Here is a 72,089-nt window from a genome sequence, read left to right as displayed (position 1 = left end):
GTACTTGATGCGTGCTTTACGTTTTCTCCATATAAATTGTTGAATTTGCCTTTGGAGTCTCCCCAGTTCACCCTTTTTTATAGCTATGGGCAATACTCGAAATAGGTAGAGAATACGTGGTAATAGGGTCATCCTTACTGAGGTAACTCTGCCCAAAAGTGAAATTGGGTAGCTATTCCAGATTTCCAGATCATTAGATAGTTTTCTGATCATTGAGGGGTAATTTTGATCATACAATTTATGGGGATCTATGGGCAGGTTTATGCCCAAATATTTTATATATTTTGGTTGGTATTGTAGACCTAAAGAGCGTGCTAGATCTTGACCTGCTGTAGTCGAAGTATTAGACAACATTAGCTCAGATTTCTCCAAATTCAGTTTAAATCCTGAAAAGAGGGAAAATTCCTCCACCACTTTTAGTAGGGCTGGGATGGATGTTTTAGGCGAGGATAAGGTCAGCAGGATGTCGTCCGCAAACAAAGATAATTTGTATTCCTTTGAGCCTATAGTAACACCCTTTATAGAAGGGGTTCGCCTAATCATTTCAGCCAGGGGTTCGATCATCAAGGCGAACATTGCGGGTGATAAGGGACACCCCTGCCTGGTCCCCCTCTGAATTGGGAACGACACCCTGCTGACTGCCGGCATTTTAAGGAAAGCTGTGGGAGAGGAATAGAGGACTCTTATAGCATTGAGATAATTCCCAGCAAACCCATATCTCTGAAGAACGGAGATCATGTATGGCCATTTAATCAAGTCGAAGGCCTTCTCCATGTCCAGTGCTAAAATGGCTAAACATGAAGAAGACCTCTTCGAGAAGTGTTGAATATCTACAATTTTTCGAATGTTGTCCGAAGCCTGCCTTGATGGAATAAAACCCACCTGATCTTTATGGACCAGGGCGGGTAGTATGTTATTTAGCCTAGTAGCCAGAATGGCTGTAAATAATTTATAATCTACACCTAGTAGGGATATTGGGCGGTAATTCTTTGTTAATAGGGGGTCACGTTGGGGCTTTGGAATTACTACAATTGAGGAAGCTAAGAATTCTTGGGGGGGGAGATGGCCTTTCAATATAGAATTAAAGAATTTTAGCATATGGGGGGTTAGGGTCTGCTCGAATTTTTTATAATAAAGGGCGGTTAGACCATCTGGACCCGGTGACTTAGCGTTTTTTGTTTTTTTAATGGCCTCCCTCAGTTCCTCAGATGTTATATTTTGGTTAAGCTGAGACACAGTGATAGGGGATAAAGTTTTATGGATGGTAGAGTTCAGGAATTTGATCCCACTCTCCGAGTGACTTTGGGGGTCTTGATCCTTATAAAGTTGTTTATAATAAGATAAAAATGTATCATAAATTTTATCAGGGTTAGAGGTTATTTTACCTTTATGATCTCTAATTCTGACTACTCTGTTCACGGTTTGTTGGGCTCTCAACTTCTGGGCTAGCCACCTATTGGGCTTATTTAGCTGGTCATAGGCTTTAGCGTTTGTCCAGCTCAAGGCTTTTTCGGATTCTGAATTCAAAATAGCTTCCAGTTGTGTGTTTGTATCGTGTATTTGCTTGCACAAGTACCTTGATGGGTTGTTCTGATTAAGGCAATGCAGGGTGGCTATTTTGTGCTCCAAGTTTGAAATTGCAATTCCCCTCTCTCTCTTATGTTTTGACGCTATTTTAATGAAATTACCCCTAATTACTGCTTTGTGGGCCATCCAGCATATTGCTGGAGAAACGTCTGGAGTGACATTATCTGCAAAATAGTTATCCAGTGCTTTATCGATCTCCCCACAAATCTCTGGGTTGTGCAAAAAAGACTCGTTGAGTCTCCATGGGGCTCTCTGGGTCTTTGGTAATAAGGAAGTCATAGAGGTTAAGACTGGATCATGGTCTGACCAAGGACATAGAAGGTGTCTTGAGTATGCCATGTTAGGAATGCAGTGAGAGGATAGCAATACCAGGTCTATTCGTGAGTACGAGTTGTGAGGAGCTGAATAGAAAGAATAGCCTTTTCGATTACCATTATGTTCTCTCCAAGAGTCCACCAACGCATATTGTTTCAGTATGTTGTCAAAGTAGGCCTTGTTTTTCTTAGCCTCAGAAGGACGGGCAGGGAGTGTCTTATCTAGGGAGTCATTGGGGGCCATATTAAAGTCTCCTAGCCAAATTATTGAATCGTATTTTAATGTTAACAAAATTTCGGAGATCTTGCTAATGGTTGAGTGGACTAGGTTTGGTGGAGCATATATATTGACTATACATAGGGTCCCATTCTGAAAGCTTCCCAAAATAATATTGAAGGTTCCCTGTTCGTCTTCCATGTGTGTGGTGACTTCCATAGGGAAAGAATTAGATAGAAATGTGGCTACCCCTCTTTGCTTTTTATGGAAATTGGACATGTACACCCTAGTATAATTTTTGTGGAATAATTTTGGGAAGGAGTTTCTTGAGAAATGGGTTTCTTGTATAGCCAGTATATCGGGTTGTGATTGAGAGTAGTAGGTGAATGCCTTGCGCCGTTTTTGTGGAGAGTTAAATCCCCTGACATTATGGGAAATTATGTTAACTGATCTCGTGGCCATTTTCCCTTTATCTGACTGTGATACGGAATAGCTCCAGCACCTGGGGGCACCGACTTTCTCTCAGACTTTTTGTAGGTAGTAACATTGGGTGGTAGTAAAACATATTGTGGACCCTTCTCACCACGTGGGTCCGAAGCTTTCTGAATAAAATAAAATAAATTCAGACGTGAATGCGCTGCACAATGGTGCAGAATCAATGCAAGTGGGAGAACCCACACAAGAATAGGCTCTCCAACTGGCATTTTGTAGTGGGGGACAACTATGGTTTCCAGCATCAGATCGTGGTTAGAAATAAAATGCTTTTAATGGACTGAATATAGGGCAGGAACAAGCTAGAGAATACTCAGGCCTAGCCTTCGCATTTCTCCAGTAGGCTCAAGCAAAACAATGCCTGGCTCTTAATCAAAAACTCAAAATTGCTTCAAAGTTACATCATACATCAGCAATGCTTATTCTATCAAAAGACAGTATATTAACCCCTAATGGGCATTTATACGGCACTTATCATAAGGTAAAAGTTTATACCTGGAGGAAAAAAGCTAAGGTAAACACGTCAAACAGTCAACGACAAGGTGAACAATAAACAAGGGTCACATACCAAGGTCCACGTGACCGAAGATGAGAGTTAATGCTACTAATCAGGTATTAGAAGTGGGCCCAACATCATAAAGGGGCCCATACTTCCTAAGAAAAATAACTTTGCCTTTAGAGCATTGTGTCGAAAAGAAGCATAGTGAATGGTGGGGCCAACATCATAAAGTGGCCCACCATAAGCAAACAACAAGAAGGCCCAGAGGAGTCTTAAGGGGGTCAGGTTGGGGGCCCCATTTCAATGGCAAGTGATCTTGGGCGAAACTTGGATCCTCTTGTCGTGTTCCAGATTCTAGTTGGTCTTTGAGGCCTCTGATCTTTAGGAGATTGTGTTGAGGACGGAGGAAGAGTAAATGGAATATTTAGTTCGTTTAAAGCTGCTGCCGCATCAGTTGGGGTCTTGCAGTTATAGAGTTTACCCCCGATTTTAAAAGATAGGAGGAATGGAAATCCCCACTTGTAGCGTATGGTTTTCTTCTGAAGGGCCTGTGTGTATGGTCGCATGTCCCTTCTTTTTGCAATGGTGGAAGGGGCCAGGTCGGCATACAGCTGAACCGTGGGTGGGACCCCGGGTAAGTTATCCATATCCCGTGCGGCCATTAATATCTTGTCACGCAGGTCCTCCGCTGACAATTTAGCGATTATGTCTCTCGGTAGATCTGGGTTGCGAGGTTTTGCTATTGCCCTGTGAATGCGTACTATTCTCATAGATGCCGCATCGTCCGGGGGCAGAATGGTTTCAAACAGTTTATTTGCAACCCCCTCAAAATCAGAACAGGACTCAGGCAAACCGCGAATGCGGATATTCGCTCTCCTACTTCTGTTCTCCAGATCCTCAAGCTTGGCCTCGTGGGCATCTAGGCGGTCATCATGTGCATCTATGGCCTCTCTATCAACATTGAGTGCACCCACTATCTCGTCAGCTTGGGACTCTAATGTGTTCACCCTCTGGCCAATTTCCGCAATCTGCTGGGACAATTCCGTAACTGCTTCACGAAGTTCCGTACGGAGTTCCGTACGGAATACGGATTTCATTAGCGCTACTAGCTCCTCCGCCGTCATACCTGTTACAGCAAGCCCCGGTGATGGTATTACCTGCGGAGGGGTCCTCTGGGTCGGCTCCGGGCTATGGACACCCTGTGATTGGTCCTGGGGAGCCTGTTGATCCGGCTGAGGAGATGCAGGCAGCGGGGCCTTGGCTCCATGCTGAGGCTGGGCGGCCATCTTGGAGAAAGGTCTCTTGTATTTGAAAGGCGAAAGCAAGGGTTTCACGGTCGCACGGCTTCTTAGTGGGTATTCTTGAGAGGCTCTTTGCATTGCTAGGGTGCTGAGCTTTCAGGCGAGGTGCTTCATGCCCCGATCAGACTTCTAGAAGTGTCACAATCCGGCTGGAAAACAGGAGCTCACAGGGAACACGTCTTCTCCCTGCAGTGCCTCTCTAGCGCCCCTCGTCATTTTTCTTTCAATTGCAAACGTAACCAGTTTTTCAATGGTGTAATGGTTTAACATAGAAAACTTCCCGTTGGCTCTAGATTCTAATCTATCACTCCGATTTGCAAACGGATTTCACTGAAGCTGTAACTTTCATCCCAGAACATAGTTTAGGGGCCATTACTTCTTCAACTATAGTCATTTTTCTTTCAATTGCAAACGTAACCAGTTTTTCAATGGTGTAATGGTTTAACATAGAAAACTTACCGTTGGCTCTAGATTCTAATCTATCACTCCGATTTGCAAACGGATTTCACTGAAGCTGTAACTTTCATCCCAGAACATAGTTTAGGGGCCATTACTTCTTCAACTATAGTCATTTTTCTTTCAGTTGTAAACGTAACCAGTTTTTCAATGGTGTAATGGTTTAACATAGAAAACTTATCGTTGGCTCTAGATTCTAATCTATCACTCCGATTTGCAAACGGATTTCACTGAAGCTGTAACTTTCATCCCAGAACATAGTTTAGGGGCCATTACTTCTTCAACTATAGTCATTTTTCTTTCAATTGCAAACGTAACCAGTTTTTCAATGGTGTAATGGTTTAACATAGAAAACTTCCCGTTGGCTCTAGATTCTAATCTATCACTCCGATTTGCAAACGGATTTCACTGAAGCTGTAACTTTCATCCCAGAACATAGTTTAGGGGCCATTACTTCTTCAACTATAGTCATTTTTCTTTCAATTGCAAACGTAACCAGTTTTTCAATGGTGTAATGGTTTAACATAGAAAACTTCCCGTTGGCTCTAGATTCTAATCTATCACTCCGATTTGCAAACGGATTTCACTGAAGCTGTAACTTTCATCCCAGAACATAGTTTAGGGGCCATTACTTCTTCAACTATAGTCATTTTTCTTTCAATTGCAAACGTAACCAGTTTTTCAATGGTGTAATGGTTTAACATAGAAAACTTACCGTTGGCTCTAGATTCTAATCTATTACTCCGATTTGCAAACGGATTTCACTGAAGCTGTAACTTTCATCCCAGAACATAGTTTAGGGGCCATTACTTCTTCAACTATAGTCATTTTTCTTTCAATTGCAAACGTAACCAGTTTTTCAATGGTGTAATGGTTTAACATAGAAAACTTACCGTTGGCTCTAGATTCTAATCTATCACTCCGATTTGCAAACGGATTTCACTGAAGCTGTAACTTTCATCCCAGAACATAGTTTAGGGGCCATTACTTCTTCAACTATAGTCATTTTTCTTTCAATTGCAAACGTAACCAGTTTTTCAATGGTGTAATGGTTTAACATAGAAAACTTACCGTTGGCTCTAGATTCTAATCTATCACTCCGATTTGCAAACGGATTTCACTGAAGCTGTAACTTTCATCCCAGAACATAGTTTAGGGGCCATTACTTCTTCAACTATAGTCATTTTTCTTTCAATTGCAAACGTAACCAGTTTTTCAATGGTGTAATGGTTTAACATAGAAAACTTCCCGTTGGCTCTAGATTCTAATCTATCACTCCGATTTGCAAACGGATTTCACTGAAGCTGTAACTTTCATCCCAGAACATAGTTTAGGGGCCATTACTTCTTCAACTATAGTCATTTTTCTTTCAATTGCAAACGTAACCAGTTTTTCAATGGTGTAATGGTTTAACATAGAAAACTTACCGTTGGCTCTAGATTCTAATCTATCACTCCGATTTGCAAACGGATTTCACTGAAGCTGTAACTTTCATCCCAGAACATAGTTTAGGGGCCATTACTTCTTCAACTATAGTCATTTTTCTTTCAATTGCAAACGTAACCAGTTTTTCAATGGTGTAATGGTTTAACATAGAAAACTTACCGTTGGCTCTAGATTCTAATCTATCACTCCGATTTGCAAACGGATTTCACTGAAGCTGTAACTTTCATCCCAGAACATAGTTTAGGGGCCATTACTTCTTCAACTATAGTCATTTTTCTTTCAATTGCAAACGTAACCAGTTTTTCAATGGTGTAATGGTTTAACATAGAAAACTTACCGTTGGCTCTAGATTCTAATCTATCACTCCGATTTGCAAACGGATTTCACTGAAGCTGTAACTTTCATCCCAGAACATAGTTTAGGGGCCATTACTTCTTCAACTATAGTCATTTTTCTTTCAATTGCAAACGTAACCAGTTTTTCAATGGTGTAATGGTTTAACATAGAAAACTTCCCGTTGGCTCTAGATTCTAATCTATCACTCCGATTTGCAAACGGATTTCACTGAAGCTGTAACTTTCATCCCAGAACATAGTTTAGGGGCCATTACTACTTCAACTATAGTCATTTTTCTTTCAATTGCAAATGTAACCAGTTTTTCAATGGTGTAATGGTTTAACATAGAAAACTTACCGTTGGCTCTAGATTCTAATCTATCACTCCGATTTGCAAACGGATTTCACTGAAGCTGTAACTTTCATCCCAGAACATAGTTTAGGGGCCATTACTTCTTCAACTATAGTCATTTTTCTTTCAATTGCAAACATAACCAGTTTTTCAATGGTGTAATGGTTTAACATAGAAAACGTACCGTTGGCTCTAGACTCTAATCTATCACTCCGATTTGCAAACGGATTTCACTGAAGCTGTAACTTTCATCCCAGAACATAGTTTAGGGGCCATTACTTCTTCAACTATAGTCATTTTTCTTTCAATTGCAAACGTAACCAGTTTTTTAATGGTGTAATGGTTTAACATAGAAAACTTACCGTTGGCTCTAGATTCTAATCTATCACTCCGATTTGCAAACGGATTTCACTGAAGCTGTAACTTTCATCCCAGAATATAGTTTAGGGGCCATTACTTCTTCAACTATAGTCATTTTTCTTTCAATTGCAAACGTAACCAGTTTTTCAATGGTGTAATGGTTTAACATAGAAAACTTCCCGTTGGCTCTAGATTCTAATCTATCACTCCGATTTGCAAACGGATTTCACTGAAGCTGTAACTTTCATCCCAGAACATAGTTTAGGGGCCATTACTTCTTCAACTATAGTCATTTTTCTTTCAATTGCAAACGTAACCAGTTTTTCAATGGTGTAATGGTTTAACATAGAAAACTTACCGTTGGCTCTAGATTCTAATCTATCACTCCGATTTGCAAACGGATTTCACTGAAGCTGTAACTTTCATCCCAGAACATAGTTTAGGGGCCATTACTTCTTCAACTATAGTCATTTTTCTTTCAATTGCAAACGTAACCAGTTTTTCAATGGTGTAATGGTTTAACATAGAAAACTTACCGTTGGCTCTAGATTCTAATCTATCACTCCGATTTGCAAACGGATTTCACTGAAGCTGTAACTTTCATCCCAGAACATAGTTTAGGGGCCATTACTTCTTCAACTATAGTCATTTTTTTTTCAATTGCAAACGTAACCAGTTTTTCAATGGTGTAATGGTTTAACATAGAAAACTTCCCGTTGGCTCTAGATTCTAATCTATCACTCCGATTTGCAAACGGATTTCACTGAAGCTGTAACTTTCATCCCAGAACATAGTTTAGGGGCCATTACTTCTTCATATATAGTCATTTTTCTTTCAATTGCAAACGTAACCAGTTTTTCAATGGTGTAATGGTTTAACATAGAAAACTTCCCGTTGGCTCTAGATTCTAATCTATCACTCCGATTTGCAAACGGATTTCACTGAAGCTGTAACTTTCATCCCAGAACATAGTTTAGGGGCCATTACTTCTTCAACTATAGTCATTTTTCTTTCAATTGCAAACGTAACCAGTTTTTCAATGGTGTAATGGTTTAACATAGAAAACTTACCGTTGGCTCTAGATTCTAATCTATCACTCCGATTTGCAAACGGATTTCACTGAAGCTGTAACTTTCATCCCAGAACATAGTTTAGGGGCCATTACTTCTTCAACTATAGTCAATAGTCATTTTTCTTTCAATTGCAAACATAACCAGTTTTTCAATGGTGTAATGGTTTAACATAGAAAACGTACCGTTGGCTCTAGACTCTAATCTATCACTCCGATTTGCAAACGGATTTCACTGAAGCTGTAACTTTCATCCCAGAACATAGTTTAGGGGCCATTACTTCTTCAACTATAGTCATTTTTCTTTCAATTGCAAACGTAACCAGTTTTTTAATGGTGTAATGGTTTAACATAGAAAACTTACCGTTGGCTCTAGATTCTAATCTATCACTCCGATTTGCAAACGGATTTCACTGAAGCTGTAACTTTCATCCCAGAACATAGTTTAGGGGCCATTACTTCTTCAACTATAGTCATTTTTCTTTCAATTGCAAACGTAACCAGTTTTTCAATGGTGTAATGGTTTAACATAGAAAACTTCCCGTTGGCTCTAGATTCTAATCTATCACTCCGATTTGCAAACGGATTTCACTGAAGCTGTAACTTTCATCCCAGAACATAGTTTAGGGGCCATTACTTCTTCAACTATAGTCATTTTTCTTTCAATTGCAAACGTAACCAGTTTTTCAATGGTGTAATGGTTTAACATAGAAAACTTACCGTTGGCTCTAGATTCTAATCTATCACTCCGATTTGCAAACGGATTTCACTGAAGCTGTAACTTTCATCCCAGAACATAGTTTAGGGGCCATTACTTCTTCAACTATAGTCATTTTTCTTTCAATTGCAAACGTAACCAGTTTTTCAATGGTGTAATGGTTTAACATAGAAAACTTACCGTTGGCTCTAGATTCTAATCTATCACTCCGATTTGCAAACGGATTTCACTGAAGCTGTAACTTTCATCCCAGAACATAGTTTAGGGGCCATTACTTCTTCAACTATAGTCATTTTTTTTTCAATTGCAAACGTAACCAGTTTTTCAATGGTGTAATGGTTTAACATAGAAAACTTCCCGTTGGCTCTAGATTCTAATCTATCACTCCGATTTGCAAACGGATTTCACTGAAGCTGTAACTTTCATCCCAGAACATAGTTTAGGGGCCATTACTTCTTCAACTATAGTCATTTTTCTTTCAATTGCAAACGTAACCAGTTTTTCAATGGTGTAATGGTTTAACATAGAAAACTTCCCGTTGGCTCTAGATTCTAATCTATCACTCCGATTTGCAAACGGATTTCACTGAAGCTGTAACTTTCATCCCAGAACATAGTTTAGGGGCCATTACTTCTTCAACTATAGTCATTTTTCTTTCAATTGCAAACGTAACCAGTTTTTCAATGGTGTAATGGTTTAACATAGAAAACTTACCGTTGGCTCTAGATTCTAATCTATCACTCCGATTTGCAAACGGATTTCACTGAAGCTGTAACTTTCATCCCAGAACATAGTTTAGGGGCCATTACTTCTTCAACTATAGTCATTTTTCTTTCAATTGCAAACGTAACCAGTTTTTCAATGGTGTAATGGTTTAACATAGAAAACTTCCCGTTGGCTCTAGATTCTAATCTATCACTCCGATTTGCTAACGGATTTCACTGAAGCTGTAATAAAATCTCTGAGATCCTCCTGACACTACAATATGATTCTTTGATATGGCTGGGAGACTTTAATCTAGCACCAAATGATGTCCTTGACAAAACACTTCCAACCCGTCCATCGGACGCCAGGAAAAATAGGGAATACTTTGATAATGTGTTGAAACAATACTCATTAATTGATTCCTGGAGGGAGTATAATGGAGCACGGAAAGGCTACTCATATTATTCAGCACCTCACAACTCCTATTCCAGGATAGACCTGGTCCTGATCTCTTCTCATTGTGCCTCTAGTTTGGCCTATTCAAGGCACTTATTGTGCTCTTGGTCAGACCATGACCCAATTCTAACATCTATGACCTCTCTATTACCAAAGACACAGAGGGCTCCTTGGAGACTCAATGAGAAACTTTTATACAACCCGGAGATATGTGGGGAAATAGATAAAGCTCTGGATGACTACTTTGCTGAGAATGCCACTCCCGAAGTTACACCGGCAATATGCTGGCTGGCTCATAAAGCAGTAATCAGAGGCCACCTCATTAAAGAGGCATCCAAACATAAGAGACAAAGAGGAATTATAATTTCTAATTTAGAGCATAAGATCACTACCCTTCATCACATTAATCAGAGTAGCCCTTCGAGATACCTTAGTAAGCAAATCTATGACCTAAACACTCAGTTGGAGGCCATTTTGAATGCCGAGTGCGAAAAAGCCTTAAGTTGGACTAATGCAAAAGCCTACGACCAAATTAACAAGCCCAACAGGTGGCTAGCACAAAAATTAAGGGCCCAACAGTCACTGAACAGGATAGTGAGAATTAAAGACGCAAAGGGTAAAATTACGGCCAACCCAGATAAAATATATGAAGCCTTTTTATCATATTACAAACAATTATATAAGGATGAAGATCCTTATAGTGCTGCAGAGGCCAGATCCAACTTTTTGAATTCCACTCTCCATAAAACTTTATCCCCACTTACTGTGACGCAGCTTAACCAAAATATCACGTCTGAGGAACTCCGAGAGGCCATTAAAAAGACAAAAAATGCTAAATCACCGGGCCCAGATGGCCTAACAGCCCTTTATTATAAAAAATTTGAGCACACCTTAACTCCTCATATGCTAAAATTCTTTAACACCATATTGAAGGGCCACTCTCCTCCCCAAGAATTTCTTGCGTCTTCTATTGTAATGATTCCAAAGCCCCAAAGAGACCCACTTTTAACTAAAAATTATCGCCCAATATCTCTACTTGGAGTTGACTATAAATTATTTACAGCCATACTTGCAGCCAGGCTCAATAATATCCTTCCTGCCTTAATACATAAAGACCAGGTGGGATTTATTCCCGCTAGGCAAGCTTCGGACAATATCCGCAAAATCGTGGATATACAACATTTCTCTAGCAGGTCTTCTTCATGTCTAGCCATTTTGGCTTTGGACATGGAGAAGGCCTTTGATTTGATCAAGTGGCCATATATGATCTCGGTCCTTCAAAAGTATGGATTTACTGGCAACTATTTGAACGCTATAAGAGCCCTTTATTCATCTCCCACTGCTTATCTCAAAATGCCGGCAGTCAGCAGGGTGTCGTTCCCAATTGAAAGGGGGACTAGACAGGGGTGTCCTCTATCACCGGCGATATTCGCCTTAATGATTGAACCCCTTGCTGAAATGATTAGACGAACTCCTGATATACAAGGAGTCACTATAGGTGCAAAAGAGTATAAACTATCCTTGTTTGCGGACGACATCCTGCTGACACTGTCATCCCCTCAAACATCTATACCGGCCCTCTTGAAGGTGATAGATGAATTCTCATTATTTTCAGGCTTCAAACTAAATTTAGAAAAGTCCGAGCTGATGCTATCGAATACTACCATTAAAGCAGGTCAGGAGCTCGCACGCTCCTTTGGTCTACAGTATCAACCGAGATATGTAAAATATCTGGGTATAAATTTAACGATAGATCCTTCTAAGCTATACGAACAAAACTATCCCTCAATGCTACGAAAATTGGGCAATGACCTAGATACCTGGAATAATTATCCAATTTCCCTTTTGGGAAGGGTGACCTCAGTGAGAATGACATTGCTACCGCGCATTCTCTACCTATTCCGGGTCTTGCCTGTTCAAATCAAGAAAGGAGCATTGGGAAGACTCCAAAAACAAATCCAGCAATTCATCTGGCGAAAGCGCAAGGCACGTATCAAATATGCCACTCTGGCAAGGCCTAGAGACATGGGAGGTCTGAATGCCCCAATCCTTCTAAACTATTATTATGCTGCTCAGCTGACACAGCTAGCGGCAGCAAATTCGACATCTAATGTGCCCATCTGGGTAGAATTGGAATCAGGGCTTCTCAATCCTGCATCCCTCACTGGCCTGATGTGGTCTAAAGTGATCCACACTACTAAAATTAGAAAAAAGGCCCCGGTTGCTGCGCACTCCTTGGGCTTGTGGTCTAAGCTAAGATTTTCCCATGCTTTACAGTCTCCAATTTCGTGCTTGACGAATATATTTAGAAATCCTGATTTCCCAGGAGGCCTTCAAACTCACAGATTTGCATGGTGGATCTCGAAGGGCTACCTTACGCTTGGCAAATATATGTCTCACTTTAAACTAGCTTCACCTGCCCAATTTAGTAAAGATAAAAATGTCCCATATGAGGAGATGGATAACCTGGCCGTGATATTTAAATACTTGCAATCCTTGGACAGTGGGGGAGAGATCCTGATATATACTCCGTTTGAAGTCAAATGCAAAAATTATGCTATGGAAAAGGGTCTTATTTCAGACCTATATTTGACAATGTGCCATACAGATATGACTCCTAAACTAAAAGTTCATGAAAGCTGGGAGCGGGATTGCAACATTCATTTCTCTGAAGCAAGATGGGCCCACTGTTGCTCAACCCTTACGAGAGGGTCACTATTCTTTTCATCTATTGAAACGTCTCTAAAACTGTTCCATAGAATATACTTTACGCCTTCAAGGCTAAGCCTATTTTACCATGACTCTTCTGACCTCTGTTTTAGAAACTGCCATATGAGGGGAGACCTATGGCATATATGGTGGGATTGCCCGACAGTTCAACATTATTGGAAAGCAATATGGAACAAATTATCTTTAATGTTGGGCAAGCAAATCCCCATGGACCCATCGGTGGCCCTTTTAGGGAATAGGCCTGAATCAGTGTTGCACCCAGCCCATAAGCTTATCCAATTCGTGATGGCACAAGCCAAAAGGCACATTGCCTCCCACTGGAGACAACCCCTTCTGTCCGTGGACGATATGTTCAGAGACCTAAACAAAACAATGCTCTCGGAGCACATCAGAGCTAAAATTTTTGACAGGTTAGAAAATTTCTTCAAAATATGGGACCCATGGATACAGTATCAAGACAACCAAGGTCTCAGATATACCCTTCATACATTCTAATACCCCTGACATTACACATTGCCCTGAAATATGAGTTGGCTCTGGAGGCGCGGGATGGGTTTGGTTCCTTTCGGTATCATTGAAAGAAATGGTGGTAGAGATTTGAAGCGTAATTCTCACCGTTCATTCCCCTTCCTTTTCCCTCACTTTTCCTACTTTATCCCTTGGATAGGTCCATTGGCATGCTGTGGTACACCCACTCATGGACCATTCCTTGTTATCCCATCCCTGATCCCCTACCCTTCCCTCTCAATCCTTGCCTTTTCCTTACTTCCCCCCCCCTCCCCCATTGTATGGCAATTGTGATCTAGTGGTTACCTTATTTACAACCTTGAGAAGAATTATTATGACCACCTAGTTATGAAAAATATATGATGATGTTTCTTCTAGCTTATCCCCATGTGTGGGGATCATTGTCATAATCTCTGTATATTTGTGTTATCTTCAATAAAAACCCTTGAAACGAAAGAAAAATGACTATAGTTGAAGAAGTAATGGCCCCTAAACTATGTTCTGGGATGAAAGTTACAGCTTCAGTGAAATCCGTTTGCAAATCGGAGTGATAGATTAGAATCTAGAGCCAACGGTAAGTTTTCTATGTTAAACCATTACACCATTGAAAAACTGGTTACGTTTGCAATTGAAAGAAAAATGACTATAGTTGAAGAAGTAATGGCCCCTAAACTATGTTCTGGGATGAAAGTTACAGCTTCAGTGAAATCCGTTTGCAAATCGGAGTGATAGATTAGAATCTAGAGCCAACGGTAAGTTTTCTATGTTAAACCATTACACCATTGAAAAACTGGTTACGTTTGCAATTGAAAGAAAAATGACTATAGTTGAAGAAGTAATGGCCCCTAAACTATGTTCTGGGATGAAAGTTACAGCTTCAGTGAAATCCGTTTGCAAATCGGAGTGATAGATTAGAATCTAGAGTCAACGGTAAGTTTTCTATGTTAAACCATTACACCATTGAAAAACTGGTTACGTTTGCAATTGAAAGAAAAATGACTATAGTTGAAGAAGTAATGGCCCCTAAACTATGTTCTGGGATGAAAGTTACAGCTTCAGTGAAATCCGTTTGCAAATCGGAGTGATAGATTACTGGTGTAATGGTTTAACATAGAAAACTTACCGTTGGCTCTAGATTCTAATCTATCACTCCGATTTGCAAACGGATTTCACGGGAAGTTCAACTATAGTCATTTTTCTTTCAATTGCAAACGTAACCAGTTTTTAAATGGTGTCATGGTTTAACATAGAAAACTTACCGTTGGCTCTAGATTCTAATCTATCACTCCGATTTGCAAACGGATTTCACTGAAGCTGTAACTTTCATCCCAGAACATAGTTTAGGGGCCATTAATTCTTCAACTATAGTCATTTTTCTTTCGATTGCAAACGTAACCAGTTTTTCAATGGTGTAATGGTTTAACATAGAAAACTTACCGTTGGCTCTAGATTCTAATCTATCACTCCGATTTGCAAACGGATTTCACTGAAGCTGTAACTTTCATCCCAGAACATAGTTTAGGGGCCATTACTTCTTCAACTATAGTCATTTTTCTTTCAATTGCAAACGTAACCAGTTTTTCAATGGTGTAATGGTTTAACATAGAAAACTTACCGTTGGCTCTAGATTCTAATCTATCACTCCGATTTGCAAACGGATTTCACTGAAGCTGTAACTTTCATCCCAGAACATAGTTTAGGGGCCATTACTTCTTCAACTATAGTCATTTTTCTTTCAATTGCAAACGTAACCAGTTTTTCAATGGTGTAATGGTTTAACATAGAAAACTTACCGTTGGCTCTAGATTCTAATCTATCACTCCGATTTGCAAACGGATTTCACTGAAGCTGTAACTTTCATCCCAGAACATAGTTTAGGGGCCATTACTTCTTCAACTATAGTCATTTTTCTTTCGATTGCAAACGTAACCAGTTTTTCAATGGTGTAATGGTTTAACATAGAAAACTTACCGTTGGCTCTAGATTCTAATCTATCACTCCGATTTGCAAACGGATTTCACTGAAGCTGTAACTTTCATCCCAGAACATAGTTTAGGGGCCATTACTTCTTCAACTATAGTCATTTTTCTTTCGATTGCAAACGTAACCAGTTTTTCAATGGTGTAATGGTTTAACATAGAAAACTTACCGTTGGCTCTAGATTCTAATCTATCACTCCGATTTGCAAACGGATTTCACTGAAGCTGTAACTTTCATCCCAGAACATAGTTTAGGGGCCATTACTTCTTCAACTATAGTCATTTTTCTTTCGATTGCAAACGTAACCAGTTTTTCAATGGTGTAATGGTTTAACATAGAAAACTTACCGTTGGCTCTAGATTCTAATCTATCACTCCGATTTGCAAACGGATTTCACTGAAGCTGTAACTTTCATCCCAGAACATAGTTTAGGGGCCATTACTTCTTCAACTATAGTCATTTTTCTTTCAATTGCAAACGTAACCAGTTTTTCAATGGTGTAATGGTTTAACATAGAAAACTTACCGTTGGCTCTAGATTCTAATCTATCACTCCGAATTGCAAACGGATTTCACTGAAGCTGTAACTTTCATCCCAGAACATAGTTTAGGGGCCATTACTTCTTCAACTATAGTCATTTTTCTTTCGATTGCAAACGTAACCAGTTTTTCAATGGTGTAATGGTTTAACATAGAAAACTTACCGTTGGCTCTAGATTCTAATCTATCACTCCGATTTGCAAACGGATTTCACTGAAGCTGTAACTTTCATCCCAGAACATAGTTTAGGGGCCATTACTTCTTCAACTATAGTCATTTTTCTTTCAATTGCAAACGTAACCAGTTTTTCAATGGTGTAATGGTTTAACATAGAAAACTTACCGTTGGCTCTAGATTCTAATCTATCACTCCGATTTGCAAACGGATTTCACTGAAGCTGTAACTTTCATCCCAGAACATAGTTTAGGGGCCATTACTTCTTCAACTATAGTCATTTTTCTTTCGATTGCAAACGTAACCAGTTTTTCAATGGTGTAATGGTTTAACATAGAAAACTTACCGTTGGCTCTAGATTCTAATCTATCACTCCGATTTGCAAACGGATTTCACTGAAGCTGTAACTTTCATCCCAGAACATAGTTTAGGGGCCATTACTTCTTCAACTATAGTCATTTTTCTTTAGATTGCAAACTTAACCAGTTTTTCAATGGTGTAATGGTTTAACATAGAAAACTTACCGTTGGCTCTAGATTCTAATCTATCACTCCGATTTGCAAACGGATTTCACTGAAGCTGTAAATTTCATCCCAGAACATAGTTTAGGGGCCATTACTTCTTCAACTATAGTCATTTTTCTTTCGATTGCAAACGTAACCAGTTTTTCAATGGTGTAATGGTTTAACATAGAAAACTTACCGTTGGCTCTAGATTCTAATCTATCACTCCGATTTGCAAACGGATTTCACTGAAGCTGTAACTTTCATCCCAGAACATAGTTTAGGGGCCATTACTTCTTCAACTATAGTCATTTTTCTTTCAATTGCAAACGTAACCAGTTTTTCAATGGTGTAATGGTTTAACATAGAAAACTTACCGTTGGCTCTAGATTCTAATCTATCACTCCGATTTGCAAACGGATTTCACTAAGGCTGTAACTTTCATCCCAGAACATAGTTTAGGGGCCATTACTTCTTCAACTATAGTCATTTTTCTTTCGATTGCAAACGTAGCCAGTTTTTCAATGGTGTAATGGTTTAACATAGAAAACTTACCGTTGGCTCTAGATTCTAATCTATCACTCCGATTTGCAAACGGATTTCACTGAAGCTGTAACTTTCATCCCAGAACATAGTTTAGGGGCCATTACTTCTTCAACTATAGTCAATTTTCTTTCGATTGCAAACGTAACCAGTTTTTCAATGGTGTAATGGTTTAACATAGAAAACTTACCGTTGGCTCTAGATTCTAATCTATCACTCCGATTTGCAAACGGATTTAACTGAAGCTGTAACTTTCATCCCAGAACATAGTTTAGGGGCCATTACTTCTTCAACTATAGTCATTTTTCTTTCAATTGCAAACGTAACCAGTTTTTCAATGGTGTAATGGTTTAACATAGAAAACTTACCGTTGGCTCTAGATTCTAATCTATCACTCCGATTTGCAAACGGATTTCACTGAAGCTGTAACTTTCATCCCAGAACATAGTTTAGGGGCCATTACTTCTTCAACTATAGTCATTTTTCTTTCGATTGCAAACGTAACCAGTTTTTCAATGGTGTAATGGTTTAACATAGAAAACTTACCGTTGGCTCTAGATTCTAATCTATCACTCCGATTTGCAAACGGATTTCACTGAAGCTGTAACTTTCATCCCAGAACATAGTTTAGGGGCCATTACTTCTTCAACTATAGTCATTTTTCTTTCAATTGCAAACGTAACCAGTTTTTCAATGGTGTAATGGTTTAACATAGAAAACTTACCGTTGGCTCTAGATTCTAATCTATCACTCCGATTTGCAAACGGATTTCACTGAAACTGTAACTTTCATCCCAGAACATAGTTTAGGGGCCATTACTTCTTCAACTATAGTCATTTTTCTTTCGATTGCAAACGTAACCAGTTTTTCAATGGTGTAATGGTTTAACATAGAAAACTTACCGTTGGCTCTAGATTCTAATCTATCACTCCGATTTGCAAACGGATTTCACTGAAGCTGTAACTTTCATCCCAGAACATAGTTTAGGGGCCATTACTTCTTCAACTATAGTCATTTTTCTTTCGATTGCAAACGTAACCAGTTTTTCAATGGTGTAATGGTTTAACATAGAAAACTTACCGTTGGCTCTAGATTCTAATCTATCACTCCGATTTGCAAACGGATTTCACTGAAGCTGTAACTTTCATCCCAGAACATAGTTTAGGGGCCATTACTTCTTCAACTATAGTCATTTTTCTTTCGATTGCAAACGTAACCAGTTTTTCAATGGTGTAATGGTTTAACATAGAAAACTTACCGTTGGCTCTAGATTCTAATCTATCACTCCGATTTGCAAACGGATTTCACTGAAGCTGTAACTTTCATCCCAGAACATAGTTTAGGGGCCATTACTTCTTCAACTATAGTCATTTTTCTTTCAATTGCAAACGTAACCAGTTTTTCAATGGTGTAATGGTTTAACATAGAAAACTTACCGTTGGCTCTAGATTCTAATCTATCACTCCGATTTGCAAACGGATTTCACTGAAGCTGTAACTTTCATCCCAGAACATAGTTTAGGGGCCATTACTTCTTCAACTATAGTCATTTTTCTTTCAATTGCAAACGTAACCAGTTTTTCAATGGTGTAATGGTTTAACATAGAAAACTTACCGTTGGCTCTAGATTCTAATCTATCACTCCGATTTGCAAACGGATTTCACTGAAGCTGTAACTTTCATCCCAGAACATAGTTTAGGGGCCATTACTTCTTCAACTATAGTCATTTTTCTTTCGATTGCAAACGTAACCAGTTTTTCAATGGTGTAATGGTTTAACATAGAAAACTTACCGTTGGCTCTAGATTCTAATCTATCACTCCGATTTGCAAACGGATTTCACTGAAGCTGTAACTTTCATCCCAGAACATAGTTTAGGGGCCATTACTTCTTCAACTATAGTCATTTTTCTTTCGATTGCAAACGTAACCAGTTTTTCAATGGTGTAATGGTTTAACATAGAAAACTTACCGTTGGCTCTAGATTCTAATCTATCACTCCGATTTGCAAACGGATTTCACTGAAGCTGTAACTTTCATCCCAGAACATAGTTTAGGGGCCATTACTTCTTCAACTATAGTCATTTTTCTTTCGATTGCAAACGCAACCAGTTTTTCAATGGTTTAATGGTTTAACATAGAAAACTTACCGTTGGCTCTAGATTCTAATCTATCACTTCGATTTGCAAACGGATTTCACTGATGCTGTAACTTTCATCCCAGAACATAGTTTAGGGGCCATTACTTCTTCAACTATAGTCATTTTTCTTTCAATTGCAAACGTAACCAGTTTTTTAACGGTGTAATGGTTTAACATAGAAAACTTACCGTTGGCTCTAGATTCTAATCTATCACTCCGATTTGCAAACGGATTTCACTGAAGCTGTAACTTTCATCCCAGAACATAGTTTAGGGGCCATTACTTCTTCAACTATAGTCATTTTTCTTTCGATTGCAAACGTAACCAGTTTTTCAATGGTGTAATGGTTTAACATAGAAAACTTACTGTTGGCTCTAGATTCTAATCTATCACTCCGATTTGCAAACGGATTTCACTGAAGCTGTAACTTTCATCCCAGAACATAGTTTAGGGGCCATTACTTCTTCAACTATAGTCATTTTTCTTTCGATTGCAAACGTAACCAGTTTTTCAATGGTGTAATGGTTTAACATAGAAAACTTACCGTTGGCTCTAGATTCTAATCTATCACTCCGATTTGCAAACGGATTTCACTGAAGCTGTAACTTTCATCCCAGAACATAGTTTAGGGGCCATTAATTCTTCAACTATAGTCATTTTTCTTTCGATTGCAAACGTAACCAGTTTTTCAATGGTGTAATGGTTTAACATAGAAAACTTACCGTTGGCTCTAGATTCTAATCTATCACTCCGATTTGCAAACGGATTTCACTGAAGCTGTAACTTTCATCCCAGAACATAGTTTAGGGGCCATTACTTCTTCAACTATAGTCATTTTTCTTTCAATTGCAAACGTAACCAGTTTTTCAATGGTGTAATGGTTTAACATAGAAAACTTACCGTTGGCTCTAGATTCTAATCTATCACTCCGATTTGCAAACGGATTTCACTGAAGCTGTAACTTTCATCCCAGAACATAGTTTAGGGGCCATTACTTCTTCAACTATAGTCATTTTTCTTTCAATTGCAAACGTAACCAGTTTTTCAATGGTGTAATGGTTTAACATAGAAAACTTACCGTTGGCTCTGGATTCTAATCTATCACTCCGATTTGCAAACGGATTTCACTGAAGCTGTAACTTTCATCCCAGAACATAGTTTAGGGGCCATTACTTCTTCAACTATAGTCATTTTTCTTTCGATTGCAAACGTAACCAGTTTTTCAATGGTGTAATGGTTTAACATAGAAAACTTACCGTTGGCTCTAGATTCTAATCTATCACTCCGATTTGCAAACGGATTTCACTGAAGCTGTAACTTTCATCCCAGAACATAGTTTAGGGGCCATTACTTCTTCAACTATAGTCATTTTTCTTTCGATTGCAAACGTAACCAGTTTTTCAATGGTGTAATGGTTTAACATAGAAAACTTACCGTTGGCTCTAGATTCTAATCTATCACTCCGATTTGCAAACGGATTTCACTGAAGCTGTAACTTTCATCCCAGAACATAGTTTAGGGGCCATTACTTCTTCAACTATAGTCATTTTTCTTTCGATTGCAAACGTAACCAGTTTTTCAATGGTGTAATGGTTTAACATAGAAAACTTACCGTTGGCTCTAGATTCTAATCTATCACTCCGATTTGCAAACGGATTTCACTGAAGCTGTAACTTTCATCCCAGAACATAGTTTAGGGGCCATTACTTCTTCAACTATAGTCATTTTTCTTTCAATTGCAAACGTAACCAGTTTTTCAATGGTGTAATGGTTTAACATAGAAAACTTACCGTTGGCTCTAGATTCTAATCTATCACTCCGAATTGCAAACGGATTTCACTGAAGCTGTAACTTTCATCCCAGAACATAGTTTAGGGGCCATTACTTCTTCAACTATAGTCATTTTTCTTTCAATTGCAAACGTAACCAGTTTTTCAATGGTGTAATGGTTTAACATAGAAAACTTACCGTTGGCTCTAGATTCTAATCTATCACTCCGATTTGCAAACGGATTTCACTGAAGCTGTAACTTTCATCCCAGAACATAGTTTAGGGGCCATTACTTCTTCAACTATAGTCATTTTTCTTTCGATTGCAAACGTAACCAGTTTTTCAATGGTGTAATGGTTTAACATAGAAAACTTACCGTTGGCTCTAGATTCTAATCTATCACTCCGATTTGCAAACGGATTTCACTGAAGCTGTAACTTTCATCCCAGAACATAGTTTAGGGGCCATTACTTCTTCAACTATAGTCATTTTTCTTTAGATTGCAAACGTAACCAGTTTTTCAATGGTGTAATGGTTTAACATAGAAAACTTACCGTTGGCTCTAGATTCTAATCTATCACTCCGATTTGCAAACGGATTTCACTGAAGCTGTAAATTTCATCCCAGAACATAGTTTAGGGGCCATTACTTCTTCAACTATAGTCATTTTTCTTTCGATTGCAAACGTAACCAGTTTTTCAATGGTGTAATGGTTTAACATAGAAAACTTACCGTTGGCTCTAGATTCTAATCTATCACTCCGATTTGCAAACGGATTTCACTGAAGCTGTAACTTTCATCCCAGAACATAGTTTAGGGGCCATTACTTCTTCAACTATAGTCATTTTTCTTTCAATTGCAAACGTAACCAGTTTTTCAATGGTGTAATGGTTTAACATAGAAAACTTACCGTTGGCTCTAGATTCTAATCTATCACTCCGATTTGCAAACGGATTTCACTAAGGCTGTAACTTTCATCCCAGAACATAGTTTAGGGGCCATTACTTCTTCAACTATAGTCATTTTTCTTTCGATTGCAAACGTAGCCAGTTTTTCAATGGTGTAATGGTTTAACATAGAAAACTTACCGTTGGCTCTAGATTCTAATCTATCACTCCGATTTGCAAACGGATTTCACTGAAGCTGTAACTTTCATCCCAGAACATAGTTTAGGGGCCATTACTTCTTCAACTATAGTCATTTTTCTTTCGATTGCAAACGTAACCAGTTTTTCAATGGTGTAATGGTTTAACATAGAAAACTTACCGTTGGCTCTAGATTCTAATCTATCACTCCGATTTGCAAACGGATTTAACTGAAGCTGTAACTTTCATCCCAGAACATAGTTTAGGGGCCATTACTTCTTCAACTATAGTCATTTTTCTTTCAATTGCAAACGTAACCAGTTTTTCAATGGTGTAATGGTTTAACATAGAAAACTTACCGTTGGCTCTAGATTCTAATCTATCACTCCGATTTGCAAACGGATTTCACTGAAGCTGTAACTTTCATCCCAGAACATAGTTTAGGGGCCATTACTTCTTCAACTATAGTCATTTTTCTTTCGATTGCAAACGTAACCAGTTTTTCAATGGTGTAATGGTTTAACATAGAAAACTTACCGTTGGCTCTAGATTCTAATCTATCACTCCGATTTGCAAACGGATTTCACTGAAGCTGTAACTTTCATCCCAGAACATAGTTTAGGGGCCATTACTTCTTCAACTATAGTCATTTTTCTTTCAATTGCAAACGTAACCAGTTTTTCAATGGTGTAATGGTTTAACATAGAAAACTTACCGTTGGCTCTAGATTCTAATCTATCACTCCGATTTGCAAACGGATTTCACTGAAACTGTAACTTTCATCCCAGAACATAGTTTAGGGGCCATTACTTCTTCAACTATAGTCATTTTTCTTTCGATTGCAAACGTAACCAGTTTTTCAATGGTGTAATGGTTTAACATAGAAAACTTACCGTTGGCTCTAGATTCTAATCTATCACTCCGATTTGCAAACGGATTTCACTGAAGCTGTAACTTTCATCCCAGAACATAGTTTAGGGGCCATTACTTCTTCAACTATAGTCATTTTTCTTTCGATTGCAAACGTAACCAGTTTTTCAATGGTGTAATGGTTTAACATAGAAAACTTACCGTTGGCTCTAGATTCTAATCTATCACTCCGATTTGCAAACGGATTTCACTGAAGCTGTAACTTTCATCCCAGAACATAGTTTAGGGGCCATTACTTCTTCAACTATAGTCATTTTTCTTTCGATTGCAAACGTAACCAGTTTTTCAATGGTGTAATGGTTTAACATAGAAAACTTACCGTTGGCTCTAGATTCTAATCTATCACTCCGATTTGCAAACGGATTTCACTGAAGCTGTAACTTTCATCCCAGAACATAGTTTAGGGGCCATTACTTCTTCAACTATAGTCATTTTTCTTTCAATTGCAAACGTAACCAGTTTTTCAATGGTGTAATGGTTTAACATAGAAAACTTACCGTTGGCTCTAGATTCTAATCTATCACTCCGATTTGCAAACGGATTTCACTGAAGCTGTAACTTTCATCCCAGAACATAGTTTAGGGGCCATTACTTCTTCAACTATAGTCATTTTTCTTTCAATTGCAAACGTAACCAGTTTTTCAATGGTGTAATGGTTTAACATAGAAAACTTACCGTTGGCTCTAGATTCTAATCTATCACTCCGATTTGCAAACGGATTTCACTGAAGCTGTAACTTTCATCCCAGAACATAGTTTAGGGGCCATTACTTCTTCAACTATAGTCATTTTTCTTTCGATTGCAAACGTAACCAGTTTTTCAATGGTGTAATGGTTTAACATAGAAAACTTACCGTTGGCTCTAGATTCTAATCTATCACTCCGATTTGCAAACGGATTTCACTGAAGCTGTAACTTTCATCCCAGAACATAGTTTAGGGGCCATTACTTCTTCAACTATAGTCATTTTTCTTTCAATTGCAAACGTAACCAGTTTTTCAATGGTGTAATGGTTTAACATAGAAAACTTACCGTTGGCTCTAGATTCTAATCTATCACTCCGATTTGCAAACGGATTTCACTGAAGCTGTAACTTTCATCCCAGAACATAGTTTAGGGGCCATTACTTCTTCAACTATAGTCATTTTTCTTTCGATTGCAAACGTAACCAGTTTTTCAATGGTGTAATGGTTTAACATAGAAAACTTACCGTTGGCTCTAGATTCTAATCTATCACTCCGATTTGCAAACGGATTTCACTGAAGCTGTAACTTTCATCCCAGAACATAGTTTAGGGGCCATTACTTCTTCAACTATAGTCATTTTTCTTTCGATTGCAAACTTAACCAGTTTTTCAATGGTGTAATGGTTTAACATAGAAAACTTACCGTTGGCTCTAGATTCTAATCTATCACTCCGATTTGCAAACGGATTTCACTGAAGCTGTAACTTTCATCCCAGAACATAGTTTAGGGGCCATTACTTCTTCAACTATAGTCATTTTTCTTTCGATTGCAAACGTAACCAGTTTTTCAATGGTGTAATGGTTTAACATAGAAAACTTACCGTTGGCTCTAGATTCTAATCTATCACTCCGATTTGCAAACGGATTTCACTGAAGCTGTAACTTTCATCCCAGAACATAGTTTAGGGGCCATTACTTCTTCAACTATAGTCATTTTTCTTTCGATTGCAAACGTAACCAGTTTTTCAATGGTGTAATGGTTTAACATAGAAAACTTACCGTTGGCTCTAGATTCTAATCTATCACTCCGATTTGCAAACGGATTTCACTGAAGCTGTAACTTTCATCCCAGAACATAGTTTAGGGGCCATTACTTCTTCAACTATAGTCATTTTTCTTTCATTTCAAGGGTGTTTATTAATCACAAAATAATATTACAATGATAACATTTGTTGTACAAACATTAAATCCCCCTTGGGGGAAAGAAAATAAACTAATATCACATACCATGTGTAAACATACCAATAATTGCTTGAAATAGCGTTGTTATTTCAACAGTATTAATTCTTAAACTCTTTTAGATATATCAGTGTATACTGAGAGATTTTACTAAACCCAAGTATTTTTAACTTTATTCAGTGGGAGGGGGAAGGAAAGCTATAAGGGTCACAGGGGAGGGTGAGTAGGGGGGGGAGGGGAGGGGAAAGGGGGGAAAGTCTCGGGGATCTCACGGGTGGGAATACCACATCATGCCAGTGAGATGGATCCAAGAGGGTTTCAAGGGGAGGAAAGGATAAGGAAAGGGGGTGGGAGGAAGGAAGGGAAAGGTAGGGCAGAAAGTTCTAATGAAACATAATCACAGTCTTCACGTTGTCCAAAATGGTATATCATTAAATTGTAATCATATGTAGTATAAGCCGTCTCAACCTATTTCCCCAGAGCCATTTTACCTAACACTTTTCAGGTTTTTTGACACATCTGTACCAGAGTATAATGTTCTTTCAAAATGAATGTAAAACATATCCAAGACCTTCATTGTCTTGGGTCTCAATCCAAGGGGTCCAGATAGCAAAGAAGGAATCTAGCGTATCATGTACCTTAGCGAGTATGTGTTCCGCTAACATAGCTTCATTAAGCTTTATAAAGACTTGATTATCATATAGGTGGGTGGATTTCCAATTAAATGCCACGTGTCTACGGGCCAAGGCCATTATGTGGTGTAGGAGTTTATTATTAGCAGGGGAGATCTTATGAGGTTTGTTCCCCAGCAATGCTATTGTTGGGTCTATAGGAGATCTGATGCTGAGAATGAGGGAGGCACGTCGCCACACATTCCTCCAGAAGGCTTTTATCACTGGGCATTCCCACCACATATGCCAGAGTGTACCTTTGTGGCCACATTTTCTGGGGCAAAGTTCCGTTTGGGATGAGTCAAAGGCATGTATTCTGGCCGGGGTAAAATATGTCCGGTGCAGAAGTTTAAGCGATGTTTCGATAGACGAATAGAAGAGGCTATTCTTTAACATAGTGGAGCAGCAATGACCCCATTTGCTTGCTGACATGGTTTTGCCAGTTTCCTTTTCCCAGTCTAACTGGAATTTGCTTTTCTCTTCTATATCATCCCTCGTTAACATAAAATAAAAGTCAGAGATAAGTCCCTTGTTGAGTGAACCACCTCTGCACCTTGTTTCAAAAAGCGTATAAATATTTGCCTCCTTCTCTTTATCTATTTTGTCTATAAATTCAAAAATCAGCGAAGCCCTAGAGAACTCATGGGGAGGCACCTCCCTCTCAGCATAGAATTGTCTCTTGTTCATAAGCTTGAATGCATATGTGAATTTACCCAGTCTCGTGTAACCTTCAGATATCCACCATGAGAATGTTTGTGTATTTTGTCCTGGAGGGAAATCCGGGTTTCCTATTATAGAGGTCATAAGACTGAGAGGGGATTGTAGTTTGTACGCATATCTGATGCTTAACCACATCTTGAGAGCAAAACCCAGTATTGGGGCCTGCATCCGAATATTTTTAAGCGGAATTTTACTGGCCCACATCACTCCTATCGTAGTTAGTGGGTGAATTAGTCGTGTTTCAATGTCAACCCATAGCGGAGCCATGTTACCTAAATTGACTAAGGCTAGTTGTGAAAGCCTTGCTGCTCTATAATAAGTCATTAACATTGGCATTCTCAAACCTCCTCTATCCTTTGTTTTAGCCAAGGTGGAGTATTTTATTCTTGCCTTCTTATTGGACCAGAGAAACTTATGTATTTTATTTTGAAAGTCCCTAAGGCAAGAAGCCTTAACCGGAATAGGCAAAACTCTAAAAAGGTATAGAAGTCTTGGAAATAAAGTCATCTTGACCGCATGTACTTTTCCTATGAGGGACAGGGGCATTTTTGCCCAAGAATGTAAGTCTGCAGATAATCTTCTGTAAAGAGCTGGATAATTTACTTCATATAAGTTATTGGGATTTAATGGGAGGTTTATGCCTAAGTATTTAATTGTTTTAGGCTGATATTGTAAGCCTAGGGACTCTGAGAGAGCCCTAGCACTCCATCTTGTCATTTGAGAGACCATAAGTTCCGATTTGTCCCTATTTAGCTGGAACCCCGAAAAAGTAGAAAAGTCCTGGATGATTTTCAAGAGATTTGGGATAGAGGTGTGCGGGGAGGAAAGAGTGAGCAGAATGTCATCCGCAAATAAATTCAATTTACATTGTCTTGCTCCAATTTGGATACCCAGGACTTCTGAGGATTTGCGTATCTTGGTTGCCAGGGGCTCTATAACTAATGTGAATATGCCTGGAGATAAAGGGCAGCCCTGTCTTGTACCTCTGCGAATGGGTAGTCTTGATTGTGTATAAGAGGGGAGTTTTAAATAGGCGGAGGGGAGGGAGTATAAGATTTTAATTGCGTTTAAAAATTCTCCACAGAACCCAAATTTTTGGAGGACAGAAAACATATAGGTCCATTTGATCTTATCAAAGGCCTTCTCCATATCCAATGAGAGCAAGGCCAAAGTTTGGGAGTTTTTCAAACAATAATATTGAATGTCCAGGACTTTCCTAATATTATCTGGGGCCTGTCGCTGTGGGACAAAGCCAACTTGATCCTTATGAATCAGGGCCGGTAATACCGTGTTTAGTCTGTTAGCTAAAATGGATGTGAATATTTTGTAGTCCACTCCTAATAAGGAGATTGGCCTATAATTTTTGGGATTGAGTGGATCTCTTGGAGGCTTATGTATTATACATATTGCTGAGTCTAAAAATTCAGGGGGGGGGGACTTACCTTTTAATAGTGAGTTATAGAATTTGAGCAGATGAGGACTAAGTATCTCCTCAAATTTTTTGTAATAAAGAGAAGGGAATCCATCCGGTCCCGGGGCCTTAGCTCTCTTTAGCCTTTTTATGGCATCATGGAGTTCTTCTAAATCAATAGGAGCATTAAGGGTCTTAGCCGTTTCTTGGGTCAGTTTGATTCCTATATTTTCTTTTAGGAATGTGTCTTTTTTATCTTTATCTACATTTGGATCTTGATCGCTATAAAGCTCTTGGTAATACTCCAAAAAGGTATTATAAATCTTGTCTGGATTAGTGGTAATTGTGCCCGATTTCTGCCTTATCGTAGCTATAGACCTATTTCACTCCTCAATACTGACGTAAAGATATATGCCAAAATTATTGCTAACAGATTATCCCCCCTAATGCCCCAGCTTATTAATTCAGACCAGGTAGGTTTTATTAGAGGTAGGTCAACAAATGACGGCACAAGAAAGGCCCTCGCCATACTCCATCAGATCAAGCTCTGTCGGACGCCTACCCTCCTCGTCTCTTTAGACGCGGAGAAGGCGTTCGACAGAGTTAACTGGCTATATATGTCCAGAGTTCTTTCCAAATTTGGAATACCAGACTTCCTCCATGGTGCCATCCTAGCGTTATATACCTGCCCATCTGCTTGTGTTGCCTCTTCTGGCTCTGTCTCCTCACCTTTTAACATCACCAATGGTACCCGCCAGGGTTGTCCTCTCTCCCCCTTAATTTTCAATTTGACATTGGAACCCCTTGCACAAAAAATTAGAAATAATCCCAATATCCACGGTATTAAGATTGGTAACTATTCCACTAAATTAGGCCTCTACGCAGACGATGTGATACTATTTATCCAAAAACCCTCGATATCACTGCCAAGTGCAACAGAGGAACTTGATGAGTTCTCAACAGTATCATATTACAAGCTCAATGAGCAAAAGACGGTCATTCTCCCTTGCTTCATACCTGCTAAGATGAAAGAAACTCTTAAGCAGTCCTGCCAGTACACCTGGAACGAGAAATCCATTAAATATCTTGGTATCCAGCTCACCCCAACCATTGCACAGATTTATAGAGAAAACTACGGCCCTTGGTTATCCAAAATTAAAGATAAGTTAGAATCCCTTTCCAAAGTAGAATTTTCATGGCTAGGTAGAATTGCAGCATTTAAAATGATGATCCTTCCCCAACTCCTCTACCTGTTCCGGAATCTCCCAATAAGAGTTCCCCAAAAATTCTTCACAGAATTACAAAAACAATTAAATCGATATTTTCTAAGAAACAGAAAGGCCAGGTTCTCCAATAAAATATTAACATCACACATCTCCAATATGGGTCTAGGCGCACCAAATGTGGAATTTTACTACAAGGCCACAGTTCTGGACCAATCCAGGTCAATCTGGACAAAAGACTCCACAAAACAATGGGTTGTTATTGAGGAAGAGCAACTACCACTAAAATCATTTAGAGAGTTTCTAGAATCCAGATTGACCTGGAAAATCCAACAACATATCCAGAACCCTGTCACTGCCAACTCTCTTAGACTATGGAAAGAACTAACTAACTTGAGCAAAAACGAAACGATGGCAGTGACAGTACCAACTTCCCTAGACACTTTGCATGCAGCTATAAAGAACTTGAATTTGGAGACCTGGACTGACCATGGATTAAAATCCATAGAGGATCTGTTGGGAGATTCCGGAATAAGATCCTTTGAAGACTTAACAGAAACATATGGAATCCCATCAACAGAGAAACCCACCTATGATAGAGTAGCTAGATTTTTTAATAAACATCCTTATATCCCCATCACCTTAGAACCCAAAATTATAAAACTCATTCAATTAGAAAACACTCATTTAAAAGGAACCTCAATATTTTACAGAACTTTACTAGACCTAAAAGAAACTTCCCCAAAATGGCAACTAACCAGGTGGCAGGACTGGCTGGGAGATGAAGCTGAAGTGGGTGTGGAGGAATGGGAGATGGCCGTCAAAGCACTCAAAAAGGTTTCTCACTGTGTGGGACACCATGAGAGTTTACTTAAAAGCATTTGGCGGTGGTATCTAACCCCCGAAAAGATAAGTAAATTTGATACCCATACATCCCCCCTGTGTTGGAGGGGCTGCAACCTGGCGGGTACCATGGAACATATCCTTTGGGAGTGCCCCAAGCTCCAGAACATGTGGAAAGATATTGGGACCTTTCTCCAACAACTCCCAATGTCTTTACAAACTATCCCCCCAGGCCTAGCGGTGTTAAATTTGGGTGCTCATTCTCTTCCTCCTCAGGAAAGAATGATCATCACTCATGTATTTATAGTGGTGAGAGGATTGTTAGCTCTATACTGGAAATCCCCCTACATACCAACTTTGGAGGAAATTCTTAGAAGAGTAGAGTCCAATCTTTTGGCCGAAAAGGCCTGGTCCATCAGGTGTGGAAATGTAAATTCCTTTCTTAAGAAAGCCGCTCTCTGGCCAACAGTTTATTCGAGTTCCAAACTATCAGATTTTTAAACAATCTCACTTCTCTTCCTTATGTGACATCAGGATAAGTGTGTATGTTACTCGTATGATCTTACCAGCACCTCCATCCCATTTGGTTCATCCTATATCTCTATTTTCCTTTTAAAAGCTCTAAATTATCTGGACATGACAGTGTGCATAGTAGAGTAGTTGAATAGAATAGGTTAGGTTTAGGTTTAGGTTTAGGTAGTTAGTAATCAGTATTGTACATCAACATAATATTTGGAATCCCAACCAACCAACCATACGACATAGGAAGTCACCCCCATGCATTGCCTATTCCTGGTGTGCAACCTGAGGCAATATGGTAAACCTGTATATGGGTCTTACTCCCTGGGATCTATGTGGAGGGTTAGTCCCTCATTTCCCAGGTTGAGAGAGACCTGCTGATCACAGAATCTACTTCCACCATCTTGCCATGCACACCTTGAGTAGGAGCTACTTCCCCTTCACAATCATTTCTCTGATTTCTACATGTCAAATGGATATTTGGCATTTAGACTAACCAATTGACCCCAACTCAGGTAGTCAGGTGTGTCAGTCATTATAACCAAACATTACTAACTCCAACACAATTGCAGTATACCACATTTAACAATAATTTAATAATTTTATGATTTATAAGACTCCACAGGGAATCAGAAACCCATAGTATATAATTTAAAATAATTAAAATAACTTTGTATAAATTAATACTAAAATAATACACAATGACAGTACTCAATGATAGTTGGAAAAATTAAACATAGCTCAACATAAGAATATGGGAAATTGTTTAGAACACATTACACGCATTTACGCGCTCTTCGACAATGCTCATTGCGTATAATGTACAATCACTACAAGTAGCTACATATCAAATACGCGTTCTAAACCGGTTCTACGTGTATTTTCCCAACAATTAGATACCTCCACTATCCTCCCTAAGGTAAAACTTTAATAACTCAATACTTTATTACTCCTCCTTAACTATTCTCTTCTTTTTTCTTATGAAGGTTATAAAGATTTATGTACATAATTTCATATTATACTTTGTACCAATAAAGATAAGTCCTCTTAAAAACAACTAGAAACATCTGCTCAAAAAAACAAATGTAAGTAATTTGCATCAATGCTCAATTTCAATTTTACTGCAATTGATCTGCATTTGATTTCTGATATGCCTATCTACTTGTTTTTGCACTCACTGTTAAAAATTTGAAAATTCCAATAAAAAACTATTGTTACTGGTTTAACATAGAAAACTTACCGTTGGCTCTAGATTCTAATCTATCACTCCGATTTGCAAACGGATTTCACTGAAGCTGTAACTTTCATCCCAGAACATAGTTTAGGGGCCATTACTTCTTCAACTATAGTAATTTTTCTTTCAATTGCAAACGTAACCAGTTTTTCAATGGTGTAATGGTTTAACATAGAAAACTTACCGTTGGCTCTAGATTCTAATCTATCACTCCGATTTGCAAACGGATTTCACTGAAGCTGTAACTTTCATCCCAGAACATAGTTTAGGGGCCATTACTTCTTCAACTATAGTAATTTTTCTTTCAATTGCAAACGTAACCAGTTTTTCAATGGTGTAATGGTTTAACATAGAAAACTTACCGTTGGCTCTAGATTCTAATCTATCACTCTGATTTGCAAACGGATTTCACTGAAGCTGTAACTTTCATCCCAGAACATAGTTTAGGGGCCATTACTTCTTCAACTATAGTCATTTTTCTTTCAATTGCAAACGTAACCAGTTTTTCAATGGTGTAATGGTTTAACATAGAAAACTTACCGTTGGCTCTAGATTCTAATCTATCACTCCGATTTGCAAACGGATTTCACTGAAGCTGTAACTTTCATCCCAGAACATAGTTTAAGGGCCATTACTTCTTCAACTATAGTCATTTTTCTTTCGATTGCAAACGTAACCAGTTTTTCAATGGTGTAATGGTTTAACATAGAAAACTTACCGTTGGCTCTAGATTCTAATCTATCACTCCGATTTGCAAACGGATTTCACTGAAGCTGTAACTTTCATCCCAGAACATAGTTTAGGGGCCATTACTTCTTCAACTATAGTCATTTTTCTTTCAATTGCAAACGTAACCAGTTTTTCAATGGTGTAATGGTTTAACATAGAAAACTTACTGTTGGCTCTAGATTCTAATCTATCACTCCGATTTGCAAACGGATTTCACTGAAGCTGTAACTTTCATCCCAGAACATAGTTTAGGGGCCATTACTTCTTCAACTATAGTCATTTTTCTGTCAATTGCAAACGTAACCAGTTTTTCAATGGTGTAATGGTTTAACATAGAAAACTTACCGTTGGCTCTAGATTCTAATCTATCACTCCGATTTGCAAACGGATTTCACTGAAGCTGTAACTTTCATCCCAGAACATAGTTTAGGGGCCATTACTTCTTCAACTATAGTCATTTTTCTTTCAATTGCAAACGTAACCAGTTTTTCAATGGTGTAATGGTTTAACATAGAAAATTTACCGTTGGCTCTAAATTCTAATCTATCACTCCGATTTGCAAACGGATTTCATTGAAGCTGTAACTTTCATCCCAGAACATAGTTTAGGGGCCATTACTTCTTCAACTATAGTCATTTTTCTTTCAATTGCAAACGTAACCAGTTTTTCAATGGTGTAATGGTTTAACATAGAAAACTTACCGTTGGCTCTAGATTCTAATCTATCACTCCGATTTGCAAACGGATTTCACTGAAGCTGTAACTTTCATCCCAGAACATAGTTTAGGGGCCATTACTTCTTCAACTATAGTCATTTTTCTTTCGATTGCAAACGTAACCAGTTTTTCAATGGTGTAATGGTTTAACATAGAAAACTTACCGTTGGCTCTAGATTCTAATCTATCACTCCGATTTGTAAACGGATTTCACTGAAGCTGTAACTTTCATCCCAGAACATAGTTTAGGGGCCATTACTTCTTCAACTATAGTCATTTTTCTTTCGATTGCAAACGTAACCAGTTTTTCAATGGTGTAATGGTTTAACATAGAAAACTTACCGTTGGCTCTAGATTCTAATCTATCACTCCGATTTGCAAACGGATTTCACTTAAGCTGTAACTTTCATCCCAGAACATAGTTTAGGGGCCATTACTTCTTCAACTATAGTCATTTTTCTTTCAATTGCAAACGTAACCAGTTTTTCAATGGTGTAATGGTTTAACATAGAAAACTTACCGTTGGCTCTAGATTCTAATCTATCACTCCGATTTGCAAACGGATTTCACTGAAGCTGTAACTTTCATCCCAGAACATAGTTTAGGGGCCATTACTTCTTCAACTATAGTCATTTTTCTGTCAATTGCAAACGTAACCAGTTTTTCAATGGTGTAATGGTTTAACATAGAAAACTTACCGTTGGCTCTAGATTCTAATCTATCACTCCGATTTGCAAACGGATTTCACTGAAGCTGTAACTTTCATCCCAGAACATAGTTTAGGGGCCATTACTTCTTCAACTATAGTCATTTTTCTTTCAATTGCAAACGTAACCAGTTTTTCAATGGTGTAATGGTTTAACATAGAAAATTTACCGTTGGCTCTAAATTCTAATCTATCACTCCGATTTGCAAACGGATTTCATTGAAGCTGTAACTTTCATCCCAGAACATAGTTTAGGGGCCATTACTTCTTCAACTATAGTCATTTTTCTTTCGATTGCAAACGTAACCAGTTTTTCAATGGTGTAATGGTTTAACATAGAAAACTTACCGTTGGCTCTAGATTCTAATCTATCACTCCGATTTGCAAACGGATTTCACTGAAGCTGTAACTTTCATCCCAGAACATAGTTTAGGGGCCATTACTTCTTCAACTATAGTCATTTTTCTTTCGATTGCAAACGTAACCAGTTTTTCAATGGTGTAATGGTTTAACATAGAAAACTTACCGTTGGCTCTAGATTCTAATCTATCACTCCGATTTGTAAACGGATTTCACTGAAGCTGTAACTTTCATCCCAGAACATAGTTTAGGGGCCATTACTTCTTCAACTATAGTCATTTTTCTTTCGATTGCAAACGTAACCAGTTTTTCAATGGTGTAATGGTTTAACATAGAAAACTTACCGTTGGCTCTAGATTCTAATCTATCACTCCGATTTGCAAACGGATTTCACTTAAGCTGTAACTTTCATCCCAGAACATAGTTTAGGGGCCATTACTTCTTCAACTATAGTCATTTTTCTTTCAATTGCAAACGTAACCAGTTTTTCAATGGTGTAATGGTTTAACATAGAAAACTTACCGTTGGCTCTAGATTCTAATCTATCACTCCGATTTGCAAACGGATTTCACTGAAGCTGTAACTTTCATCCCAGAACATAGTTTAGGGGCCATTACTTCTTCAACTATAGTCATTTTTCTGTCAATTGCAAACGTAACCAGTTTTTCAATGGTGTAATGGTTTAACATAGAAAACTTACCGTTGGCTCTAGATTCTAATCTATCACTCCGATTTGCAAACGGATTTCACTGAAGCTGTAACTTTCATCCCAGAACATAGTTTAGGGGCCATTACTTCTTCGACTATAGTCATTTTTCTTTCGATTGCAAACGTAACCAGTTTTTCAATGGTGTAATGGTTTAACATAGAAAACTTACCGTTGGCTCTAGATTCTAATCTATCACTCCGATTTGCAAACGGATTTTACTGAAGCTGTAACTTTCATCCCAGAACATAGTTTAGGGGCCATTACTTCTTCAACTATAGTCATTTTTCTTTCAATTGCAAACGTAACCAGTTTTTCAATGGTGTAATGGTTTAACATAGAAAACTTACCGTTGGCTCTAGATTCTAATCTATCACTCCGATTTGCAAACGGATTTCACTGAAGCTGTAACTTTCATCCCAGAACATAGTTTAGGGGCCATTACTTCTTCAACTATAGTCATTTTTCTTTCAATTGCAAACGTAACCAGTTTTTCAATGGTGTAATAGTTTAACATAGAAAACTTACCGTTGGCTCTAGATTCTAATCTATCACTCCGATTTGCAAACGGATTTCACTGAAGCTGTAACTTTCATCCCAGAACATAGTTTAGGGGCCATTACTTCTTCAACTATAGTCATTTTTCTTTCAATTGCAAACGTAACCAGTTTTTCAATGGTGTAATGGTTTAACATAGAAAACTTACCGTTGGCTCTAGATTCAAATCTATCACTCCGATTTGCAAACGGATTTCACTGAAGCTGTAACTTTCATCCCAGAACATAGTTTAAGGGCCATTACTTCTTCAACTATAGTCATTTTTCTTTCGATTGCAAACGTAACCAGTTTTTCAATGGTGTAATGGTTTAACATAGAAAACTTACCGTTGGCTCTAGATTCTAATCTATCACTCCGATTTGCAAACGGATTTCACTGAAGCTGTAACTTTCATCCCAGAACATAGTTTAGGGGCCATTACTTCTTCAACTATAGTCATTTTTCTTTCAATTGCAAACGTAACCAGTTTTTCAATGGTGTAATGGTTTAACATAGAAAACTTACTGTTGGCTCTAGATTCTAATCTATCACTCCGATTTGCAAACGGATTTCACTGAAGCTGTAACTTTCATCCCAGAACATAGTTTAGGGGCCATTACTTCTTCAACTATAGTCATTTTTCTGTCAATTGCAAACGTAACCAGTTTTTCAATGGTGTAATGGTTTAACATAGAAAACTTACCGTTGGCTCTAGATTCTAATCTATCACTCCGATTTGCAAACGGATTTCACTGAAGCTGTAACTTTCATCCCAGAACATAGTTTAGGGGCCATTACTTCTTCAACTATAGTCATTTTTCTTTCAATTGCAAACGTAACCAGTTTTTCAATGGTGTAATGGTTTAACATAGAAAACTTACCGTTGGCTCTAAATTCTAATCTATCACTCCGATTTGCAAACGGATTTCATTGAAGCTGTAACTTTCATCCCAGAACATAGTTTAGGGGCCATTACTTCTTCAACTATAGTCATTTTTCTTTCGATTGCAAACGTAACCAGTTTTTCAATGGTGTAATGGTTTAACATAGAAAACTTACCGTTGGCTCTAGATTCTAATCTATCACTCCGATTTGCAAACGGATTTCACTGAAGCTGTAACTTTCATCCCAGAACATAGTTTAGGGGCCATTACTTCTTCAACTATAGTCATTTTTCTTTCGATTGCAAACGTAACCAGTTTTTCAATGGTGTAATGGTTTAACATAGAAAACTTACCGTTGGCTCTAGATTCTAATCTATCACTCCGATTTGCAAACGGATTTCACTTAAGCTGTAACTTTCATCCCAGAACATAGTTTAGGGGCCATTACTTCTTCAACTATAGTCATTTTTCTTTCAATTGCAAACGTAACCAGTTTTTCAATGGTGTAATGGTTTAACATAGAAAACTTACCGTTGGCTCTAGATTCTAATCTATCACTCCGATTTGCAAACGGATTTCACTGAAGCTGTAACTTTCATCCCAGAACATAGTTTAGGGGCCATTACTTCTTCAACTATAGTCATTTTTCTTTCGATTGCAAACGTAACCAGTTTTTCAATGGTGTAATGGTTTAACATAGAAAACTTACCGTTGGCTCTAGATTCTAATCTATCACTCCGATTTGCAAACGGATTTCACTGAAGCTGTAACTTTCATCCCAGAACATAGTTTAGGGGCCATTACTTCTTCAACTATAGTCATTTTTCTTTCGATTGCAAACGTAACCAGTTTTTCAATGGTGTAATGGTTTAACATAGAAAACTTACCGTTGGCTCTAGATTCTAATCTATCACTCCGATTTGCAAACGGATTTCACTGAAGCTGTAACTTTCATCCCAGAACATAGTTTAGGGGCCATTACTTCTTCAACTATAGTCATTTTTCTTTCAATTGCAAACGTAACCAGTTTTTCAATGGTGTAATGGTTTAACATAGAAAACTTACCGTTGGCTCTAGATTCTAATCTATCACTCCGATTTGCAAACGGATTTCACTGAAGCTGTAACTTTCATCCCAGAACATAGTTTAGCGGCCATTACTTCTTCAACTATAGTCATTTTTCTTTCAATTGCAAACGTAACCAGTTTTTCAATGGTGTAATGGTTTAACATAGAAAACTTACCGTTGGCTCTAGATTCTAATCTATCACTCCGATTTGCAAACAGATTTCACTGAAGCTGTAACTTTCATCCCAGAACATAGTTTAGGGGCCATTACTTCTTCAACTATAGTCATTTTTCTTCCAATTGCAAACGTAACCAGTTTTTCAATGGTGTAATGGTTTAACATAGAAAACTAACCGTTGGCTCTAGATTCTAATCTATCACTCCGATTTGCAAACGGATTTCACTGAAGCTGTAACTTTCATCCCAGAACATAGTTTAGGGGCCATTACTTCTTCAACTATAGTCATTTTTCTTTCAATTGCAAACGTAACCAGTTTTTCAATGGTGTAATGGTTTAACATAGAAAGGGGCGTGGCCTGGAGTCTGAAGTGAATGGTTGTCTGAGCCTGCAGCTCCTGCCTATCAAGCACTGATATAAGCGTCCAAAGCAGCGTGGAAGCCCGTTTTTTTTTCGGCGAAATAGGAGGGGAACAGTCACAGAACGCGATGGAGTGGAGAAGACCCATATATCACAAGAAACAAGCTTCTCCAATGCCTAGAAGATTGCCTGACTTCCATGACATGGAGGCCCAAGATGGCCGCCGCAGGTCCTGGCAGGGAGACACAGAGGTTAGTAATCTCAATACACCTCCTCCACTCTCCCAGAGAAACCGCTATGACCCGCTAGCCACCCCCTACCACAGAAGGGAAAAAGCAGATTATTCTGAGGGCAGTGACGATGAGGAGTACCGGAAACGTAGTCCCCTGAAACCGTCGCGGCTGTACGCGACCGAAAATACGCATAGCGCCCCTTCTCCAAGCCAGCATGCGTCCAAAAAAATACGCATGAACACGTCCGAAAATACGCATGAGGAAGGCAATGAACGCGTAAATGCGGCCAAAAGTACGCATTCACAGCATGAAAATCCCACACATCATCCCCAGCATTCATCCACAGAAGAGGACCCTTCAGATCCACTACTCTCTGTTCCAGAATCAGATCAACCAGTCACTCAAGGCTTCTTTAAGCAATTCATGTACTCCTTCAAGAACTTCATACAAAACAACACCAATGAAATGAGAGCTGATATGAAGTTGCTGGCAAACAACATGGCTCATTTTGCCCATGAAACTAACACCAGAATCACCAGACTGGAGAACAGGATTATACAGATGACAGAAGCTCACAACGAACTCCTTGACTCACACAAGACTCTAACTGAAGAGGTAAAGTGGATGAAGGGGAAAATCACTGACAGTGAAGACCGAAACAGGCGCAACAACGTCAAACTTAGAGGGGTACCAGAAACAGTATCCAATGACGATCTCAGGGGATACGTCCAAGATGTCCTCAAAGCCACTATCCCTAACATCAAGGAGAGTGAACTAGTCATCGACAGGGTACACCGCCTACCAAAGCCTGGATTCATACCACAACACCTGCCACGGGACGTAATCACCCGTATACATTTCTACCATGTAAAGGAGAAACTTTTATCATTCACCAGAGGCGGGAAGAAGCTACCGGGCCCACTCTCACCCATCACCACCACTCTGAGGAACAAGAATATACCCTATTCATGGGGCTTCCCCACTAAACTCATAATAAATGACCAAGGAGCCTCACACATTATCAAATCCCTGGATGAAGGGAAAGAATTACTGAAAAAATGGAACATTCCAATGTTCATCCCCAGGGATCCCAAGAAGGACAAACCCTTCAAAACCTCCACCAAATCTTCTCATGAATCCATGGACCTATCCCATCCTCCAGAAGAATCAAACACAGGACAAGCTTCGGCAACTGACAAATAAGAACTATGTGCTTTACCACAAACTTTGATCCCCCACACTAGACGTTTCCTTAGGCGCTTGTAGCCTACCTAGGTGAATCGTCACCTTCAATCCGTACTGATGGATCCCGGCCAACTAGGCCCTGGAAGTTGGAACTTTTTGTTTCTCCATCTACTTCTTATCTTCCTTTTGTCTCTTAAGGTACCTTGGCTTATATTTATGGCTACTACCTTGGACACCTTTTCCATCCCATGGAAGATAACCTGGACTGATTTTATGGCTCCTGCCATAAATATTTCCTTCCTCTTATGTAGGTATATAACTCGTTTAGTTTATTCTGATAGTTTATGCTTATATGTTTTATTATGTTACTGTTTTTTGACACATTTGTACTACATTTTTCTGTCCCATTTAACTCCACACGATATGCTACTTGTCATGCTATCTACAAATAACAATGTTATACCTTATAACCCCACACGATATGCTGATATATACTGGGTACTACTACAACTATTAGAGCTTTACATAAGCACCTTAATACCCTTAAGATGACGCAAAATGCCAAAATACTCACTATTAATGTGAGAGGGCTTAATTCGTTTAGAAAACGATACCTGCTTCAAAAATTAATCAAAGAAGAATCAGCAGATATTGTATGCGTTCAGGAATCCCACCTAAATAATCAAGCAACTAAAAAACTCAAATTATATCAATTCACAAAGATATACCACTCAAACCTACCCAATAAGAAAAAAAGAGGGACATTTATTGCAATTAGGGACTCATTGGGCTTTGAGCTAACAGATCAGTTTTGTACCAAGGATGGCAGGATGGTAATTCTTTCAGGATTAATAAACTCACAGGCATACACCTTTGTAAGTATATATTCCCCAAATACTCATCAAATCAACTTCTTGAATAAGAAATTAAAAAAAATAATGAATATAGCAAAAGGCAATCTATTCATACTAGGTGATTTAAATGCTATAACAGATCCCAAAATGGACTGCACTTCCAATCGGAAAAAATTACCATCCTCGATTCAAAACTCCTTACTTAAGTCGGAATTGTATGATTCCTGGAGATGCTACCACCCTGGTGAAAAAGGATACACATATTACTCACCCATTCATGGTTCATTTTCAAGAATAGACTACTGTCTTACCAGTAAATTCTCCCTCCCATTGATATCCAAAATAGATATAGGCCCAAGAATATGGTCTGACCACTCCCCTATGACAATAAAATTCCATCTTAATTCACCTCATCTCACTCGTTCAGACTGGAGAATGAACAAATACATTCTACACTCCGAACATACCTTTCCTAAACTCAAGAAAGACTTAGAAGAATTTTTCAAATTTAATGACACCGAGGAAGTCTCCAAAACAACAATATGGTCGGCCCATAAAGCATTTATGAGAGGTGCGTTTATAAAGTATTCTGCAATCCATAAAAAGAAAACAAGGGAAAAGACTGACTCACTATTAAAGACCATTAAAGCTCTGGAGAACGACATCTTTAACAACAAGAAGACAGAGCTAATACCCAAGCTAGAGGAAACTAGGCAGGACCTGGCTGATATGTACTACCTAAAATATGATAAATGGCAATCGATCCTCAGAGAGCATTGGTATCATGATAAAAACAAAGCCGGAAAGGCTATGGCACAGAAAATAAAAGGCAAAAGAATCTTTCAGAGAATAATCAAACTTAAACACCCCATATCCAAAAATGAAGTACACCATCCTAATGAAATAGTAGAGGGACTAGCCTCATACTACGAAAACCTATACAATCTTGAAAAAGACCCAAATTCCCACGTACCATCAGAACAGGAAATAGAGAAATATCTGAAATCTGTAGATATACCAACTATCTCTGAGTTCGAGAGCCAATATCTAAGTGTGCCATTTAGACTACAAGAGGTCGAATCTGCCATTATGTCTCTTAAAAAAGACAAGTCACCTGGTCCGGATGGTTTTATAAACGACTATTTCAAAAAATTCACCCATATTATCTCCAAACCACTATTAGAAATGTTTAACGAAACAGCCAAACTGGGCTCATTTCCCAAAGAACTGCTATCTGCAACTATCACTACAATACCCAAAGAAGGTAAAGATCAATCAGACCCTGCAAACTATCGCCCAATATCCCTTCTCAACACAGACATAAAAATATACGCAAAGATAATTGCTAATAGGATATCACCACTCTTGACCCAACTAATACATCCGGACCAGGTGGGCTTCATTAAAGGCAGATCCACCAGTGACAGTACTAGGAAAGCTCTAGCACTAATACATAGGATGAAACTCTGTCGGACGCCTACACTCTTCTTCTCTTTAGACGCGGAAAAGGCGTTCGACAGAGTTAACTGGCTATATATGTCTAAGGTTCTAGAGAAATTTGGTTTCTCAGGTTTTCTGTTTAAAGCAATAATGGCTCTATACTCTTGCCCCTCAGCAAAGGTTTCATCCTCAGGTTCAGTCTCCTCTCACTTTAACATAAACAACGGAACACGTCAAGGTTGCCCCCTCTCCCCTCTTATCTTCATTCTATCCATTGAACCATTAGCCCAAAGGATTAGACAAAACAATATGATACATGGAATCAAAACAGATAGGTTTAACACCAAAATGGGATTATATGCAGACGATGTCATATTATACCTACAGAAACCCCAAATCTCCTTGCCAAATTTAGAAAAAGAACTAGAACAATTCTCTCTGGTCTCATATTACAAGATAAACAAAACTAAACCAATGATCTTACCCTGCAATATACCCAAATCTACTGTACAACTCCTCCAACAATCCTGCCACTACTCCTGGGCCACCAAATCTATCAAATATCTAGGTATACAGCTAACTACAACCATAGCCCAACTGTACAAAGAGAACTATGATCCATGGATCTCCAAACTAAAACAATCCCTAGACAATCTATCAAAACTAGAATTTTCTTGGCTAGGCAGATCCTCTGCTTTCAAGATGATGTTACTTCCCCAACTCTTATATCTATTCAGGAACGTTCCCATTAGAGTCCCCCAAAAATTCTTTAATACTCTCCAAAAACTACTTAACAAATTTATTTTAATGAACAGACACTCCCGCTTTTCTAACAAAATTCTGACTACACACATATCTAACCTTGGTCTTGGAGTGCCTGACATAGATAAATACTACAAAGCAACAATATTAGAGCAATCCAGATCATTATGGGAGAACTCCCATTCTAATCAATGGATTGATATTGAAGAAGAGCAATTACATTTCCCGAATCTTAGATCAGTTATACACTCTAGACTTGTATGGAAAGTGGTACAAAATATCAAAAATCCGATCACAGCAAATACTCTAAGAATATGGAGGGAAATAATTAGTCAATGTAGAAGAGATAACTTAGCAGTTAATATCCCAACACCTTTAGAAACACTACACGCAGTAATTAGGAACATAGACCTGACCCATTGGATATCATTAGGATTAAAACAATTTGATGACTTAATATTAGATTCAAAACCTAGACCCTTTGATGAACTAGTTTCTACATACAACATCCCTACTTCAGATAAAATGATATATAATAAAATACATACCTTTATCCTTAGACACCCATATACTCCCATAGCATTTACTCCAAAAATTAAAAGACTCCTCAACCCGGATGGAACTAAATTAAAAGGAACCTCGACTTTCTCACAAATACATCTAAAAGAAGAGACTCCTAAATGGCAACTAGAAGAGTGGCAGAACACTCTACAAAAGGAGATATCTCAGGAAGACTGGGAAATTGCGCTAAGATCCATGAGAAAAACATCCCATTGTGTTGCTCACCATGAAGGCCTAATTAAAAACATCTGGAAATGGTACATGACACCAGAGAAAATTACAAAATTTGATAACTCCTCTTCCCCCTTGTGCTAGAGAGGGTGCAACCAGACTGGCTCACACTATCATATTTTCTACAGCTGTCCCAAATTGCAAGAGTTATGGAAAGATATAGAGCTTTTCTTAAAACAACTCCCTATGTCCTTAGAACATTTACCCCCTGAAATGATTATGTTCCATATCGGGACCATACTTATACCCCCACAAGAAAGATTAATACTGAATCACATCCTCATAACTAAGAGACAACTCATAGCTCTCAATTGGAAGTCTCCTTACATCCCTAAAATAGACGAGATATTAAGAACGGTGGAATCGAACCTTATAGCCGAAAAATCCTGGGCAATAGGGAATGGTAACCTAAATGCATTTATGAAAAAAGCCTGCTTATGGCCTATAATCTACAAAACCTCAAAACTGATGGATTTCTGAACCCACCTTATCACACAGTTGCATACCCCCCCTCACACATACGGTTACACACCCAGTGTATAAAATATCTGCCTGGTAACACCAATACATAAAGGTTAATACTACAATGTATCTGATTTGTGGAGTTTTATGGGACCATAGCCACAACCTTGGTTGTGGCTATACTTGTATATAGTTTAAAAAAGATAGCGACTCATACACCCTTCATAAGATCATCTATAAGTTCTTAAGAGGAAAACACAAAACATAACATCGTACTATATAATTTTTAGTTTTATAGACTAAGATTCAATACATAAGGTTTAATTGTCATTATGCTGATACTGAAAGCAGAAATAACTAACATATATACACTTTCTAGGATATCCTTAGGAACTCCAGTAAGGAGACTAGAGTCCCCTATCATTTAGCGAAGATAATATACACAGACCCAGACCTAAACTACAAACACAGCACCCCTACTGTGGTATAATTCCATCATTTTGGAACTGCTCCTCAGGATACCTGCAGGAAGGCCTTGCCTTCCATTTCCTGAGTTGAGTGGTACCAAATATAACATATACACCTAGATACCACAGTATCAACAATGAACACTAGCTAAACAACGGAAGACATACACACAAATAGACCTAAAAACGAAAATACAGCAATGTACTATAATATAAATCCTTCGTATTGGAATTGCTCCCCAGGATCTCTGTGGGAAGGTCTTAACCTTCCATTTCCTGGGTTGAGAAATTCCACTTATATCACCTACAACAATAAACTATAGTACTAATAACACCTACAAGATAAACTACATAAAATATCCATTATGACATCAAGTATTCTGGCTATTGACTAATACAACATCTATTACCATAGCAATTAAATTGTACCAATACAACCAAACATCGGACTCAAGATCAAGAACAAGCAATAAAGACTGCGGTCCTTTCTCCAATTACTGTTTAATAATACTCTACTATTTACTGCCTGTTAATCTCTGTTAATGTTTGTTAATGTCTGTTAATAATAATAATTGATACAACATCATAAGAACTTTCAGTATAATACCCAACTTCTATGTATTCTCATGTTCAACAATGTAAATTGATATATTGTTATCTTTTCTGTCAAAGTTAAAACTTTGACTGTACAAAATGTTTAAAATGTTTTTCTCAATAAAAATTATTGAAACCGGTTTAACATAGAAAACTTACCGTTGGCTCTAGATTCTAATCTATCACTCCGATTTGCAAACGGATTTCACTGAAGCTGTAACTTTCATCCCAGAACATAGTTTAGGGGCCATTACTTCTTCAACTATAGTCATTTTTCTTTCAATTGCAAACGTAACCAGTTTTTCAATGGTGTAATGGTTTAACATAGAAAACTTACCGTTGGCTCTAGATTCTAATCTATCACTCCGATTTGCAAACGGATTTCACTGAAGCTGTAACTTTCATCCCAGAACATAGTTTAGGGGCCATTACTTCTTCAACTATAGTCATTTTTCTTTCGATTGCAAACGTAACCAGTTTTTCAATGGTGTAATGGTTTAACATAGAAAACTTACCGTTGGCTCTAGATTCTAATCTATCACTCCGATTTGCAAACGGATTTCACTGAAGCTGTAACTTTCATCCCAGAACATAGTTTAGGGGCCATTACTTCTTCAACTATAGTCATTTTTCTTTCAATTGCAAACGTAACCAGTTTTTTTTCAATGGTGTAATGGTTTAACATAGAAAACTTACCGTTGGCTCTAGATTCTAATCTATCACTCCGATTTGCAAACGGATTTCACTGATGCTGTAACTTTCATCCCAGAACATAGTTTAGGGGCCATTACTTCTTCAACTATAGTCATTTTTCTTTCAATTGCAAACGTAACCAGTTTTTTAATGGTGTAATGGTTTAACATAAAAAACTTACCGTTGGCTCTAGATTCTAATCTATCACTCCGATTTGCAAACGGATTTCACTGAAGCTGTAACTTTCATCCCAGAACATAGTTTAGGGGCCATTACTTCTTCAACTATAGTCATTTTTCTTTCAATTGCAAACGTAACCAGTTTTTCAATGGTGTAATGGTTTAACATAGAAAACTTACCGTTGGCTCTAAATTCTAATCTATCACTCCGATTTGCAAACGGATTTCATTGAAGCTGTAACTTTCATCCCAGAACATAGTTTAGGGGCCACTACTTCTTCAACTATAGTCATTTTTCTTTCGATTGCAAACGTAACCAGTTTTTCAATGGTGTAATGGTTTAACATAGAAAACTTACCGTTGGCTCTAGATTCTAATCTATCACTCCGATTTGCAAACGGATTTCACTGAAGCTGTAACTTTCATCCCAGAACATAGTTTAGGGGCCATTACTTCTTTAACTATAGTCATTTTTCTGTCAATTGCAAACGTAACCAGTTTTTCAATGGTGTAATGGTTTAACATAGAAAACTTACTGTTGGCTCTAGATTCTAATCTATCACTCCGATTTGCAAACGGATTTCACTGAAGCTGTAACTTTCATCCAGAACATAGTTTAGGGGCCATTACTTCTTCAACTATAGTCATTTTTCTTTCAATTGCAAACGTAACCAGTTTTTCAATGGTGTAATGGTTTAACATAGAAAACTTATCGTTGGCTCTAGATTCTAATCTATCACTCCAATTTGCAAACGGATTTCACTGAAGCTGTAACTTTCATCCCAGAACATAGTTTAGGGGCCATTACTTCTTCAACTATAGTCATTTTTCTTTCGATTGCAAACGTAACCAGTTTTTCAATGGTGTAATGGTTTAACATAGAAAACTTACCGTTGGCTCTAGATTCTAATCTATCACTCCGATTTGCAAACGGATTTCACTGAAGCTGTAACTTTCATCCCAGAACATAGTTTAGGGGCCATTACTTCTTCAACTATAGTCATTTTTCTTTCAATTGCAAACGTAACCAGTTTTTCAATGGTGTAATGGTTTAACATAGAAAACTTACCGTTGGCTCTAGATTCTAATCTATCACTCCGATTTGCAAACGGATTTCACTGAAGCTGTAACTTTCATCCCAGAACATAGTTTAGGGGCCATTACTTCTTCAACTATAGTCATTTTTCTTTCAATTGCAAACGTAACCAGTTTTTCAATGGTGTAATGGTTTAACATAGAAAACTTACCGTTGGCTCTAGATTCTAATCTATCACTCCGATTTGCAAACGGATTTCACTGAAGCTGTAACTTTCATCCCAGAACATAGTTTAGGGGCCATTACTTCTTCAACTATAGTCATTTTTCTGTCAATTGCAAACGTAACCAGTTTTTCAATGGTGTAATGGTTTAACATAGAAAACTTACCGTTGGCTCTAGATTCTAATCTATCACTCCGATTTGCAAACGGATTTCACTGAAGCTGTAACTTTCATCCCAGAACATAGTTTAGGGGCCATTACTTCTTCAACTATAGTCATTTTTCTTTCAATTGCAAACGTAACCAGTTTTTCAATGGTGTAATGGTTTAACATAGAAAACTTACTGTTGGCTCTAGATTCTAATCTATCACTCCGATTTGCAAACGGATTTCACTGAAGCTGTAACTTTCATCCCAGAACATAGTTTAGGGGCCATTACTTCTTCAACTATAGTCATTTTTCTTTCAATTGCAAACGTAACCAGTTTTTCAATGGTGTAATGGTTTAACATAGAAAACTTACCGTTGGCTCTAGATTCTAATCTATCACTCCGATTTGCAAACGGATTTCACTGAAGCTGTAACTTTCATCCCAGAACATAGTTTAGGGGCCATTACTTCTTCAACTATAGTCATTTTTCTGTCAATTGCAAACGTAACCAGTTTTTCAATGGTGTAATGGTTTAACATAGAAAACTTACCGTTGGCTCTAGATTCTAATCTATCACTCCGATTTGCAAACGGATTTCACTGAAGCTGTAACTTTCATCCCAGAACATAGTTTAGGGGCCATTACTTCTTCAACTATAGTCATTTTTCTTTCAATTGCAAACGTAACCAGTTTTTTAATGGTGTAATGGTTTAACATAGAAAACTTACTGTTGGCTCTAGTTTCTAATCTATCACTCCGATTTGCAAACGGATTTCACTGAAGCTGTAACTTTCATCCCAGAACATAGTTTAGGGGCCATTACTTCTTCAACTATAGTCATTTTTCTTTCAATTGCAAACGTAACCAGTTTTTCAATGGTGTAATGGTTTAACATAGAAAAATTACCGTTGGCTCTAGATTCTAATCTATCACTCCGATTTGCAAACGGATTTCACTGAAGCTGTAACTTTCATCCCAGAACATAGTTTAGGGGCCATTACTTCTTTAACTATAGTCATTTTTCTGTCAATTGCAAACGTAACCAGTTTTTCAATGGTGTAATGGTTTAACATAGAAACCTTACTGTTGGCTCTAGATTCTAATCTATCACTCCGATTTGCAAACGGATTTCACTGAAGCTGTAACTTTCATCCAGAACATAGTTTAGGGGCCATTACTTCTTCAACTATAGTCATTTTTCTTTCAATTGCAAACGTAACCAGTTTTTCAATGGTGTAATGGTTTAACATAGAAAACTTATCGTTGGCTCTAGATTCGAATCTATCACTCCGATTTGCAAACGGATTTCACTGAAGCTGTAACTTTCATCCCAGAACATAGTTTAGGGGCCATTACTTCTTCAACTATAGTCATTTTTCTTTCGATTGCAAACGTAACCAGTTTTTCAATGGTGTAATGGTTTAACATAGAAAACTTACCGTTGGCTCTAGATTCTAATCTATCACTCCGATTTGCAAACGGATTTCACTGAAGCTGTAACTTTCATCCCAGAACATAGTTTAGGGGCCATTACTTCTTCAACTATAGTCATTTTTCTTTCAATTGCAAACGTTACCAGTTGTTCAATGGTGTAATGGTTTAACATAGAAAACTTACCGTTGGCTCTAGATTCTAATCTATCACTCCGATTTGCAAACGGATTTCACTGAAGCTGTAACTTTCATCCCAGAACATAGTTTAGGGGCCATTACTTCTTCAACTATAGTCATTTTTCTTTCAATTGCAAACGTAACCAGTTTTTCAATGGTGTAATGGTTTAACATAGAAAACTTACCGTTGGCTCTAGATTCTAATCTATCACTCCGATTTGCAAACGGATTTCACTGAAGCTGTAACTTTCATCCCAGAACATAGTTTAGGGGCCATTACTTCTTCAACTATAGTCATTTTTCTTTCAATTGCAAACGTAACCAGTTTTTCAATGGTGTAATTGTTTAACATAGAAAACTTACCGTTGGCTCTAGATTCTAATCTATCACTCCGATTTGCAAACGGATTTCACTGAAGCTGTAACTTTCATCCCAGAACATAGTTTAGGGGCCATTACTTCTTCAACTATAGTCATTTTTCTTTCAATTGCAAACGTAACCAGTTTTTCAATGGTGTAATGGTTTAACATAGAAAACTTACCGTTGGCTCTAGATTCTAATCTATCACTCCGATTTGCAAACGGATTTCACTGAAGCTGTAACTTTCATCCCAGAACATAGTTTAGGGGCCATTACTTCTTCAACTATAGTCATTTTTCTTTCAATTGCAAACGTAACCAGTTTTTCAATGGTGTAATGGTTTAACATAGAAAACTTACCGTTGGCTCTAGATTCTAATCTATCACTCCGATTTGCAAACGGATTTCACTGAAGCTGTAACTTTCATCCCAGAACATAGTTTAGGGCCCATTACTTCTTCAACTATAGTCATTTTTCTTTCAATTGCAAACGTAAACAGTTTTTCAATGGTGTAATGGTTTAACATAGAAAACTTACCGTTGGCTCTAGATTCTAATCTATCACTCCGATTTGCAAACGGATTTCACTGAAGCTGTAACTTTCATCCCAGAACATAGTTTAGGGGCCATTACTTCTTCAACTATAGTCATTTTTCTTTCAATTGCAAACGTAACCAGTTTTTCAATGGTGTAATGGTTTAACATAGAAAACTTACAATTGTCTCTAGATTCTAATCTATCACTCCGATTTGCAAACGGATTTCACTGAAGCTGTAACTTTCATCCCAGAACATAGTTTAGGGGCCATTACTTCTTCAACTATAGTCATTTTTCTTTCAATTGCAAACGTAACCAGTTTTTCAATGGTGTAATGGTTTAACATAGAAAACTTATCGTTGGCTCTAGATTCTAATCTATCACTCCGATTTGCAAACGGATTTCACTGAAGCTGTAACTTTCATCCCAGAACATAGTTTAGGGGCCATTACTTCTTCAACTATAGTCATTTTTCTTTCGATTGCAAACGTAACCAGTTTTTCAATGGTGTAATGGTTTAACATAGAAAACTTACCGTTGGCTCTAGATTCTAATCTATCACTCCGATTTGCAAATGGATTTCACTGAAGCTGTAACTTTCATCCCAGAACATAGTTTAGGGGCCATTACTTCTTCAACTATAGTCATTTTTCTTTCAATTGCAAACGTAACCAGTTTTTCAATGGTGTAATGGTTTAACATAGAAAACTTACCGTTGGCTCTAGATTCTAATCTATCACTCCGATTTGCAAACGGATTTCACTGAAGCTGTAACTTTCATCCCAGAACATAGTTTAGGGGCCATTACTTCTTCAACTATAGTCATTTTTCTTTCGATTGCAAACGTAACCAGTTTTTCAATGGTGTAATGGTTTAACATAGAAAACTTACCGTTGGCTCTAGATTCTAATCTATTACTCCGATTTGCAAACGGATTTCACTGAAGCTGTAACTTTCATCCCAGAACATAGTTTAGGGGCCATTACTTCTTCAACTATAGTCATTTTTCTTTCAATTGCAAACGTAACCAGTTTTTCAATGGTGTAATGGTTTAACATAGAAAACTTACTGTTGGCTCTAGATTCTAATCTATCACTCCGATTTGCAAACGGATTTCACTGAAGCTGTAACTTTCATCCGAGAACATAGTTTAGGGGCCATTACTTCTTCAACTATAGTCATTTTTCTGTCAATTGCAAACGTAACCAGTTTTTCAATGGTGTAATGGTTTAACATAGAAAACTTACAGTTGGCTCTAGATTCTAATCTATCACTCCGATTTGCAAACGGATTTCACTGAAGCTGTAACTTTCATCCCAGAACATAGTTTAGGGGCCATTACTTCTTCAACTATAGTCATTTTTCTTTCAATTGCAAACGTAACCAGTTTTTCAATGGTGTAATGGTTTAACATAGAAAACTTACCGTTGGCTCTAGATTCTAATCTATCACTCCGATTTGCAAACGGATTTCACTGAAGCTGTAACTTTCATCCCAGAACATAGTTTAGGGGCCATTACTTCTTCAGCTATAGTCATTTTTCTTTCGATTGCAAACGTAACCAGTTTTTCAATGGTGTAATGGTTTAACATAGAAAACTTACCGTTGGCTCTAGATTCTAATCTATCACTCCGATTTGCAAACGGATTTCACTGAAGCTGTAACTTTCATCCCAGAACATAGTTTAGGGGCCATTACTTCTTCAACTATAGTCATTTTTCTTTCGATTGCAAACGTAACCAGTTTTTCAATGGTGTAATGGTTTAACATAGAAAACTTACCGTTGGCTCTAAATTCTAATCTATCACTTCGATTTGCAAACGGATTTCATTGAAGCTGTAACTTTCATCCCAGAACATAGTTTAGGGGCCATTACTTCTTCAACTATAGTCATTTTTCTTTCAATTGCAAACGTAACCAGTTTTTCAATGGTGTAATGGTTTAACATAGAAAACTTACCGTTGGCTCTAGATTCTAATCTATCACTCCGATTTGCAAACGGATTTCACTGAAGCTGTAACTTTCATCCCAGAACATAGTTTAGGGGCCATTACTTCTTCAACTATAGTCATTTTTCTTTCGATTGCAAACGTAACCAGTTGTTCAATGGTGTAATGGTTTAACATAGAAAACTTACCGTTGGCTCTAGATTCTAATCTATCACTCCGATTTGCAAACGGATTTCACTGAAGCTGTAACTTTCATCCCAGAACATAGTTTAGGGGCCATTACTTCTTCAACTATAGTCATTTTTCTTTCAATTGCAAACGTAACCAGTTTTTCAATGGTGTAATGGTTTAACATAGAAAACTTACCGTTGGCTCTAGATTCTAATCTATCACTCTGATTTGCAAACGGATTTCACTGAAGCTGTAACTTTCATCCCAGAACATAGTTTAGGGGCCATTACTTCTTCAACTATAGTCATTTTTCTTTCAATTGCAAACGTAACCAGTTTTTTAATGGTGTAATGGTTTAACATAGAAAACTTACCGTTGGCTCTAGATTCTAATCTATCACTCCGATTTGCAAACGGATTTCACTGAAGCTGTAACTTTCATCCCAGAACATAGTTTAGGGGCCATTACGTCTTCAACTATAGTCATTTTTCTTTCGATTGCAAACGTAACCAGTTTTTCAATGGTGTAATGGTTTAACATAGAAAACTTACCGTTGGCTCTAGATTCTAATCTATCACTCCGATTTGCAAACGGATTTCACTGAAGCTGTAACTTTCATCCCAGAACATAGTTTAGGGGCCATTACTTCTTCAACTATAGTCATTTTTCTTTCAATTGCAAACGTAACCAGTTTTTCAATGGTGTAATGGTTTAACATAGAAAACTTACCGTTGGCTCTAGATTCTAATCTATCACTCCGATTTGCAAACGGATTTCACTGAAGCTGTAACTTTCATCCCAGAACATAGTTTAGGGGCCATTACTTCTTCAACTATAGTCATTTTTCTTTCAATTGCAAACGTAACCAGTTTTTCAATGGTGTAATGGTTTAACATAGAAAACTTACTGTTGGCTCTAGATTCTAATCTATCACTCCGATTTGCAAACGGATTTCACTGAAGCTGTAACTTTCATCCGAGAACATAGTTTAGGGGCCATTACTTCTTCAACTATAGTCATTTTTCTGTCAATTGCAAACGTAACCAGTTTTTCAATGGTGTAATGGTTTAACATAGAAAACTTACAGTTGGCTCTAGATTCTAATCTATCACTCCGATTTGCAAACGGATTTCACTGAAGCTGTAACTTTCATCCCAGAACATAGTTTAGGGGCCATTACTTCTTCAACTATAGTCATTTTTCTTTCAATTGCAAACGTAACCAGTTTTTCAATGGTGTAATGGTTTAACATAGAAAACTTACCGTTGGCTCTAGATTCTAATCTATCACTCCGATTTGCAAACGGATTTCACTGAAGCTGTAACTTTCATCCCAGAACATAGTTTAGGGGCCATTACTTCTTCAGCTATAGTCATTTTTCTTTCGATTGCAAACGTAACCAGTTTTTCAATGGTGTAATGGTTTAACATAGAAAACTTACCGTTGGCTCTAGATTCTAATCTATCACTCCGATTTGCAAACGGATTTCACTGAAGCTGTAACTTTCATCCCAGAACATAGTTTAGGGGCCATTACTTCTTCAACTATAGTCATTTTTCTTTCGATTGCAAACGTAACCAGTTTTTCAATGGTGTAATGGTTTAACATAGAAAACTTACCGTTGGCTCTAAATTCTAATCTATCACTCCGATTTGCAAACAGATTTCATTGAAGCTGTAACTTTCATCCCAGAACATAGTTTAGGGGCCATTACTTCTTCAACTATAGTCATTTTTCTTTCAATTGCAAACGTAACCAGTTTTTCAATGGTGTAATGGTTTAACATAGAAAACTAACCGTTGGCTCTAGATTCTAATCTATCACTCCGATTTGCAAACGGATTTCACTGAAGCTGTAACTTTCATCCCAGAACATAGTTTAGGGGCCATTACTTCTTCAACTATAGTCATTTTTCTTTCGATTGCAAACGTAACCAGTTGTTCAATGGTGTAATGGTTTAACATAGAAAACTTACCGTTGGCTCTAGATTCTAATCTATCACTCCGATTTGCAAACGGATTTCACTGAAGCTGTAACTTTCATCCCAGAACATAGTTTAGGGGCCATTACTTCTTCAACTATAGTCATTTTTCTTTCAATTGCAAACGTAACCAGTTTTTCAATGGTGTAATGGTTTAACATAGAAAACTTACCGTTGGCTCTAGATTCTAATCTATCACTCTGATTTGCAAACGGATTTCACTGAAGCTGTAACTTTCATCCCAGAACATAGTTTAGGGGCCATTACTTCTTCAACTATAGTCATTTTTCTTTCAATTGCAAACGTAACCAGTTTTTTAATGGTGTAATGGTTTAACATAGAAAACTTACCGTTGGCTCTAGATTCTAATCTATCACTCCGATTTGCAAACGGATTTCACTGAAGCTGTAACTTTCATCCCAGAACATAGTTTAGGGGCCATTACGTCTTCAACTATAGTCATTTTTCTTTCGATTGCAAACGTAACCAGTTTTTCAATGGTGTAATGGTTTAACATAGAAAACTTACCGTTGGCTCTAGATTCTAATCTATCACTCCGATTTGCAAACGGATTTCACTGAAGCTGTAACTTTCATCCCAGAACATAGTTTAGGGGCCATTACTTCTTCAACTATAGTCATTTTTCTTTCAATTGCAAACGTAACCAGTTTTTCAATGGTGTAATGGTTTAACATAGAAAACTTACCGTTGGCTCTAGATTCTAATCTATCACTCCGATTTGCAAACGGATTTCACTGAAGCTGTAACTTTCATCCCAGAACATAGTTTAGGGGCCATTACTTCTTCAACTATAGTCATTTTTCTTTCAATTGCAAACGTAACCAGTTTTTCAATGGTGTAATGGTTTAACATAGAAAACTTACCGTTGGCTCTAGATTCTAATCTATCACTCCGATTTGCAAACGGATTTCACTGAAGCTGTAACTTTCATCCCAGAACATAGTTTAGGGGCCATTACTTCTTCAACTATAGTCATTTTTCTTTCAATTGCAAACGTAAACAGTTTTTCAATGGTGTAATGGTTTAACATAGAAAACTTACCGTTGGCTCTAGATTCTAATCTATCACTCCGATTTGCAAACGGATTTCACTGAAGCTGTAACTTTCATCCCAGAACATAGTTTAGGGGCCATTACTTCTTCAACTATAGTCATTTTTCTTTCAATTGCAAACGTAACCAGTTTTTCAATGGTGTAATGGTTTAACATAGAAAACTTACAATTGTCTCTAGATTCTAATCTATCACTCCGATTTGCAAACGGATTTCACTGAAGCTGTAACTTTCATCCCAGAACATAGTTTAGGGGCCATTACTTCTTCAACTATAGTCATTTTTCTTTCAATTGCAAACGTAACCAGTTTTTCAATGGTGTAATGGTTTAACATAGAAAACTTATCGTTGGCTCTAGATTCTAATCTATCACTCCGATTTGCAAACGGATTTCACTGAAGCTGTAACTTTCATCCCAGAACATAGTTTAGGGGCCATTACTTCTTCAACTATAGTCATTTTTCTTTCGATTGCAAACGTAACCAGTTTTTCAATGGTGTAATGGTTTAACATAGAAAACTTACCGTTGGCTCTAGATTCTAATCTATCACTCCGATTTGCAAACGGATTTCACTGAAGCTGTAACTTTCATCCCAGAACATAGTTTAGGGGCCATTACTTCTTCAACTATAGTCATTTTTCTTTCAATTGCAAACGTAACCAGTTTTTCAATGGTGTAATGGTTTAACATAGAAAACTTATCGTTGGCTCTAGATTCTAATCTATCACTCCGATTTGCAAACGGATTTCACTGAAGCTGTAACTTTCATCCCAGAACATAGTTTAGGGGCCATTACTTCTTCAACTATAGTCATTTTTCTTTCAATTGCAAACGTAACCAGTTTTTCAATGGTGTAATGGTTTAACATAGAAAACTTACAATTGTCTCTAGATTCTAATCTATCACTCCGATTTGCAAACGGATTTCACTGAAGCTGTAACTTTCATCCCAGAACATAGTTTAGGGGCCATTACTTCTTCAACTATAGTCATTTTTCTTTCAATTGCAAACGTAACCAGTTTTTCAATGGTGTAATGGTTTAACATAGAAAACTTATCGTTGGCTCTAGATTCTAATCTATCACTCCGATTTGCAAACGGATTTCACTGAAGCTGTAACTTTCATCCCAGAACATAGTTTAGGGGCCATTACTTCTTCAACTATAGTCATTTTTCTTTCGATTGCAAACGTAACCAGTTTTTCAATGGTGTAATGGTTTAACATAGAAAACTTACCGTTGGCTCTAGATTCTAATCTATCACTCCGATTTGCAAACGGATTTCACTGAAGCTGTAACTTTCATCCCAGAACATAGTTTAGGGGCCATTACTTCTTCAACTATAGTCATTTTTCTTTCAATTGCAAACGTAACCAGTTTTTCAATGGTGTAATGGTTTAACATAGAAAACTTACCGTTGGCTCTAAATTCTAATCTATCACTCCGATTTGCAAACGGATTTCATTGAAGCTGTAACTTTCATCCCAGAACATAGTTTAGGGGCCATTACTTCTTCAACTATAGTCATTTTTCTTTCAATTGCAAACGTAACCAGTTTTTCAATGGTGTAATGGTTTAACATAGAAAACTTACCGTTGGCTCTAGATTCTAATCTATCACTCCGATTTGCAAACGGATTTCACTGAAGCTGTAACTTTCATCCCAGAACATAGTTTAGGGGCCATTACTTCTTCAACTATAGTCATTTTTCTTTCGATTGCAAACGTAACCAGTTGTTCAATGGTGTAATGGTTTAACATAGAAAACTTACCATTGGCTCTAGATTCTAATCTATCACTCCGATTTGCAAACGGATTTCACTGAAGCTGTAACTTTCATCCCAGAACATAGTTTAGGGGCCATTACTTCTTCAACTATAGTCATTTTTCTTTCAATTGCAAACGTAACCAGTTTTTCAATGGTGTAATGGTTTAACATAGAAAACTTACCGTTGGCTCTAGATTCTAATCTATCACTCTGATTTGCAAACGGATTTCACTGAAGCTGTAACTTTCATCCCAGAACATAGTTTAGGGGCCATTACTTCTTCAACTATAGTCATTTTTCTTTCAATTGCAAACGTAACCAGTTTTTTAATGGTGTAATGGTTTAACATAGAAAACTTACCGTTGGCTCTAGATTCTAATCTATCACTCCGATTTGCAAACGGATTTCACTGAAGCTGTAACTTTCATCCCAGAACATAGTTTAGGGGCCATTACGTCTTCAACTATAGTCATTTTTCTTTCGATTGCAAACGTAACCAGTTTTTCAATGGTGTAATGGTTTAACATAGAAAACTTACCGTTGGCTCTAGATTCTAATCTATCACTCCGATTTGCAAACGGATTTCACTGAAGCTGTAACTTTCATCCCAGAACATAGTTTAGGGGCCATTACTTCTTCAACTATAGTCATTTTTCTTTCAATTGCAAACGTAACCAGTTTTTCAATGGTGTAATGGTTTAACATAGAAAACTTACCGTTGGCTCTAGATTCTAATCTATCACTCCGATTTGCAAACGGATTTCACTGAAGCTGTAACTTTCATCCCAGAACATAGTTTAGGGGCCATTACTTCTTCAACTATAGTCATTTTTCTTTCAATTGCAAACGTAACCAGTTTTTCAATGGTGTAATGGTTTAACATAGAAAACTTACTGTTGGCTCTAGATTCTAATCTATCACTCCGATTTGCAAACGGATTTCACTGAAGCTGTAACTTTCATCCGAGAACATAGTTTAGGGGCCATTACTTCTTCAACTATAGTCATTTTTCTGTCAATTGCAAACGTAACCAGTTTTTCAATGGTGTAATGGTTTAACATAGAAAACTTACAGTTGGCTCTAGATTCTAATCTATCACTCCGATTTGCAAACGGATTTCACTGAAGCTGTAACTTTCATCCCAGAACATAGTTTAGGGGCCATTACTTCTTCAACTATAGTCATTTTTCTTTCAATTGCAAACGTAACCAGTTTTTCAATGGTGTAATGGTTTAACATAGAAAACTTACCGTTGGCTCTAGATTCTAATCTATCACTCCGATTTGCAAACGGATTTCACTGAAGCTGTAACTTTCATCCCAGAACATAGTTTAGGGGCCATTACTTCTTCAGCTATAGTCATTTTTCTTTCGATTGCAAACGTAACCAGTTTTTCAATGGTGTAATGGTTTAACATAGAAAACTTACCGTTGGCTCTAGATTCTAATCTATCACTCCGATTTGCAAACGGATTTCACTGAAGCTGTAACTTTCATCCCAGAACATAGTTTAGGGGCCATTACTTCTTCAACTATAGTCATTTTTCTTTCGATTGCAAACGTAACCAGTTTTTCAATGGTGTAATGGTTTAACATAGAAAACTTACCGTTGGCTCTAAATTCTAATCTATCACTCCGATTTGCAAACAGATTTCATTGAAGCTGTAACTTTCATCCCAGAACATAGTTTAGGGGCCATTACTTCTTCAACTATAGTCATTTTTCTTTCAATTGCAAACGTAACCAGTTTTTCAATGGTGTAATGGTTTAACATAGAAAACTTACCGTTGGCTCTAGATTCTAATCTATCACTCCGATTTGCAAACGGATTTCACTGAAGCTGTAACTTTCATCCCAGAACATAGTTTAGGGGCCATTACTTCTTCAACTATAGTCATTTTTCTTTCGATTGCAAACGTAACCAGTTGTTCAATGGTGTAATGGTTTAACATAGAAAACTTACCGTTGGCTCTAGATTCTAATCTATCACTCCGATTTGCAAACGGATTTCACTGAAGCTGTAACTTTCATCCCAGAACATAGTTTAGGGGCCATTACTTCTTCAACTATAGTCATTTTTCTTTCAATTGCAAACGTAACCAGTTTTTCAATGGTGTAATGGTTTAACATAGAAAACTTACCGTTGGCTCTAGATTCTAATCTATCACTCTGATTTGCAAACGGATTTCACTGAAGCTGTAACTTTCATCCCAGAACATAGTTTAGGGGCCATTACTTCTTCAACTATAGTCATTTTTCTTTCAATTGCAAACGTAACCAGTTTTTTAATGGTGTAATGGTTTAACATAGAAAACTTACCGTTGGCTCTAGATTCTAATCTATCACTCCGATTTGCAAACGGATTTCACTGAAGCTGTAACTTTCATCCCAGAACATAGTTTAGGGGCCATTACGTCTTCAACTATAGTCATTTTTCTTTCGATTGCAAACGTAACCAGTTTTTCAATGGTGTAATGGTTTAACATAGAAAACTTACCGTTGGCTCTAGATTCTAATCTATCACTCCGATTTGCAAACGGATTTCACTGAAGCTGTAACTTTCATCCCAGAACATAGTTTAGGGGCCATTACTTCTTCAACTATAGTCATTTTTCTTTCAATTGCAAACGTAACCAGTTTTTCAATGGTGTAATGGTTTAACATAGAAAACTTACCGTTGGCTCTAGATTCTAATCTATCACTCCGATTTGCAAACGGATTTCACTGAAGCTGTAACTTTCATCCCAGAACATAGTTTAGGGGCCATTACTTCTTCAACTATAGTCATTTTTCTTTCAATTGCAAACGTAACCAGTTTTTCAATGGTGTAATGGTTTAACATAGAAAACTTACCGTTGGCTCTAGATTCTAATCTATCACTCCGATTTGCAAACGGATTTCACTGAAGCTGTAACTTTCATCCCAGAACATAGTTTAGGGGCCATTACTTCTTCAACTATAGTCATTTTTCTTTCAATTGCAAACGTAAACAGTTTTTCAATGGTGTAATGGTTTAACATAGAAAACTTACCGTTGGCTCTAGATTCTAATCTATCACTCCGATTTGCAAACGGATTTCACTGAAGCTGTAACTTTCATCCCAGAACATAGTTTAGGGGCCATTACTTCTTCAACTATAGTCATTTTTCTTTCAATTGCAAACGTAACCAGTTTTTCAATGGTGTAATGGTTTAACATAGAAAACTTACAATTGTCTCTAGATTCTAATCTATCACTCCGATTTGCAAACGGATTTCACTGAAGCTGTAACTTTCATCCCAGAACATAGTTTAGGGGCCATTACTTCTTCAACTATAGTCATTTTTCTTTCAATTGCAAACGTAACCAGTTTTTCAATGGTGTAATGGTTTAACATAGAAAACTTATCGTTGGCTCTAGATTCTAATCTATCACTCCGATTTGCAAACGGATTTCACTGAAGCTGTAACTTTCATCCCAGAACATAGTTTAGGGGCCATTACTTCTTCAACTATAGTCATTTTTCTTTCGATTGCAAACGTAACCAGTTTTTCAATGGTGTAATGGTTTAACATAGAAAACTTACCGTTGGCTCTAGATTCTAATCTATCACTCCGATTTGCAAACGGATTTCACTGAAGCTGTAACTTTCATCCCAGAACATAGTTTAGGGGCCATTACTTCTTCAACTATAGTCATTTTTCTTTCGATTGCAAACGTAACCAGTTTTTCAATGGTGTAATGGTTTAACATAGAAAACTTACCGTTGGCTCTAGATTCTAATCTATCACTCCGATTTGCAAACGGATTTCACTGAAGCTGTAACTTTCATCCCAGAACATAGTTTAGGGGCCATTACTTCTTCAACTATAGTCATTTTTCTTTCGATTGCAAACGTAACCAGTTGTTCAATGGTGTAATGGTTTAACATAGAAAACTTACCGTTGGCTCTAAATTCTAATCTATCACTCCGATTTGCAAACGGATTTCATTGAAGCTGTAACTTTCATCCCAGAACATAGTTTAGGGGCCATTACTTCTTCAACTATAGTCATTTTTCTTTCAATTGCAAACGTAACCAGTTTTTCAATGGTGTAATGGTTTAACATAGAAAACTTACCGTTGGCTCTAGATTCTAATCTATCACTCCGATTTGCAAACGGATTTCACTGAAGCTGTAACTTTCATCCCAGAACATAGTTTAGGGGCCATTACTTCTTCAACTATAGTCATTTTTCTTTCGATTGCAAACGTAACCAGTTGTTCAATGGTGTAATGGTTTAACATAGAAAACTTACCGTTGGCTCTAGATTCTAATCTATCACTCCGATTTGCAAACGGATTTCACTGAAGCTGTAACTTTCATCCCAGAACATAGTTTAGGGGCCATTACTTCTTCAACTATAGTCATTTTTCTTTCAATTGCAAACGTAACCAGTTTTTCAATGGTGTAATGGTTTAACATAGAAAACTTACCGTTGGCTCTAGATTCTAATCTATCACTCTGATTTGCAAACGGATTTCACTGAAGCTGTAACTTTCATCCCAGAACATAGTTTAGGGGCCATTACTTCTTCAACTATAGTCATTTTTCTTTCAATTGCAAACGTAACCAGTTTTTCAATGGTGTAATGGTTTAACATAGAAAACTTACCGTTGGCTCTAGATTCTAATCTATCACTCCGATTTGCAAACGGATTTCACTGAAGCTGTAACTTTCATCCCAGAACATAGTTTAGGGGCCATTACGTCTTCAACTATAGTCATTTTTCTTTCGATTGCAAACGTAACCAGTTTTTCAATGGTGTAATGGTTTAACATAGAAAACTTACCGTTGGCTCTAGATTCTAATCTATCACTCCGATTTGCAAACGGATTTCACTGAAGCTGTAACTTTCATCCCAGAACATAGTTTAGGGGCCATTACTTCTTCAACTATAGTCATTTTTCTTTCGTTTCAAGGGTGTTTATTGAGTATAAAACTTCCATTAACACTTGGGGTAAAATCACAAGTTCCCCACATGTGGGGATTATCACATATAAACTTTAAACATTGAAAAAGAAATAATATGGTCTGAAGTTACAAATTGTAAACATATAACAACCTCAGAAGGTGACCATATATAGCTCAAGCTTCATACTTTTTTGTTTTACAGGGCCTAGTGTGACCCTTAAGAAAGGGACATGAGGGGGAAAGATAGGCACAAGGTAGGTAACAGGGGTAGATTGGGTGAAAGGAGTCACCATGAGTGGGTATACCACAGCATGCCTATGGTGAGGTCCAGTGGGAAGAACAGGGAAAGGCAGAGGGGGAGGTAGGGGAAGAGTGGGTAGCATACACATAGCCAGAAAAACATAGAGCTGAGTTCAATATAGAATAACATTGATTCATGTCCTGAGAGAACAATTATGTCCACACATTTGAGATTAAACAGTACAAAAGGGACGCCCCATGGCACCTTAGGAGATTCTCCATACATCCAATAACATCCTGAAGAGGATACTCCCTCAGAAAGCATGTAATACGTGAGAGAGTCCCACATTTTCCTGCCACGTTATCCAAGGCTCCCATACCTTAAAGAAATTGTCCAAATTATCAAAGAGTTTGGCCCTAATGTGTTCCGAGGACATGGTAGAATTAAGACTTCGAGGACATGGTAGAATTAAGACTTCGAAACACTTCTTCCGATACAAGAGTTTCCTTCCTCCACTGAGCAGCCAAATGTCGTCTGGCGTGCACCATAATATACTGAATGAGTTTATGAGTGGCACACTTTAGTGGGGATGGCCTATTACCCAGCAACATAACTGAAGGGTCAATATCGTTCTGTAAGTTTAGGATTAATTTAGTATTATTCCATATATTTATCCAAAAGGTCTGGGCCTTCGGACACTCCCACCAAATGTGCCACATGTCTCCCCGGGTTGTGCAACCCCTAAAGCAATTAGGAGAATTTGTGCGATCGTATAAATGTAATTTGGCCGGGGTCTGATAAACTCTGTGTAACAATTTTAATGAAGTCTCAATGGAGGAGAAGAAGAGAGAGCCCCTGGTCAAGGAAGTGCAACAGTGTGTCCACTTGCTATCAGAAAGCTCAAGACCAGTATCCCGTTCCCAGTCTAACTGGGCCTTGATCTTACCATCTATCACAGGGTAGGATAGGATTGAGTATATTTCCGAAATAAATCCTCTTTCCATTGGTCCATTTCTACACCTCACCTCGAAAGGAGAGTATGTAAGCACCTCTTTGTTAGGGTCCAAAGCAGATAGAAATTTAAAAATCATATCTAATCTATCCCATTCCTCTCTAGGGACACCAAATGATTTAATAAAATGTGTCGGGGTTTGTATTTTGAAGGCAGAAAGAAATTTACCTACAGTGAGCAAACCCTTTTGAATCCACCATTTAAAGTGGGGGGCCTTTTGACCACCTGGAAAATCTGGGTTCCGTAGTATTCTTGTCATACAGGAAACAGTAGATTGTAGAGAGTAGACAAATCGCAATCTGGACCATACACTCAAAGAATGGGCAGACACCGGAGATAGTTTCCTTATTTTAGCTATGGGGATACGCCTAGCCCACATAGCACCATCTAGTGACAGGGGAGCCATAAGCTTGGATTCTATCTCAACCCATAACGGGACAACATCAGGGCCAGCATTTGAAATTGCCAATTGGGATAATTGGGCAGCCTGGTAATACTTAAACAAGAGGGGAGCATTTAAACCTCCTAAGTCTCTGGGTCTAGCTAACGTTACATACTTAATCCGGGCCTTCCTCTTCCTCCAAATAAATCTCTGGATGAGGGTTTGTAAATGTTGTATTGGGCCTTTCTTGACAGCTATGGGTAGTGACCTGAACAAATATAGAAGTCTAGGGAGTAGCGTCATCCGAACCGCCGAGACTCTGCCTAACATGGACAGAGGATAACTATTCCAGATATCTAGATCTCGGATAAATCTCCTATAAAGTGGTGGAAAATTATAGTCATACAAATTTAGTGGGTCGTTTGTAAGTTTTACTCCTAGGTATTGGATAAATTTAGGGGAGTGTTGGAGGCCGCAAGATTCCGCCAGGCGCTGGGCCTGTGCTTTAGCCATGTGTGATATCATTACCTCCGACTTCTCCAAGTTAAGCCTGAATCCAGAGAAAGGGGAAAATTGTTTAATTTCCGCAAGTAATTTGGGTATAGAAATATCGGGGGATGTCAAAGTCAAAAGGATATCATCCGCGAACAAAGACATTTTATATTCTCTAGAGGCAATTGTAACTCCAGAGATCTCGGGGATGTTGCGGATCCTTTCAGCCAAGGGCTCCATGATCAGTGCAAATATTGCCGGTGACAATGGGCAACCTTGCCTTGTACCCCTTTGTATTATAAACGATTTCCTGGTGGATGCAGGCATCTTTAGAGAAGCGGATGGGTACGAATAGAGTGCTGATATAGCTTTAAGGAACTCACCCTTAAATCCATATTTTACAAGGACCGCCTCCATGTATGGCCACTTGATTAGGTCAAAAGCCTTTTCCATATCCAAAGAGAGAATGGCCATACATGTGGCGGTCCGCCGACAGTGGTGCTGCAGGTTCAGCACTTTTCGGATATTGTCTGGGGCCTGTCTCTTGGGAACAAATCCCACCTGGTCTCGATGTATTAAAGCTGGTAAAATCCTATTTAGTCTGGCCGCTAATATGGAGGTAAAAAGCTTATAATCGACCCCCAACAGAGAGATTGGTCGGTAATTTTTGGGGAGCAATAGGTCTCTCTGGGGTTTGGGGATGATCACTACCAGTGAGGATAAGAACTCCTTCGGGGGAATATTGCCCTTTAGTAAGTAATTATAGAATTTAATTAGGTAAGGAGTAAGGATGGCCTCATATTTCTTATAATATAGGGCCGTGAAGCCATCAGGTCCGGGTGCCTTGGATCTCTTAAGTTTTTTTATAGCTTCGTGTACCTCCTCCTGTGTCACCCCAGCATTAAGGGAATCCACTGTGTCCGCCGTCAGGGTCTTCCTTACCGTTCCCTCCAAAAAGTCCCTTCTCTGAGCAGAATGTGAATTGGGATCAGAATCGCTATATAGTGTCTTGTAATACTCAGAAAAAATATCATAGATCCTATCAGGATCCGAGGTAACCTTCCCATCTCTCTCCCTGATCCTGAGCACCCTGTTAATTGTTTGTTGTGCTCTAAGTTTCGCTGCTAGCCATCTTTTTGGTTTATTAATCTGGTCATAAGCCACAGCTGTGGACCAACGCAGAGCTTTTTCTGTTTCAGAGTCTAGTAAGGTATCTATCTGCAGTTGTAAGTCTTGAATTTGTTTCAAGAGAAACCTTGACGGCTTTAACTGGTTGGCCAAATGTAATTTTTGTATTTTATATTCTAGATCAGAAATGATTTTATTTCTTTCTCTCTTAAACTTTGAAGCCAGTTGTATAATCGTACCTCTAATTACTGATTTATGTGCCAGCCATATTGTTGCCGGGGAAGTGTCATTATTATTGTTAATATGGAAATACTCAGTCATCTGGGATTCTATTGCCTCATATATTTCCGGATTAAGCAACAGGGACTCATTCAAGCGCCACGGCGCTCTTTGTGTCCTGGGGGCCAAGGAGTTCAGGGAGACAAGCACAGGGTCATGATCCGACCAGGGGCAGAGCAGATTTCTGGCGTAAACCAAGGAGGAGGCACACGACATTGAGATCAATATAAGGTCTATCCTGGAATAGGAGTTGTGGGGGGCAGACATGTAGGTGTATCCACGTTTGCTTCCATTATATACTCTCCAGGTATCAATGAGTGAGTGAGTTTTGAAGAGGTCATCAAATATTTGTTTGGATTTTTTAGCTAACGAGGGCCTTTGGGGATGCGTCCTGTCCAAGTTATCATTAGGAGTGAGATTAAAATCTCCCGCCCAAATGATCATATCAAATTTTAAAGCCAAGATGGCTTCTGACACTTTGTTAATGGTATAAGAGTTCGTTTCGGGGGGAGCATACATATTTACTATGCATAATATCTTACCAAGGTAGCTACCTACTATAATACAATAAGTCCCTTCATCGTCATGTATAGAGTTATTTAACTCAAATGGGAAGTAGTCAGATAGGAGAATAGCTACCCCTCTTTTTTTCTTTCTATAATGAGAGTAGTAAACCCTCTTGTATCGCTGGTGTAGAAATTTTGGGTGAGATACTTCTGTGAAATGAGTTTCTTGTAAACATATCACGTCCGGGCCAGACCTAGCCAACTCCGTGATTGCTTTCTTCCTCTTCTGTGGAGAATTCAATCCTCTCACATTATGAGAGACGATACCAAAGGGTTTACCAGTCATGGTGAGTGACAAAGAGAACATACTCTAATTCTTTACCTGAAGCGGGTGCCACGGGGCTTACCAGTCCCAGCAAGCAAAGCGTGGGCATTCCACTCTCAAGAATCTCAACTATAGAATATTTCTCAGCTCGGCTATGGGGGGAAATAATTAAACACGCAGTGTAAGCTAAAGCTACGGGGGGAGGGAAAGCACAATCGTGCGTTGATAACGATTGAAGCAGGGCCACCACTAACAGTGCCGACCTAGCTCCAAGCGCCATCTTGGGTAGGGGGACAGCAATAGTGAACTACACCTGAGCCGCCAATCAACCTATTAGCCATGAGGCCAAGGTCCATGTCTTGAGACTAGAAGTCTCGGAAAACCTATAATCAGTATAGTACATGTATAACCCTTAATAAACCTCTTCACGCCAACCTGGACATGAAAATCAAAGCAAAAACATCAAAATTGAACATAAGATAACATTTATAGCATATTACCCAAGAGTAAGGATTGTCCATGTCAGGTTGTAGTCCTAGGCCAGAAGTTGGCCCGCCAAAAACGCTGGCCCATATCTCTACAGACATTACACTCTTAGTATAGAGGGTTTCAAAGTTTCCAGGAAATCTTTTCCATAGACAGAGACTTCTCTTCATTGACCCAACATCATAAAGGGGACAACCAAATTTTAAAGTCCAACTGGGTGTCAATTGAGGTAATCTCCATCTTGGCTCTGAAGGGAAAATTCATGGACGGATCCCCCACATCATAAAGGAGGGAGCCGACCATACCTCATCAAAAAAACCATATGAATGTAGAGGGAAATCCTCTGGCAGATAGATAGTGTACAAGAGAATCAAGGAGCGCCCGTGTCAGACACACGTGGCCTAGAGGAGGATCCCCTCACCGTCGACCAATTTCTTGCCATTTGACCGGTGCGTTGAGATTGAGGAGGCTGTTGTTGAGGAACAGTCGGGATGGTAAAAGGGATGGCCACCTCCCTGAGTGCCTTTGCCGCCTCTTCTGGGCGTTTACAAATGTATGTTTTAGAATTAATTTTAAAAGATAACATGAAGGGGAATCCCCACTTGTAGCGGATTGCCTTTTGCTGCAATGCCAGTGTATAAGGTCTCATTTGCCTCCTCTTAAGGATGGTGATGGGTGCCAAGTCGGCAAAGATCTGGACGGACGTGGGGACCCCCGGAAGGGTGGTCAAATCTCGTGCTGCAAGAAGAAGCTTGTCTCTTGCGTCCTCTGATGCCAATTTAGCTATGATGTCTCTCGGTAGCTCTGGGTTGCGTGGCTTAGCCAGAGAGCGGTGAATACGCACCACCCTCAGTATAGAGGGGTCCACCTGCGGCAGCAATGAGCCAAAAAGGTTGTTGGCAACAGACTCCAAGTCGAGGAAAGATTCAGGGAGACCCCGGATACGCACGTTGGCCCTCCTGCTCCGATTCTCCAGGTCCTCCAATTTAGCCTCAGCCTGCTCCAGCCTGTCATCATGTTCATCTAGCTGTGCTCTGTCCTCGTTGATCGCCTCTACAATCTTGTCAGACTGTTGCTCCAAGACATCCACTCTCTGGCCAATCTCCGTTATCTGTTGCGACAGCTCGTGAACGGCTTCACGTAGTTCTTCTTTAAAAACATTGCGCATCATAGCCATTAAATCAGCCGATGTTAATGTCTGTGGTAGCATGAGCGCTTGGCCGCCTGCCGCATGCGTACTTTCATGGGGGTATTGCGGACTGTTATGCTGTGAACGCGTATTTTCAGAGTGTGCCCCATGCGTATGCTCATGCTGGTCATGCGTATTTTTGGCCGCATTGTTCCCATTGCTATGCGTAAGATCATCGCGGCTATGCGTACTATCGCCGGCATCTGAGTCTTCGGCCCCATGCGTACATTCATGCTCGCTATGCGTATTTTTGTACGCGTTGTCCGCGGTGGCGTCATGGCGGGATTTGGGGTCTCCTGGGGTCCACAACGCTCGTTTCGGGGTCTGAGTGGCTGGCGGAGCTTGGGCACCCTCCCGGGATGGTCCTGGGGCGGTTGGGCTGGAGGATTGGCCGGGGGCCTTGCTTAATGGGGAGCATGCTTCTTGCTCAGACTGGGCCTTGGTGGCCATCTTTGAAAACCTCCTCTTGAATCTGAGGGGAGAAAGAAGGGGTCTGGAGGCAATATGGCTACGTATAGCGTATTGCTTAGGGGATCCTTGCATACCTGGAGTATTCACCTTTCAGATGATACCAGTTTGGCCTCTGTACTCGCTCTTGATAGGCAGCAATCAGGTGTAGAAGAAGGAGCTCAGCAGAGATGCATCCTTCTCAGCAAGCGCCTCACTAGCGCCCCCCGTCATTTTTCTTTCAATTGCAAACGTAACCAGTTTTTCAATGGTGTAATGGTTTAACATAGAAAACTTACCGTTGGCTCTAGATTCTAATCCATCACTCCGATTTGCAAACGGATTTCACTGAAGCTGTAACTTTCATCCCAGAACATAGTTTAGGGGCCATTACTTCTTCAACTATAGTCATTTTTCTTTCAATTGCAAACGTAACCAGTTTTGCAATGGTGTAATGGTTTAACATAGAAAACTTACCGTTGGCTCTAGATTCTAATCTATCACTCCGATTTGCAAACGGATTTCACTGAAGCTGTAACTTTCATCCCAGAACATAGTTTAGGGGCCATTACTTCTTCAACTATAGTCATTTTTCTTTCAATTGCAAACGTAACCAGTTTTTCAATGGTGTAATGGTTTAACATAGAAAACTTACCGTTGGCTCTAGATTCTAATCTATTACTCCGATTTGCAAACGGATTTCACTGAAGCTGTAACTTTCATCCCAGAACATAGTTTAGGGGCCATTACTTCTTCAACTATAGTCATTTTTCTTTCAATTGCAAACGTAACCTGTTTTTTAATGGTGTAATGGTTTAACATAGAAAACTTACTGTTGGCTCTAGATTCTAATCTATCACTCCGATTTGCAAACGGATTTCACTGAAGCTGTAACTTTCATCCGAGAACATAGTTTAGGGGCCATTACTTCTTCAACTATAGTCATTTTTCTGTCAATTGCAAACGTAACCAGTTTTTCAATGGTGTAATGGTTTAACATAGAAAACTTACAGTTGGCTCTAGATTCTAATCTATCACTCCGATTTGCAAACGGATTTCACTGAAGCTGTAACTTTCATCCCAGAACATAGTTTAGGGGCCATTACTTCTTCAACTATAGTCATTTTTCTTTCAATTGCAAACGTAACCAGTTTTTCAATGGTGTAATGGTTTAACATAGAAAACTTACCGTTGGCTCTAGATTCTAATCTATCACTCCGATTTGCAAACGGATTTCACTGAAGCTGTAACTTTCATCCCAGAACATAGTTTAGGGGCCATTACTTCTTCAACTATAGTCATTTTTCTTTCGATTGCAAACGTAACCAGTTTTTCAATGGTGTAATGGTTTAACATAGAAAACTTACCGTTGGCTCTAGATTCTAATCTATCACTCCGATTTGCAAACGGATTTCACTGAAGCTGTAACTTTCATCCCAGAACATAGTTTAGGGGCCATTACTTCTTCAACTATAGTCATTTTTCTTTCGATTGCAAACGTAACCAGTTTTTCAATGGTGTAATGGTTTAACATAGAAAACTTACCGTTGGCTCTAAATTCTAATCTATCACTCCGATTTGCAAACGGATTTCATTGAAGCTGTAACTTTCATCCCAGAACATAGTTTAGGGGCCATTACTTCTTCAACTATAGTCATTTTTCTTTCAATTGCAAACGTAACCAGTTTTTCAATGGTGTAATGGTTTAACATAGAAAACTTACCGTTGGCTCTAGATTCTAATCTATCACTCCGATTTGCAAACGGATTTCACTGAAGCTGTAACTTTCATCCCAGAACATAGTTTAGGGGCCATTACTTCTTCAACTATAGTCATTTTTCTTTCGATTGCAAACGTAACCAGTTGTTCAATGGTGTAATGGTTTAACATAGAAAACTTACCGTTGGCTCTAGATTCTAATCTATCACTCCGATTTGCAAACGGATTTCACTGAAGCTGTAACTTTCATCCCAGAACATAGTTTAGGGGCCATTACTTCTTCAACTATAGTCATTTTTCTTTCAATTGCAAACGTAACCAGTTTTTCAATGGTGTAATGGTTTAACATAGAAAACTTACCGTTGGCTCTAGATTCTAATCTATCACTCTGATTTGCAAACGGATTTCACTGAAGCTGTAACTTTCATCCCAGAACATAGTTTAGGGGCCATTACTTCTTCAACTATAGTCATTTTTCTTTCAATTGCAAACGTAACCAGTTTTTCAATGGTGTAATGGTTTAACATAGAAAACTTACCGTTGGCTCTAGATTCTAATCTATCACTCCGATTTGCAAACGGATTTCACTGAAGCTGTAACTTTCATCCCAGAACATAGTTTAGGGGCCATTACGTCTTCAACTATAGTCATTTTTCTTTCGATTGCAAACGTAACCAGTTTTTCAATGGTGTAATGGTTTAACATAGAAAACTTACCGTTGGCTCTAGATTCTAATCTATCACTCCGATTTGCAAACGGATTTCACTGAAGCTGTAACTTTCATCCCAGAACATAGTTTAGGGGCCATTACTTCTTCAACTATAGTCATTTTTCTTTCGATTGCAAACGTAACCAGTTTTTCAATGGTGTAATGGTTTAACATAGAAAACTTACCGTTGGCTCTAGATTCTAATCTATCACTTCGATTTGCAAACGGATTTCACTGAAGCTGTAACTTTCATCCCAGAACATAGTTTAGGGGCCATTACTTCTTCAACTATAGTCATTTTTCTTTCGATTGCAAACGTAACCAGTTTTTCAATGGTGTAATGGTTTAACATAGAAAACTTACCGTTGGCTCTAGATTCTAATCTATCACTCCGATTTGCAAACGGATTTCACTGAAGCTGTAACTTTCATCCCAGAACATAGTTTAGGGGCCATTACTTCTTCAACTATAGTCATTTTTCTTTCGATTGCAAACGTAACCAGTTTTTCAATGGTGTAATGGTTTAACATAGAAAACTTACCGTTGGCTCTAGATTCTAATCTATCACTCCGATTTGCAAACGGATTTCACTGAAGCTGTAACTTTCATCCCAGAACATAGTTTAGGGGCCATTACTTCTTCAACTATAGTCATTTTTCTTTCAATTGCAATTGTAACCAGTTTTTCAATGGTGTAATGGTTTAACATAGAAAACTTACAGTTGGCTCTAGATTCTAATCTATCACTCCGATTTGCAAACGGATTTCACTGAAGCTGTAACTTTCATCCCAGAACATAGTTTAGGGGCCATTACTTCTTCAACTATAGTCATTTTTCTTTCAATTGCAAACGTAACCAGTTTTTCAATGGTGTAATGGTTTAACATAGAAAACTTACCGTTGGCTCTAGATTCTAATCTATCACTCCGATTTGCAAACGGATTTCACTGAAGCTGTAACTTTCATCCCAGAACATAGTTTAGGGGCCATTACTTCTTCAACTATAGTCATTTTTCTTTCGTTTCAAGGGTGTTTATTGTAAATATATCAAATATACACAAGACAATTCTCAATAACCCCACATATGGGGATATTGCCAAAGATAACTCAGGTAGAAATGAATTTATTAATATGGTAAATACATATAACCCATAAATATTCCAGATGAATAACCACACTCTCAAAATTGCCTAATTGTGGGGAAACGGGGAAAGGGAAGGGTAGGGATAGAAAAAGGGGGGGGGGTGTTGGGAGGGAATGAGGAATGATCCATGAGTGGTGGTGCCACAACATGCCAATGGATCAAACCACAAGTGAAAGGGGGGGATCAGAGAAACACATAGGGGAAGACAAACAGATGGTGAGAAATATATTTTGTACATGAAGAAACCACTTTTTTCATCAGTTATATGGAGAAGAGCCATAACTAACCCCGGTCATCGGACTCGAATTATATTATTTAAGTAGATTTTCTGAGTCAGGAGAACTAAAAAGTATGAAGGGTGTAATGAAGGCCCACATTATCCTGATATCCATGGGTCCCATGGGTCCCATATTTTGAAAAAGTTTTCTAACCTGTCATAAACCTTGGCTCTAATATGTTCTGAGAGCATTGTTTTATTGAGATCTCTGAACGTATCGTCTGGTGATAATGATGATTGTTTCCAATGGGAAGCAATATGCCTTTTGGCTTGTGCCATCACATATTGCAAAAATGTATGCATGGGATGTTGTAC

Source organism: Hyperolius riggenbachi, unplaced genomic scaffold (genome assembly GCF_040937935.1).
Source record: "Hyperolius riggenbachi isolate aHypRig1 unplaced genomic scaffold, aHypRig1.pri scaffold_140, whole genome shotgun sequence".
Lineage (NCBI taxonomy): Eukaryota > Metazoa > Chordata > Amphibia > Anura > Hyperoliidae > Hyperolius > Hyperolius riggenbachi.
This window is presented reverse-complemented; position numbering follows the sequence as displayed.